Below are 51751 nucleotides of genomic sequence, written 5' to 3'. Positions count from 1 at the left end.
TTTGGATATCTTTATGTAATGTTGAACAAATGTCGTCTCACCATCTCAAACACTCAATCAAGACTAAAGAGAAAAAAGGGCATTCAAGAGATATGTCTTGTATTTTCTCTACAATTTTGCCTCACATGTCACCTCATCAGCACCTACAATTATATTGTGCCATGTCAAATTCTAAAAATCCTAAAGAGTATCTTATCCAGTATTATCTTTCATAAAAAAAATTCCACCTGCAAAATAGCACATTTATGAGAACCCTATATACAAAGTTAATTGAGTTTGCCTAAAAATGGATTTTTTTTTCAAATTTAACGGATTAAAAAATTTTAATTTGAAAAACAAAAACTAGATTCATCTCAAATTTCAAGAACTACAATCATCTTCTAAACATTTACATGCATGTAAGAATTACTTGAAAAATAACCTAAAAATATAATAATAAAAAGATGTACCTTCGCAATAAAATTTAAAACATTATAATTTAGACATGACCATAAAGTAAGGCAACCTACAGAAAACACGAGTAGAGACCGACATTTTCTGTCACTAAACAGAGACATTCACACACTTATCATTAGTGACCGATAGTCAAAAGAAAATCTCTTGCTTAAACATAAGTTGCTAAACATTAGCGACCGATATTTATTTCTCCCTCTATGGCAACACTAAGCGATCACTAAACATTTCTAAATGGTTCGCCACCTGTTCGGTGGCGGAGTAATATGTAATAAAAAATTTCATCGCTAGCATTTGCGGTTCGACAGAATTAGCGATTTAATTGGTTGCCACTGAAGATTTTGATCACAAATTAGGCCGCTATTTTGTGCAAATGACGAATTGATTTCAGTGGCTAAATCGGTAACATATTGTGACCAACATATTTCGGTCGCTAATTTGTGATTTTCTTATAATGATTACGTTTGAAGTCCAATTTGATGAAGTGGAGATCATTTCCATCATGTATACTACTTCTACAAAATTGTCGACGTCGAAAACACAGATTATATTAATTTTTATCATGTCACCCTAAGACATATAGTTCTTATACCTGGATCGTTTTAATTGAAAAATAACGAAAACCAAAACGAATGTCTCACTTTAATTACATTTCGTTAGAAAGAAATAGGCATTCAGATTCAGGTCAACACATTTGATATACTTCTTTTATATATGTTATACAATAGATTTGCCAAGTCACCATCGCTTGAGCAATTACTTGGACCCCAGAAAAGCCTTTATCTTTTCTCTACATGGAAAAAGATCCTAGATCATGTAGCAACGGCCCTATCTAATTATCTACCCGTCTATATATTGTTTAATGTTTTACATTTCCTTCGATTGTGTTAGTTTTAGATCATGATGAAGAAGGGTAGGGGTCACACTTTATTCATCATCGAGGACTACATCTACATACACACTTAACAAGTTTTTAGTGTTGATACTCCAAACCAGCATCAAGGAAATTGCATACATGAATTCAGATAACGACAAGAGAAAAGAAAAACACACAAACATAGGCATAGGTACATTTCATAATACCCAAATTAACTAGTAATCTTCAGCAGCCAAAGGTTGGTGATGAGGAGGCTCATTTGGGACCATAACGTATTCATACAGGAGTGCTGCAAGGGCAGCTCCAATGAATGGGCCCACCCAGAAGATCCAGTGGTAGTGCCATCTCCAGCCCACCATGGCAGGCCCAAAAGCCCGAGCAGGGTTCATGCATGCTCCATCAAACGGCCCACCAGCAAGGATGTTTGCCCCAACAACGAATCCAATGGCTAAGGGTGCAATTGAGCCAATGCTACCCCTTTTAGGATCAATAGCAGTTGCATAGACTGTGTACATCAGACCAAATGTGAGAGCAATCTCAAGTACAAGACCGTGGAACGCTCCAAGCCCGATTGACACACTGAACCCCTGTGGTCTCTGTTACATGCAACCACAATATAGTCACTGTACTCTGATTTCTCATATTTTCAGTTTCCATAAACAAATTAAGCTCAAGTATAGCTTTCTTTTTTTTATCAATATAAATTTTGTCAAAATACAGTATTACACACACACGAGATGCTGTTCCTTAATTTACATAAAGCCAATCAATCCGAAGATAATTATTTATAATCAGTCATAACCTTAAATTGAATTTAAGTAACTTCAAAATTAATTCTTTCCTTTTACTGAATGTATCAAAGATCTTTTTTTTTTTTCATTTTCTTTTTTATTGGCTATCAGAATTTATAATTAGTTGAAGGCACAGGCGCAGAGTCATCATCATATCTATACTATTGGTACATAATCTCAAACTAGCAGCGTCTATGTTCTTGACCATGGTTCATATAAACAAAAAATTCAATTTTATAAAAAATTTAACTACAATGAGACTATGTCCTGAATCATCTAATAATATCTCTAATGAGAAAGAGAGTAATAGAGAGGGAAAGGTGGGATTTGATATTGTAGCACATATACATACCATGTTGTTAGTGACAAGCCTCAACAAGAGAGCAGCCACTATAGAACCTAGAAGTTGAGCAACCCAATAGTAAACTGCTCTAAGGACGGAGATCCTTCCACCAAGAAGAGCGCCAAAAGTGACGGCAGGGTTGACGTGTCCACCAGACACATGCATGCTAGCAGAAATAGCAGCAAATAGAGCAAATGCATGAGCTAGTGCAATTACCACTAGCTCACCCGCTGATGACCCTGGTTCCTTGTAAATTTGTCCTGCAACGTAAAACCATACAAGCGTATATATATTATTAATTCATAGTCATATACATAATAACATGCATAGTACTTTAATTAGTGTTTGAGTATGCGAATATGTATATATGGTAGAGAGTACAGACGCAAAGCAAGGGCAGAGCCTTCTCCAGCAAAGACAAAGATGCAAGTGGAGAGGAATTCAGCCAAGGCAGCTCTGATGGAGTCTGGGTGGCTAGCCTCATTCATCCTTCCAAACTCATATCTTCGAGTTGCCATATCCCTGATCAAATATACCTTTCTTTTTCACTTTCCCTTGATGTTGTGCTACCAATTGAGATTGTGATCAATGACCCAGTTGGTCTTAATTTCAAGACGGTTGTGACCCGGATCCAGTTGAGTTGAGAGAGCTTACGCGATTCACAAGATTATTCTTCACTTCACACGTACGAGGCTGTAAATTAAATGCAACTTATAGGCTTATTATATATATATACACATGGGTCATTTGCATGGCTGAAATGTGGAATACTGCCACAGCTTATATGAGCCAAATAAGGGTTGGATCTGTGACGGACACCTAGGTTGTGAAAAACTGAATGCTGGGCACGTGGAGGTATGTGTTGACTCCTCGTTTCACATTGAGCTCCTCGATTCCCTATATAGATCCATCTCTATCAACACGATGATCACCACTGCTTGGTTGCAGTGATTATTATGTTGATCCTTTTTCTCAATGAGGACAAACACCAACTTGTTACTAACAACTTATCTGTTTGCACTTTTTTTTTTGTCTTAGTTCTTATATATGGGTATTTTTCAACCTAGGTTAGAAATTAATCTAGCTGTTATTTTTTATTTAAGAGAATTATATACATAATAAAAATTAAATATAATTTTTTATTAAATAAATTATTTTTATATGTGAACGCTTATTGACCTATCCCTTCAATAGGATGCTGGGAAAAGACAATTGTCCCCACCAGAATTTTTTATTTAAGTGTAATAAAAAAAAATTGTCCCACAAAAAATAGATATTGTACTCGTAAGATGTTTTTTTTGTTTGTTAAAATGAATGTATTAATTTAATCGTCCAGCTCCTCTAATAATCATTTACACATAGATTAAATATTTTGATTTTTTTGTCATCACATTATTTATTTTGTAAAAACATCTTATATTTTCTTTTACAAAAATAATATAAATTATTTTTTCTCTTACAAACAAATTTTTTTGGATCCGCCAATAAATGTTGTTATTGTATCAATCCTTGGGATATTTGTTTGCACTTTGCGTTGCGGTTTCAATGGCTTATTTTTCGAGTGATAATTTTTGGAAAACCAAATAAATGAATTATCCCTTCTGAATTTCATTTTATTTCACTACTTTTATTAGTATTCATATTAATTATTTATCATTCTTTCTCTTATCTCTGTCTGAGTGTAAACATGGTGTCCAAATATTTTTTTTATCTTTATTTAATCTTCTTTAAATACACGGTATATGATGCTAGCTACCTTTATTAAAATCGCAGAATATATTATATTTAATTAATTTCAAATATAACGTTGGAGATGTTGTGTATAATTCAGATTGTAATTAGAGTTGTAATTGTGGTTAGTTTAGTTAAATAATAGACTAATCATCCTAACAATAGGTGGTGTGGTTAGTAGCACAGTTATGAGGTTACCCGTATTAGTAATCTCTAGTTTTATTTCAATATTGCATTATGTATAAATGGTTAACACTTTTATTCATCAATGAGACTCTCATCTCTGTCACTGATTCGTTCTTGTTCAAGACTAACAGTGGTATCAAGAGCACTAGGTTGGTGAGATCCAAGGCGATCTCGACGCAAGAACGATGGCTTCGACAAACGGAAATGGAGTTTTTTCAGCGCATATGCCGATTCTGGATGGGAAGAACTACAACAAATGGTGCATTCAGATGAAGACGATATTCGGGATGTAAGATGTGCTTGATGTTGTTCAATCTGGGATCCAAGATTTGGAGAAATCAGCATCTGATGCTCAAGAAAAGACGTTCAAGGAGCTCAAGAAACGTGATTGTAAAGCCCTTTTCCTTATACATCAATGTGTGGATGCAGTCAATTTCGAGAAGATAGCTTCCGCTGCAACGGCCAAGCAAGCATGGGAAATTATTGCAAAGGCGCATGCAGGTTTTGACAAGTTGAAGAAGATCAGGCTCCAGAATCTGCGAAGACAATACGAAATGATGTAGATGAATGATAAGGAGATAATGGGTGAGTATCTTGGACGTGTGCAGATTCTGACCAATCAGATGATTGTGTGTGGAGAATCCCTCAAAGAACAGATTATCGTTGAAAAAGTGCTTCGATCTCTCCACTCTAGATTTGATCACATAGTAGTAGCCATAGAAGAATCAAAAGATCTGGAAATATTGTCGTTGGAACAACTACAATATTCTCTAGAGGCTCATGAGGCTAGAATCAATGAAAGAAATGCTGAAAAGGATGTTGTTGAAGCCTTGTGGGTTCATGGTGGAAAATTAGGTAGAGGTAATGGCAGTATGAAGAAGAATAAAGGAAAATTGAAAAATAAGGATAAAAGGAAATGGAAGAGAGGTTCTAATTCTGAAATTGTGACCAGAATCATAGTGATTCTGGAAACAGGAAAGGACCTCAAGAAAAGAATGGAAAGAAGCCTTGGAATAAGAAGAACATGCAATGCTACAACTGTCAGGGTTGGGGACACTTTGCAAAGGAGTGTAAAAATCCTAAGAGGCCTAGAGTTCAAAATGATGAGGCCAAATTGGTTCAAGAAGAGGATTCAGAAGATTATCATGTGATATTGATGGTCACCACTGCATTAAAAGGAGGTAGCAGAGAAGAAAATGCATGGTATCTTGACACTGGATGCATGAACCATATGACAGGAAGGAAGGATTGGCTGGTTGATCTAGATCTTAGCAACAAAGGGAAAGTGAGGTTTGTAGATGACAATACCATCAGAACTGAAGGGATGGGAATAGTGCAAATCCAAAAGAAAGATGGAGGAATTTCTCGCATTTCTGAAGTTCTCTATGTGCCAACCATTAACAACAACCTTCTCAGCCTTGGTCAATTACTACAAAATGGGTATAGGATGTTATTAGAGGATAATGCTCTAAAGATATTTGACAAGAAGAATAGATTCATCCTGAAAACCCCTATGCTGAAGAATAAGACCTTCAAGGTTGAAATACAAGCCAACCAAGAGGTAAACTGCTTATCAGTCACTGAAGAAGGAGAGAGCTGGTTATGGCACAAGAGATACGACCATCTAAATTTCAAGAGCCTTAACATATTACATGATCAAAGCATGGTGTCAGGATTACCAAAGCTGGTTGCACCAGGAAGAGTATGTGCTGGTTGTTGTATTTCTAAGCAACCAAGGAAGTCTTACAGGAACCTGATCCATAGTAGGACAAAGTCAGCCCTGGAAGTTGTACACTCAGATGTGTGTGGACCAATGGAGGTTGAGACACTTGGTGGTAACAAATTTTTTGTCACCTTTACAGATGAATTCACAAGGAAGGTATGGATTTATCTTCTTAAAAAAAAGAGTCAAGTGTTTAGAGTTTTTAGGAAGTACAAAACCATGGTTGAGAAGCAATCTAAACTGAGCATACAAACTCTAAGGACAGATGGAGGAGGAGAATTCACCTCTCAGGATTTTGAGATGTTTTGTGAGCAGGAAGGCATTGTTCATGAGGTCACCCCACCTTATACCCCTCAACATAATGGAACTGCCGAGAGACTTAATAGGTCTGTACTAAACATCACCAGAAGCATGCTGAAATGCTATGAGGTTTCAAAGAAGCTATAGGGAGAAGCAGTAGCAACAGCTACTTATATACCTGCTCAATAGAAGCCCGTCAAAGAAACTTGATGGCATTGCCCCGGAGGAAGCCTGGACAGGAAAAAAGCCAAATGTATCTCATCCGAGAATATTTGGATGCTTGTGTTACAGGCACGTACCAGATCAAAGAAGACAGAAGTTAGATGACAAAGGAGAACCTATGATCCTGTTAGGTTACCATCAAACTGGGGCTTACAGGTTGTTTGATCCAAATACAAAAAAGATTGTAATAAGTGCAGATGTGGTCTTTGATGAATGGAGAGGCTGGAATTGGGATAGATTACCAAATAGTCAGACAAAATTCACTTGGGTCAGTTCTGAGGGAGAGAATAGTGTTGAGTCAGGAGCTAACCAAGTGACTGATCACACTGGAGTCACTGAAAATACAAGGTTCCAGGGAGAAGGAAATCAAATTCCCATTGTGAGTGCAACAGGAAGACCTCAGAGACACACAAATGTTCCTCCAAGGTTGAATGATTACCAAATTCTGAAAGATACATAAGTAGATGATGAGGGAGAGATGGTATATCTATCTCTGTTGGCTGATGTAGAGCCAATTTCGTTTGATCAAGCAATAAAAGAAGCTAGGTGGAAAAAGGCCATGATGGAGGAACTAAATTCTATTGAAAAGAATCAGACTTGGCAGCTGGTACCTTTACCTCCACACATGAAGCTAATTGGTGTAAAGTGGATCTTTAAGATAAAAGAGAAACCTAATGAAGAAGTTGCTAAGTATAAAGCAAGGTTGGTAGCAAGAGGTTTCCTGCAGAAGCAATGAATTGATTTTGGTGAGGTTTTTGCTCCAGTGGCTAGACTGGAAAGTATAAGGCTAATCATAGCTATTGCTTCCTACAAAGGGTGGTCACTACATCAACTAGATGTGAAGTCAACATTCCTAAATGGCTGGCTAGATAAGGAAGTATATGTGTCACAGCCACCTGGATTTGAGGTGAAAGGACAGGCTGGCAAGGTATACAAGTTAAGAAAGTCCTTCTATGGACTTAAGCAGTCTCCAAGAGCATGGAACAGGAGAATTGATTGTCATCTGATAGGTCAGAAATTCATGAAGTGTGAAAGTGAGCATGGTGTGTATGTTAAACACATCTCAGTGGACAAATTGCTAATACTTTGTCTATATGTAGATGATTTATTAGTAACTAGCCCTAATGAAGGTGACATTGAAGAGTTCAAGCAGATGATGAAGAGGGAATTCGAAATGACTGATCTAGGAAGATTGTCACATTTCCTGGGTTTGGAATTTATTCATACTAAGCAGGGAATCTTCATGCATCAGAGAAAGTATGCTACAAGTATTCTAGAAAGGTTCAAAATGTCATAATGTAACTCAGCAGTGACACTAGCAGAAGCAGGCCTTAAGTTTTCAAAAGCAAAGGAAGAAAAACAAGTAGATGCAACCATCTTCAAGCAAATAGTAGGCTCACTTAGATTCTTGTGTAACAGCAGGCCAAATATTTGTTATGTTGTTGGGATCATCAGTAGGTTTAAGGAAAGTCCAAGGGTTTCACACATGTTTGCTGTTAAACATGTGCTGAGATATGTAAAGGGTACTACTAATTTTGGTGTACTGTATCCAAATGAAACCAGGTGTGCAGATGTGGATCTGATTGGATTCACCGATTCAGATTGGAAGAAGGATCCTGATGAGAAGAAAAGTATTGCAGGCTATGTCTCTATGTACTGCATAGCTCCAATATCCTGGAGCTCAAGAAAGCAAGATATAGTGGCCTTGTCCACTTGTAAGGCTGAATATGTTGCAGGAGCTCTTGGTGCTTGCCAAGCAGTTTGGTTAAAGTCTTTACTGGAAGAGTTGCAGCTGAGGGAAAACAAACTAGTGAAGATCATGATGGATAACCAATCAACAATAAACTTGGCCAAGCATCCAGTGGCACATTGTAGAACAAAGCACATTGAGACTCGCTTTCATTTCTTGTGTGATCAAGTCAGTAAGGAAAGGTGGATGTGGAGTTTTGCAGATCAGAAGATCAAGTGGCCGATGTAATGACCAAGCCACTGAGACATGAAAGGTTTAAGGAATTTAGGAAGTTGCTGGGAATGCAAACTCTAGAGGATCTAAATTAAGGGAGAGTGTTGTGTATAATTCAGATTGTAATTAGAGTTGTAACTGTGGTTAGTTTAGTTAAATAATAGGCTAATCATGCTAACAATAGGTGGTGCGGTTAGTGACACAATTATCAGGTTACCCCTATTAATAACCTCTAGTTTTATTTTAATATTACATTCTATATAAAAGGTTAACACCTTTATTCATCAATGAGACTCTCACCTCTGTCATTGATTCTTTCTTATTCAAGACCAACAAAAGATGCAAAGGTAATCATAATAAAAGCATCTTTAATTGGAGTTCTTGAGTTGAATTCTTGAACTTAAGAATTCTGTTTATTAAATCTATTATTATTTTTGTTCAAGAGTTCTCCATGGAGAATTCTCAAGAATTCTTATATTTTCAAAAAATATTATTTATTAATGTAAGTGATGGAAAATAGAGGGGTGCGGGCTACGGTCATGTGGAAGTAAATTTCCTTGTGTATGATGGACAAAAATTAATAGCCTTTAGATTTATCTCATTTGATGATATAATGGTGGATCCTCTGCACATCACCTATTTTCTTCTCCCCTGCTACTTTGTCACTGGCCACCGTTCACCACCACCAGAGATGATTTCAGGCATGCAACGTGCCCCCACCGCACCGGCACCAGCTCCAGTGAAGTCACAACCTCCCCCTCTTGAAATGGGGCAAGAACAACATCACTGTCGTCCACCAGCAACACCATCGTCGCCCCCTCCCTCTCAATCACGCCTCCGACCTCGCTTCCCTCCTTCCTTCCCCCTCAAACCACCACTATTGCACGAAGCCAAGCACGACGACACTGCGTGACTTCATCTAGAGGCCGTGGAACCTTTGCCCCCGCAAACTAGGCTCCTCCCTAGGCCGCCATTGAGATCGGCATCGTACCTTCTTCACCCACACCACAACGGCAACGACAATCTTGCACCGAAGTGCTGGCTCCACGGACACACGGTGCATAGAGAAAAAGAAGAATAGGAAATTCTGGATCATTCTCTCCCGTGAAGAGAACGAAGAAGACATCTTTGTGTTTTTTTATTTTGAATTTTTTGAGAGTAAACTCATCTGTTTAATGTTGATTCTTGTAGTGGTAAAGAGAATTTAGGAAGGTCTTAGAGATTGGAGGTACAGAAGCATAGAATTTTGTAAAGAGAGAAAGGAAATGGTGGTGGAACAGTGGCTGGTGATAGTTATTAGTTGGGGAGAAGGAGAGAGGTGATAGTAAAGTGTGGATGTTGCATCATAATACCATGGAATAAGATAATCTAAACCATACCAAAAAAATTACACACCATTTGTTTCTCCTCTGTATCTTGTACAAAATAGAGGTTCTATTGTTTTTTTTTCAAGAAAAATTTAAGAATTCAAATTGAGTTTTACTATCAAAACAAAAAATGAAATTTTTTTTTACATCTATGTGACATTATTTGACAAAAAACTAATCCAAAAACTCAAAATGAATGGTTCCACTAAATATTTTTTAAGAACCTAGGACCATAATGGGTGGGTGAACTTGAGGGATTTCTATTCCCATGACTTCTTTTGAATTCTCATAATTTTATTTTATTTTTTTATGATTTCAATTGATTAGGTGGTAAGAGTGATTGTTATAAATTCATGATATCTTAATTCAACTTTTACAAATAAAAATAAGTAAACAAAACCTTTCAATAAATATGAAAATTCTCTTTGGCTCAGTTGATAAAATAAATAATCTGACTTCCATTATTATATAATATATTTTTTTACTAAATTTATGCAAATAGGTTTATATTATTATTTAATTATTAATTGTATTTATTAATTTTTATAATAGTTATCTTATTTAAAAATTATACGTCATAATTTTTTTTATAGATTGATAATGTAACTTTTTATACACTAATATTAAATTCATATTTTTTAATAGTTTTCCACAGCATTAAATTCTTTTATTTCTCTTCTTCTTCATCAGTTTTTTTTTTCTTTCTTTTCGATCACACACAGCTTTATCTCGGACTCAGTTCCTATCTCTTGTTTTAAAATAAAATCTAGTAGAACATTGGCATTTGTGAAGATTATTTTCCCCTAATTGTGGAGAGAATTGCCCCCTGTTGCTACCAAGCAAGCATAGCTATGACTCTCCTTGTTAATTCTCCTCTGCTGCCACTGCCATCTACTCGGGTCCGTTATCCTTCCATTCCCACCTCACTTCTTCATTTTCCCTTCAATAACGTATCTGATTCATTTAATTAATTAACAGTGGTTGAAATCGAAGCAAGAATTTAGGTTATTTTCACATGGGCCAACCATAATTGGAGGAGGAATGAGCAGAAGCATCTTTGGCACTGGGAAAAGGAATGGAAATAGGAATGGGGTTAAAGCCTTTTTCTTTAATCCTGAACAAGACCCCATCGTCAAAGAAGCTCTCAAGGTATGTGCCTTCTTCTCTCTTACCACTTATGTATGTAATGAAGGAAGCTTTTTTAAAGTGAATTTGTCTTTAAAATGAACAAGTGAAGGTGTATCTGTTCTTCTTTTTTTTGGTGAATGGTGTATCTGCTCTTAAAATTTTATATGTTAAGATAAAAAAAAAAATGCACTTTAAATTAAAGCACGGATGGATGGAAGTGTCTATAGGAGTCATGTTCGTCTGTTATTGTTAAGTATTAACTTTAATGGCTGTGAGGAAGAGGGATGCACATGCTTAATTACTCTTAAAAAATGAGAAGTATCTCATGACATCATACATAGCCAAACTATGTTTGGGTTTCAAAGTGTTCTTACATTGTACTAGGGAGACTAGAATACTAGATGCTCTCCACTTGGAATGCAAGAACCTCTAAAGAAACTTAATCCCAAACAGACATTTGTTTTAGGCTTTGGAGTAGGTAGGGATGCTTGACTGGTGGGGCTATATGGTATGATTATAGCATGTTGCTCCAGAGTTGTGTCATGTGAACTTTGTTGCCAACTTCACAGTCAGGTTAAGCTTAATTATTGTCCACAGTCAAAAAACTAATACCACTGATTCATACACAAATAAGTTATCAACGGATAAAGCTGCTGGTGGGAAATATCTGTGGAGAAGTTTTGAGCGACTTTTACACCAATCTGCTGAAAATATGTCATTCAATTATCAGTTAAATATATTTCTATGTACTAGTGCTACATGTGGTAATCAAATTTGATTAAAATATCTTCACTTTGGTGTCAGGTTATTGACAATTGTTGCTCCATCTTATAGTGCGATACAAGTATCTTGTTTTCTGATTTTAATCAAATAACTACTGAATGTGATGCAAAAATCATTTTATTTGGGTGGATAATTGAAATCAGCATTGCTAATTTGATCATTAGCATTCTGGATACTACAATATATGCCAACCATACACAGACAAGCTGCTGTAGAAAAATATGCAGAGTCTTGACACCTGCAGAATGACAACTTTTAGAATTTTTTTATTTTTTATTTGTTTTGTTCATCAGTGAAAATGCTTGTTTGAGTTTTCCCTATCAAAATTGACTGAATGCCTCACATCATGGAGAGAATCCCATTAAATAATAATCTTTAACGTTATACAAGGAAACTTTGCCTAATTCATGACTAATTACCGCTATTAACATCTGTCAATTGATGAAATAAAACAGAAAGTATATCAGAGAATATTGGGGAAACTAAATAAATTGGAATCAGAGATTTAGTTAATCCTGTTGACATTCCCTATTAATTACATTTATCTTTTATGAATACTTATGATCGTTAAATGTAGTTCTTATGTTTTTTTTATATATATGTCCACAACTAGAGGGCAAAGGCTCTTGGGTGCTCAATTTTGTGCTCTTTTTTCTTCTTCCTATAATTACTCACATTTGAACTGGTTGTAATGTTAATTATTTGTAATATTTCATATGCAATTTATGTGATGCCTCCATCAACTTGTCTCCTGTGCTTGAGAAAATTTTATGACAGAACTGAAATGCAATTTATTGAGAAAGCAATGAGTTCCTGCTCAGTTCATGGGTAGACATTTTAGTGATCTTAATCTGCTTTTATCCAAAAAAGAACAAAAAAAAAAGGCTTTTTGTTGCTAACTTGAATTAATGAAACCTTGTTACTTTGTTAAAAGCCTACCACCAATATTCTCAACTTGATGATTAGCTAAGTTAGTATCCCTTGACTCCTGAGATATAGTTAATTGGATTTTGTCTCGATGCTATAGGCTGAAAAATCATTCAGTTCTGCCCACAAGGATGTTGATTGGTTAGCAATAAAAACTTGATGTGTTTTACTCAACTTTTGTCATTGCTATAATTTCAGGAACCAGTGGCATTCTTGGGTGGAATGTTTGCGGGTATTTTGAGACTTGATTTGAATGAGGAGCCCCTCAAGGAATGGGTTACTAGGACTGTGGAAGCTGCAGGTATTAGTGAAGAAGAAGCCAATACAGAAGAGTCAACAACTGAGGAAGCTCCACAAGAGATCCAGATTGAATAACAATTGCAATTGTTTCTTCGGTATACAAGTTTTGAGAAACTGGCATAGGATTATTATGTCGACAGAACAATAAAAATTGATTCAAGTGGTTATGAGTTATAATCTTTCGATTGCATATGTGAAATGGAGAACATCTCTGTTCCTGTCTCTTCCCTTAAAGATGGTAAATTTAGGTGTTCGGATTGGTTTAACAACTTGCTTGATTTGGTATCATCAAGTCTCTGTCTATTGTTATGCCAACTAAATTTTATCCTCAAGCATTTTTTGTTTTACAAATCAAAGACAAATGGTGCTTACCGTTATTGCTATTCTGGCGCCATTTATTTTAACCTGCTATGTAATTGTAAATTAAGTTGTTTAGTCATGTAGTTTGGTCTCGGAAAGAGTTCTGCTGAAGGTGTATGTTATATTATTCAGAATTTTGTGCACGAGGTCGCCATTTTAAATTTTGTTAGTGATATACACAAAAGTTCTCAATACTGAAGTCAGAATAGGCCCCAGTTGAAAAGCAATTAAGTTCTATTCAATAAATTCAAACGCAAGCGTAGTAGTTGTGCTGAATAAGTTATGTAGCCAATATAATTCCTAATTAAGTCGGGCATGCATCAGAAACTACCTCCCTAGGTTCATAGTTGTATACACTCTTTGTTAACTTTCAAGGAACATCCTAAGACCCAATTAAAGTAAAAGAACAAAAAAAATTGCTTGGTCAAGTTTTTGTTAAGAGCTAACACTATTATTTACCCATCTACCATAATGTCTTTTTGTAAAGTATGTGAAAAGTAGCCTTAATGTGCAAGTAAGGTTTCCTTCATGGCAAAGAAAGTTTGAAGAATGCAATACGTCTATCTCCTCATTTTGTGGCAAGAATTACCAGCACTTGCCATGCATTTCTTACTGTGGAAACGATGATGTTTGGTGCATTGTTGTACATTGTCTCACACTAGAGTAAAGAGGCAAAAACAGTAAAGTGCAAAAATTCTAGTAAGACTTATCATACAATTAAATAATAGAGCTATAAAAACATAAGGTGTGTATAATTATAAGTATCTCTGTTCCTACAGCTTAATGCTGACGTGTCTTTCACACTCACACCTATGTCTTTACAGGTGTCGCAGCTTCAATGAAAGAAAAAGTGAAAAGAAACTCTTGTCTCTGACGCAACGCTACACAACAAAGTGTCAATATTTAGATGAACTACCACTAATCTATTTCGGTAAATTACATGCAGTTAGTAGGTGAGGAAGGTAACCACACCACAGTACCTTCTGAAAGACCAATGAATCCACCTTACAATAGGTATTTTCATATTTAGAAGTCAAATAAGGAAAGCGAGTACATATATAGCAGCAACACAAGCGACAAATAAAAGGGTGTTAGTCATCACAAAATCTGAGAGAAAAGAGCACTCAGCAAATTTACTTGTACTCATGGCAGATCATCAGAGACTGAGGATCCACCCTATGGAGGGGGAAGCACCACCGCCCCCAACAACTCCATTGGTCCCTCCAGGCTCATCAAGATCAGAAAAGGGTGTTCCTTTGCACCATCCTCCACCTCTACCACGTGCTATGCCAGCAGCATACCCTACACCACACAAAAGAAGCTCAAGCTGTTGCTGCAAGTGCATATGCTGGACAATAATCTTGGTTGTTCTCCTCCTCATTATCTTTGCAGCAAGTGTTGGAATCCTTTATCTAGTCTTCCAACCAAAGCTTCCTGATTACTCAGTTGACACTCTCAGGATAAGTGATCTGAGGCTTAACTTTGACATGAGCCTCTATGCAAAGTTTGATGTGAAGATCACAGCAACCAACCCAAACAAGAAGATTGGCATCTACTATGAAAAGGGTGGAAAGTTGAGTGTGTGGTACACAAACACAAGGCTCTGTGAAGGGTCACTGCCACAATTCTACCAAGGTCATGAGAACAAAACAGTGCTCAATGTGTCCTTGAGTGGTCAAGTGCAGTCTGGAAGCACCCTAATGAATGCACTGCAGCAGCAACAGCAGACAGGGCGCATTCCATTGGATCTCAAGGTGCATGCACCAATAGCCATCAAACTTGGGAGGTTGAAGCTGATGAAGGTGAGAGTGTTGGGAGAATGCCTTTTGGTGGTGGATAGCTTGTCATCTAATAATCTCATAAGCATCAAGGCTAGCAACTGCAAGTTTAGATTGAAACTTTGATATGGAAAAGCTTGCCTTAATTAGTTCATGTCATTTGTTTATTTCTATTCCTTGTTTTTTTGGACTGGAAGACTTGATTCTTTTATGGATTTCTTTTACACTGCTATTGCAGCTGTTCCATACAACATCTTTTTTTGTCTATGGTTTTGCTTTTGTCATTCTTGATCTTGAGAGTTGATCCGATTGCCTGTTTTTGATTGAGTGAATAAACGTCTCAAGATTTGTTGACAACAATGTGCGACTAATCACCGATTTAAGCTAAAAATAATAATAATAATTGAAACGGCGTAAGCTTTGTCAAACTTCCTCCAATTGAGGATTCGATTGAAGAGAGAAAAGGAGGGCTCAAGAAAATGTAACTAATTTACACCTAACATTCACATAAAAACATGTTAATTACATATACAAATGTGATTAATTTTGTTTTACAATTAAAAGTAAATAAAGGTGATCACATACAATTATCAATAATTAAAAGCGTCACAAAATTATTGAAATATTTAATGGCTTTACAATTGATTAATAATATAATAAGATTATTAACATCACATGTTTAATTTTAAAAAATTTATCATATGATAAATTATGATGGAATAATTATACAAAACTTTATGATGTTAATGAATAAGTTATTTTCTCTATAGATATGCTTCACAATTAATAGTGCTATTAGATTCTTAGGGGGTGTATTGGATTGGGATTTTGAGAGAATATTTTGACAAAAACAATCTTGAAGATTTTAAAAGATTATGTGGGATTGTATTGATTTTGTGGGATTTTAAAAGATTTTTTTTAAAAGACTTTTTACAATCAAGATTCTTAACCCAAGATTATAATGGATTTCTAACACAGATTTTTAAGATTTCAAAGTACTTTATGGATTTTTAAGATTTTGAAAGATTAATACATTTTAAACAAAAAAATAACGGAAGTTACAAAAGTGAATGAAAAAGATGATAAATAAATTATAATGTTTGAATAAAGAAAATAAAAACGATAGAAATTTTAAACCTTTTAATAACAAAGTCATTATTGCCTAAAAAAATAATAACAAAGTGATTCTCACTTCATGCTAACATGCGCACTTAGGGCACATGTTAAGGATACTTCCAATAGTAACTATGTCTTAAAAACAATAATTTTTGACTTTTAAAAAAGTAAATTGCACAACTTTCAATACAAAATTTCTATACATAATACACTAACAAGTGTCTTAAGGGCACATGTTAGCATTTTTCATAAAAATAATACTCATATATCATAAAATCATTTAAAAAAAACTATTAACAAAATAACAATAATAATAACACTAACAATTAAAAAATTATTAACACAATAATAATAATAATAACACGCTGTCAAAAAAATAATAATAACACATTAATAATTAACATTTTAATAATAACACAAGAAAATAATAATAATAATAATAATGGACGTTGTAAAAAAACAAGTTGAAGAAACAGAAAAAAAAAAGAGTTTTTTATTTTGATTTGCATATACAGTACTAAAAAAAAAAGTAATATGAAATCTTGATGCATATCAATTGTCATTCTTTTGATGCATATTCATTGCCTGGACGTTGAAAACAATATGAATACGAAATCTTGAAGCATATACAGCACCCTTTTCTTTTGATTTGCGTAATATACATATAGTACGAACAATATTGACTATCGATTGCCATTAAAAAAATAGGTAAAATTGATTGAAAAGTTGTAAGAGAATGAACCTGGTAGTGGTTTGTGTCTTGTTCGGCAGGAGAAGAAAAAGTCTTTGGAAGATTATGAAAAGTCTCAAGGGTTTGGGTGAGATTGTTGGAGGAGTATTTTATGTGTATTTCTAATTAAAAAGTCTCTCAAAATTCATTCTACAAAAGAATCCATCAAAATCTATTTACTTTTGAATACCAAAAGACATTTTAAAAGTGGTAAGAAATTTCAATTGAATACCAACAGATTTTGTTGCCCTGAAAAAAAAATCTTTATTGTCTTAATTGAATACCACAAGATTTGTTTATATTTTATAAAAGTCTTGATTGAATACCACAAGATTTTTTAATCATAAAAAAGTCTTTTAAAATCGTTTGAAATCTTAATCCAATAACTCCTTCAATTAATTATTTATGCATTTGGTACATTATATATGCAAGCTGTAACTAGTAAAAAAAAAAATTGAATTTGAAGGAGGAGGTGAAGGCTGAAGTGTGGAGAAGGTTAGGGTTTGTGTTTATATATTTAGATATAGAATAGCAGAAAATTTGGATTGTGAGGGAAAAAATGGGTAGCGAAGAGGATTCGATTGAGCAAAGCGTTGCGTCCCGTCGCGAAAGACTGCTAGCTCTCAGAGCCGCTCAGGAGTTGTCGAGTGTTCCCGAACCTGAACCTAACGGCAACAAGGACGATGATAATGAAGAAGATCAAGAACCTCAAGAGTGAGTATCTATAATCTATCTACCTTCGTTGTGTTTTGTTTCTTTGATATACCCTAACACTCATCTGATATGGGATTATTGAAATTTGTGTTGCAGAATGAAGTTCCGTAACTACGTTCCTCACGACAAAAACCTCCAGGAAGGGAAGCTTGCCCCCGCGGTGCTCCCAAAGTTCGAAGACCCTGTGGATGATGTGCCTCCACCCGAGCCTGAAGCTAAGGAGGATCCGTTCTTGAATATTGCTCCGAAGAAACCTAATTGGGACCTGCGAAGAGACGTCCAGAAGAAGCTTGATAAGCTCGAGAAGCGAACTCAGAAGGCTCTTTATCAACTCATGGGTATTTACGCATCTCCTTATTATTCCTCAATTCTGTTGTTCGATGAATTTACTCATCTTATTAATATCTGTTATACTATGGCTATTTTCTCTTAGTTATGCTAATTGTTGATGCCTTATTTCATGACATGAATGTTTATGCCCCCGAAATTCTTTGTGATAATGTTTTAGTCATAGTTTCTATTCTGTAAATGGCACCATTTTTTTTCTTCCCCCCAATTTTGTTTTTCCCTTCAAAGGTGTTGGCTACATTTAAGAAAGAAGTTTCTAGTTCACTGCAGGATTTTTTTTATTTGGTATGTTCAGCAAAATGGTGGATCAGTGGATGGTCTAAATGTTTAGAGAATAGAAATTCTTTTGGTCTCCAAAACTAGCTAGAGATTAGGGAAGGGAAAGACGGATGGAAGAATAGAAATACGATTGCTGTCTTTCACTTTTTTTGCCTAATAGAATGACCCAAATGTTCGCTTTGAAGTTCTTGCCACTGTGAAGCCATTGGTGGATCATATAGGCAATTTATGCCAGTCAATGAAACAGTTAGTGTTTAGGACAAAGATGGTGACTTTTTTGTTAGACACAAGACGTTACTAAAACAAATAAAAGTTTAGGGAGTAGGAATGAAAATTAAACATAAGAGTGGAGACTAACTTAAAAGACTGAAATTAAAGTGCATTTTTGTCTCAATTAAATATATTTTTGTCTCTATTTCTTTCACATTTCCAGAGAAAGAAGTAGGATTATTATGTGTTTAAACTGAGGTTTATCAAATCACAATTCAAATTGTTGGTCACCAAGTTAATTTTTTAATTTTGAATTGTAATGGTAGTTTGACTAGAATAGCACTATTTTAAAAGTAATTTCAAATCTCATAGTTATAGGGTCTAATTTAGTTTCTGCTGTGCAAATTCTTTATCTATGTTCTGTTTAGTTGGATGGGGAACTGCTCTTAGTTTTTCTATCATCTGTATCTCAGTTTGATTTTGTAAATACTACACCTTCATCTGAATTACTTGTGTGCCTTCTAATGAATTTGGAGTCATTACGCTGTTTTCTTTTTCTTTTTACAGTGGAACAAGAGAAGCAAAATCAATTAACTGAAGGAGATGATACAAACGGCACAGTAGAGTAGATTGCAATTTGTTCCGGCAGCTGAAAGATATTGAAGCAGTATGTTGAAAACTCCTGTCCCATTTAAGCTGCTTAACGCATAAAAAATTGGTTTCTAATACACTAGTCTTTGCAATTTGGCAATGTATCGTGAATGTCGTATCATTCACTTCTCTTTCAATGACTAAGTATGAGTGTATTAGATCTGTTTTTAGAGGTGAAATATCCCTGGATTCTGATAGTTGTATTAATTTTAGAACAAATTACACTCGTCTCTTTTGTATTTAATACTTATTACACTCAAACCCACTCATTGTTGGAACCTTACTCAAACCCATCCTCATTGTTGCAACTCATTGCACAAAGACTCCCTCCCTGACTGTCTATTCCGTTAACTTCAGGACATCATGTGCCATGCACATGAGTTTCAATGAAATTTTTTGTCCAAAATGTCCTTATCTTCTTCATGGGCACACTATGTTTTTCTTGCTTTCAACAATAAGTTTAAGAACACTAAGAACATTTTAAGACAGTTTCAAAAACACAATTTCAATGCATATAATAAACAACTCAGGTGATCAACACAGATCCAAACTGAGCTCTGAATGGGAAAATGCAATTTTTAGCACATTTAGAAATCAAATTGCACTTGAGACCCCACACCATATCATCTGCACTTGAAGAAGCCCACACCGTATTCCCATCTTGAAGAAATCAAATTCCCCTTATCACTCCCTCTTTTCACTGACCAACAATTCTCATCCTTAAAATCCCACAAGGTATCATCTACACTTGAAGAAGCCAAGTAAGCATTCCAATCTGGACCAATTTCACTTTTTCGAAAAATTCCCTCACGAGGCAAAGAAAAAAAAACCCTATCATTATTCATTCCTATACAATTCTTCCAACAACTTTTTACTTCACTTTCAATTCAATTAATTTTGCGCTGAAATTCGTTTTGTCTTCGTTTTTTTTTAAAGCATTTTTTATATTAAATCTGAAACAACACAAGATGTGCATAATCAAACAAACAGATACACAAGTTTTAATTATAAATGTCTACCCACCCACATTACACAGGTACTAATTTTCCTCCCACCCCAACAAATAAAATACAAGCAATTGCTTTGCCATATTCGAACAACCCGAGTCAAATTTATGCTGCTGCAGTATGTATTCCACAAGATGTCTTCGTTCGTTTCTTTTGTTCCTTTGTGTGGCCTGAATAAAAGCAAGAAGGGGTGAATCGAGAGGAATGGGGTCCTCCTTGTCGAACCTATGAAGCAACGGTTTGCTGCCGCTCCTGGCCTCGGTGTGACATCTCATAGAGTTTCATTCCTCGCACCTAAACTGTGCATTTTGCAGTGCCTAAACCACACGTTTTGTGCCACCGCCTCCATGGATTCTGTGTGGCAGTCGCAACTACCAAGATGTTGTTGAGGACAGTGACAACGATGGGCACGACGGAGACAACGAGGCTGCAGTGGTTGTCGAGGGATATGGCGGAGGCTAGTGGTACTAAAGATTAGGAAGGATTTTGTGAATAAGGGTTTTTGAGAGTGGACTTGAGTTATAAGGGTGTTTTGGATATTTTGCAAAAGATTTAACATCGTCCGTAACAATGATAGTTGAGGGGAGACAAAAGTAATGCATTTTAATGGAAGAAATACGAGTGTAATAAGCCCTAAACATAGAAGATATGAGTGTAATTTGCTCTTTATTTCATTATATAAGGGATTCCTTCTTTTTAAGTTCCTTGGCCTTAATGCCGAAACTAAATGCCTAATTGATATAAGGGATTCTTGATCTTTCGGGTAACACTACTCGAACCACAACTGCATTATGGGATAGGGTATAGTTATAGATTTGTGAGTTAAACAAGTGAATAGTTTGAGCTTTGATAGGAGTAAAATGAAACACAATAAAATATTATGTTCATTATGAAGTATTCAAGTATTGGAAGGAAAATAACAATTTTAATTAGTGTAAGACAATGAAGGGTTTGTGCATCAAATAGGTTTTGGGAAATCAGACCTAGAATTGTAGAAAGAAAGTATCCATTGAACCTAGTCAGCTACCTAATCACATGATTATACCCATGACCGCAAAAGGAGAGTTGAGTTCAACCTGCATTCTACCACGAGCCAATAAATCCAAATGCGTTGAACATATTCAAATAAATATAATAAAAATCTGATTCACTTTATAAAACTTCCTGACCATAATTAACAAATACACGGTGCCGTGTATTACGACATTTCATCAATCAACTTAACAGCATAAAAACAAATCTGATAAATAGTAATATCCTTCAAATGTATAACTCAAAATAAATGGTTTTGACGATTATTAATTTCTCAGAAAAATAAATAGTAATATCAACTTACGACATTGGTACATAATATCACTAATTTTGACGATTATTAATTTCTCAGAAAAATTGACTAGCCAGTCTTTTCTCTTGACATTTTTTTTTTCTAAATACAAGACTCAAATCTAAAATATAACCTACGGAAATCGAATTTAGTTTTACTATGATCAATTACATGTAAGTATAACTAAGGATTGATTGATCTTAAGTGGGTTGCAACTGTACGAAACATCATAAGCACGATCTCAACAAAATTTGAGGATTGATTAATCTCAAACCAATTAGCTAATAAATTGAAAGAAACCAGACAATTATCTGCAATGGTACAATTTTCCAAGCATCACTTCACTTGATAGTTTCAAAGAAAATAACGAGGCACTTTAAATTTATAAGCTAAAGGGTTCATCAACGATTTGACTGGCTTTATGCGGAAATAAAACAGTAATAATCATATTATTCGGGTATGGGCAAGGAAACCTTTTTTTTTTCCCCAAGTAGAAAATTTACATTGAACACAACTTGAAGCTCTATTTCCACTTGCTGGCCTTTTTTCAAATATTGTGGAGGATGGGAGGGAATCAATTTATGAAGAAAAAAAAGGGAAAAGGAGACACAAAGTCAAAAGTAGTTAATTTTCTACCATTGACAAGCATTGAAAAATCACCCTTCTGAGCTTCAAGTTGACTGAAATCCTTCTTTCTGATAAGCCGACATCTTTGAGGTCTGCAAATTTACATGGTTTTATGGTTTGTCATCCATTGATATGATTTGTGGTGCCACTTTGCCCGTCTTTCACATTTTCTGTTCTCCAAGAGGGATCCATCTGCGGAAGTTGATATTCATCTGGTTTCAAAGCCAAGGCAAAATCAGGCAATGTTGGTGCTGTCTCCATGATTCTGTAATAAACGTTGACAACAAAACACATGATTTTATCAGTCATTCTACTTCTTTGCTTTTCATTAAGCAAGGATCATTATCAACAATGAAATGATATTTTAAAACATTTTACTAATGCACTAATGTTTACCTCTCATAGGAGTACAGATCACGGTTTATTCGCACCTTGCTTGAAGTATCCTTAGGAATTTTCTCGTAAAGATATTTCATAGTCCCCCAAAGTGGTGGATTTCTGCACCATGACTGCCAGTTAGATGGATCATGAAAAAGCATATTACCACCAAAAGTACTATTTTCTTGAGAACTTAAAAGATGATAAAGAATCAAAACCACGGTCTGATTTCAATGATTAGGTTCAGCTCATAAAACGGGGCAATGAGAAAGGTGCCTGAGAAAAACTTTAAAAATATTGAAGGGGGGCTGGTCTAGTGGGGCAATGCTCATGCCAGAGTTGAAGTACACAGACCATTATGCCTACTGGTCTAGTGGTGACCCCGTCCTTCGACAAGAAAGGGATGTGGAAAACTACTCTACCTTTTGAGATTCTTAAGGTGTTGCATTACATTCTAGCGAAAAGAAGAGGGAATGGATAACTTCATTCAAAACCCTAATAAATTTTGCTAAGTTTATTCAAATTAATAAATAATTATATCAGAAGGTATGGCTAAAATATTGTAAGGTTTATTATGATCCTCAACATATAATAATTTCCAATTTTTATTTTTCACTATCATTTTACTTGGTTTCATAATGAGGGCAAAAATCATTTTACTTTCAGAGGTGAAACAAAGAGCAAACTTGTTGAGTTACTCAACAAAGACCAATCAAATCACGGGCACAAAAACTGACACGGAACATAGTTGACAGAACAAAAATATAAATGACATTTGCTAGATTTCTGGCTACTACAGTAAATAATCATTTCATATGTTACTTGACTAAATAGATAGCAATAAAACAAACACATACTGAACTCTGAATCAAAGCATGCCTAAACTGGAAGAAAATATCTACAGATTAGCTATGCAAATAGACAAGACAACACTCAGGAGCCAAACCTCACCAATGACCCAAGCTTAGTAATAACCGATTAGCTGCTCAAAGTTTCGAACAGGCATACCTATATCACTAGCTAAGGAATTTTAGTACACATTTTATTTGCTAAATACATAAGAACCAAAAAGTGTCATGAGGACATTGCAATCCTCTCAAAAGGAGGCATAAGACTAAGGTCTTTGGTCCATACAGAATCACATAGGCATCATGTTCATTCCATTCATTTTAAGTGTTCCTTTTATTATCTTCACACACATGCCTGCTATTAGCAATTATGCAATAAGCAGAAATTACTCTGCAGTTAATGGAAATCATATATAACATGATCATTATATAGAAGACGCATGACTCATTTTCTGAGAATGATACATAACAGCATAAAAACAAATTAGTTTGTATAAGGGAATATTACGACTAACCTTGACAATGGAGGTACTGCATTGAATGCTTCACACAACTTCTTACTTTCTTTGAAATACTCATCAGCTGCTTGTAAAGAAGCTACAGCCATCCCATGAGATTTCTCCGTGTTTCCCTCATCAAGAATCAATCCGTGATAATAATATGCTGCAGCCTAGAAAATCATTACAATAAGCATATCAATACCTTCACATCACTTGCTTCTGCTAAAGGCATCTTCCATACTTGTTCCTGAATTATGCATGAGTATGCTCAAATAAAAGATACCATATACACCAGTAGCTGTGTTGTTCAAGGTCTCATTAAGATTAAGGGAATAAATTATAAGAATAAATCAAATGACAGCATAATATTGTCAGAATCAAAAAACAGAAACAGGTGCTCATTTCCTTAACCAAGCTGAAACCTACTATCAACTCAACGAGGTTTTTCTTCCAGAGAATGTTGTCCCCCCAAACACACACATGCACACACAAAATATGCAAATAACATGTAAGGGTAAACAGTAAATAATATACAGTAGACAGAACAAGAAAACCAATAATCAATGTGAGCCAACCTCACTCTCAATAGGTAGTTCAAGAGGGGAGGATTGCCCAATTCTTACAAGGAGTATTCTAGCCATATTCCTAATCAATGTGAGCCATCTTAACACATGTCCCTCACGCCCAAAATTGGACATTTAGAGCATGAAATTTGCAACACTGGCAGCTGCAGGTGACTCAACATCAAGATTGGATAAGCTTACTCTTATAACATTTTAATAAGTAGACTAGGCCTAACTCTCAATAACTAGGTAAGAGGAGAGGATTGCCTAAGTTTTTGTAAAGAATATTTTGGTCATATTCATAATCAAAGTGGGATATCTTAACAAATATAATTGAGGAGCACAACATAAGCAACAATTCTAGGGCACTCTTAATTCATTTACCAGATGTAATTAGGTTATTAGAATGTGTGTAATAAAGGTTTGCAATTATAATATTATGGTCCAGGGATATCAGGGCATTTTGCATCACTTATCATAAAAATTTAGAAAATATTTAATTATACTCTTTTATTCTTCAAAGATATCACCATCAGCTTGAACAAGTATTTCAGATTTCAGCCTCTTCTCAAAAACAGGTCAGTTATGAACAATCAACCGATTGTCCATATAGCCACTTCCAACTAATCTTTGTACCCTAAGAAACATAAAGATCTAATCTCCTCAACTTCTCAACTTTCAACACCAACTTCATATTTTATCTTGTGGACCATCTATTAATTTGATTCATTTTATACTTCATCTGCATTTAATAGTCAAAGGGCAGCCAGTATTCAGCAAATTCCACTCTAATTGTATTACCATATACTAATACATAATAATTAAATAGCAAGATGCAAATGACTGGTGAGTAAAAACTCAAACCTTTGCTTCAATATACTTCCATTTCACAAAAAGACGATGTTTTTCACCCCATCCATTTGCTAATGGAAGGTTCATAATATTATCTTGAGCCTGCAAAATGAACAGTGTAAATAAAGTAATGTTTGTCGGTTAAATGCATTCATATTAACATACTAATGCACACACATGCATACACATACACAGTATATAGAATTGAAACAAAGATTTATCTTAGGGAAAAAAAAAAGCCTATATATTTAGAATCAAGAGAAACAAGTTGAAGATCCCATCAGAAATTGGAGATAGAACAAAATAAAACAAAGGATAAATTGAGAAATAACAGATACAAGTTAGTTACATGGTCTTGAAATCCTTTTAGAAAGAAACCAAAAGTTCGTCAACAGAACAAAAACCCTGCTAAAAAACATGCAGCGAAAACTTTGCATTTGTACCTGTTGCCAATATTTCACCATCTCACATGCAAGTCTACGCTTCACTGCAAGAGTGGCTTTGGTACTATCAATTGCCATTCCAAGTTGAATATCTACACCCTGTTAAAAAAACAAGTAAATAAACAAGTATACCCAAAATAGATATATGAGAGATAGGGTGTGAAAGGTATCTATTTATCTATATTGAACAGTCCCCTTCTCCAGTCTTCCATGCAATGTAGTTAATGTTTTACATGGCATTCTCCCACCCCAGATAGGAGAAACACATATACACAAATATGATGATTTTGAATCACACAAATTCTTAAATGGAAACAATGCATCATTAGACCAAACAATCCTTGGCTAATATGCTAATTAATACAAAATCCACAGGAATTTAGACAATGAATTCAATTCAAATGATTGCAACAATCAGACAATGTCCCTCTTTTAATCCATTCACAGCTTTAAATTTCACCCTCAATTAATAAAATTTACATTTGTTATATCAATGGAACTAAGAGTTGACTTGAAATTTGGTGTAAATACTAAAATGTCAAACACATATGTTCTCGATTCTAGTGAACAATATGTTCACTCCTTCTTTTTCAACCTTATCAGTTCATTCCTTTCGTAAATTATGGCAACAAAGACATGTATAAATATGCTGAAAACTTGAACACATTGCTCCCAGATTCAATTATTCAACATGCAAAAAATTTCTATTACTTTTTTTAATAAGATTTGCGTGACAATTTTTCTATTACTAGCCTAACTTATGAGCATATTTATATAAATCCACTTTTTCAGAATATTTCCATAAACTTTTTAAAAGAGTAAAGGTCTGAAATCTGCTAGACCAAAAAATTGAAATGACCTAGTTAATGTGGAAGATTAAACTGAAGAACGATAATGGATTTTAAGTGGAAAAAGAAAAGGTATCTATGTGAAGCACAAAGGATTTTATTTAAATGGCCTCACATTGTTGTTGGATGCGCCTTACTCTAAGCATGTGCGTTTATCTAGGGCTCATAACCCCTTTTTTTCTGATTATAATAGCAGTTTTATCTTCATAAATGAAATGAAGAATAAAAAATATAGGAAGCATAAAACTAGTCTGATAAGCTTCAGGTCTTGGTTTAGCAATAGGCCATGCTCGCTCTAAAATTGATTCATCTGTCCACATTATGACACCTAAATATCCTAGAAGAATCTTTGAAAGTTTATTTCTATCATTTTTCATGCTCGGTGGATCTTCACATGCGAGGAAAGATTAAAACTAATCTTTGAGTCTTGACAGCCTGAGCATATAGGTCAATGATTCCTTAATAATCAACAAAACTTTTAGTATCATCTGATGTTTTTTGAAATTAACATCTAAAATGATTTTGGTTTCTGCAGACTCTCACAAGCTGTGATAGTACCAATCTACTGAATAATATTTTTCTACTCTATTCTCATTGCCCCATCTAGTAGGACAAGGCTTGGTTGTTGTATTCTCTTTACATCAAGCATATTGATTTGCATGACATGCAGTTAACAACATTATTCATTAAAAAAATTCCCAAGAATTGTAGCATTCTTATTAATTAATGCAGTCTAGTGAACTTTAATATCAAACAAATGACGTGTGTAATAGAATAGCAACATTATAAAACCATTTATGTATTTTCACCTAATAGCCTAAGCTTTTGGTATTTTTGGTTTAAAATATGATTTCTAAGCCTATCCCACTCATGATGATGGACCACCCATAGATGTCAAGTCTAGAAAACTTCCCACTTCAGATATCAAGTCTTGGGTGTTAAGAGTATGTTTAGATCCAAAATTTGGCTGAATATATAGGCAATCTTCCTTAAGCTAGCTTTGGAAGTTAATCCAAGCATAGTCCATTCTTAAGGCCAGTGACGGATGTAGAGGGGGGCAGGTAGAGGTCCTAGCCCCCCCCCCCCCCCCCCCCTCCCCCTCTTGGTATTTCTTATGTATATGTGTATATGTATTTTTAAGTTGATAAGTGTATAATTTTACATATGATATAAAATAACGATGGTTAAGGTTAGATGGCGTAAAATTGTAAGAAATTAGTTTTGTTTGTTGTTATTATGACAATGATTAAGATGATAATTAGTGTAAAATTGTATAAACTAGTTGTGTGTTTGTTGTTATTATGATTACAATTAAAATTATTATCATTTAAAATAAAAAAATAGTTTCAATTTTATGTTAAAAAATATTAAATATTTTTTAAAAAAATATTTACATATTATAAGTTAGACATTTAAAAAATTACAAAAGAAAAAAAACAGCCCCCCTTTTAATAAATTTCTGGATCTGTCCCTACTTAAGGCCCAGTTCATTTATGAGATAGTACCAAAGTCTTCATGACTAAGTAGTCTAGAGTTTGATCAGAGATGCCCATATTCTTCTAAATAAAAAATTCACCACAAGGTGAGGTAGGGGAGTGTTTAGAGATATAAAAAATACAAGTCAAGTGCCTTCATTAACAACTTAAGCATTTTAGGTAATTGGTTCATCATTTGATATTAGAGCCTATTTGGCATTAGGCTACCAGTAAATGTCCACTCTTGAAAACTCCACATTCCAAATATCCAACTGGGTGCAATTGGAATGTATTATGATCCCACATTGTTCCAGTAAATGGGCAAAGGATCATTTATAATTACTTGGGCATTCGTTTCCTTTGAACTAGCTTTTTAGATCGAGTTAGGCCTCGTCCATTCCCAATTTAATAGTAAATACATAAATAAACCCTAGCAAGCTAAATCTATTAATCATTTGCTTGAATACACAACATAACTTTGTAAGAAGAATGATGAACAAGAAGTTTGCCTAAATAGAGCTATGAGTCTATGACTTACAAGACACATTGGTTTAGCCATTAAATGTGACAGATTTTCACTTCTTAATTATCTGCTAGGCAAAAATATAAATACCTGTCCCAATGCTTGTAGACAGAGTGCTCGAAGAACTCCTTCTGTGAGATCCACTGGTAAGTTTCTCCTAAAATCAGAACCAACAGTGAGAGGAGTAATACAAAAAAAATAAAAAAGCAGAAGATTGTTTAGATTGCATGAAACTGTGTGACAGTCAACTGATTGTATTACATGGGTACAAACCTCAGTTCGCCAGGCAACTGTGGAAGAACATGCCTTACAGCACAGTCAAGATACCCAGCTGCCTTTAAGAAGATATCAACAGAAGCTCGTCTGCTTTCTGCCAGTAATTAACCAAAAGTTCAAACTTCCCAATAGGAACAATATACATAAAGGTGTCAATGAAGCAACATTATTAGAAACACACGGCATATAAGACAATAAAAATATGTTTCTAGTCAATCAGCTACCACAATATATAACCAACAGGTGAAAAAAATTACAAGAAATTTTGTATTATTCTGTTAATAAGATGAAATTTCCATTCCAAATTATGATAACTGACTTGAACACAGAGAACTGTGAAGAATTATTTACTGCATATGCAATGAACAAGACAAGACACAGAACAAAGAACAAAAAAGAAAAAGAAAAAAGAAAATACTAATAATTAAAGACGACAGAACAGACTCCATGTAATTACAAAATCACATACACACAAAGCAGAAACAAGATTAACTGACTTGTGTGTGTCTCCAATTGGAATTATTTTGATCAAATGTATTTTGGTTGTTTGATGTAATAAACAATAAGATTATGGGGCAAGTTATACAAGGAATATGTTGACATGTGCCGAAAAATCTTATTACTCACCTTCTGATACTTTTGGCTGATGACTATCAGTGGATGTTCTGGGAAGAAGTAATAAATTAGCCTGTGACAGTAATAGCATTGCCATCAAGTGCAAAACTGACAATACTTCATACCAGGCATTAGACATGGTTGTTTCCTGTAAAAATGTCAGTCGCACCAACAAACCAAAAAAAGAAAGCAGAGCAGAGAGAAAATAGATAATTCAAATCAAAGCCGAAATGTGTGCATTAAAAAAATAGGAATTACCTCTGTGTCATCCTCTTGATTCACCCAATCAAATTGTACTTTGTATTGTAAATGGCTTCCTGCACAGTACAGATAAGCAATTAATCTGGAGGTTGACATGTTGTGGAGAGAACATCCATCAAATATGAATGGTCTAAAACATGCTTTACCATTTTCGACTAATCCCAAAAGTACTGGCAAGTAATCTTCAAGAGCCTGCTGAAGATCAGCCAGTGTTGAACCTCCTGAGGATGAAATTGTGTGATGCATCATTAAATTTGAGCAACTCATTCATTGTAAAATGATTCATCCTTGCTAGCACTAACCATGTTGGGTGGCACTTTTCCTTTTTGTTCTTGTAATTGTAGGACCTTCTTGGCCAGCCATTACAACTATACGAGTTCTAAGAGCAGACAGGCGCTCCACTATATTCTTGGACAAGTAATCACCAAGTGACTGTGCAAAATCAACAGGTTTAGGAATTCTTAGACCGGGAACATACACAGAAACCTCCCCAATACTCCCTGGCCTCCTTCTATTTCCACCAGAATCCTTTGGAGTGGACACGAAGCAACCCATGTCCTACTACACCTGATGATAGAAAGAAGACACAGTGAATCACCACCAAGAGTATTGTGTTTCTGTGCACACAACGAGTTTATATTGTCTCTGACATCAAGCTTCACAAAGTTATGGGGATAACAGTTCCACAAATATACTCCAGAAACAAAGATGACTATTCATCAATCAAAGTTCAAAAAGTTTAGAGAACACTCACAACTTACAGGGAAATTAACAGTAGAAAAGCCATCAGCATAGGTAATTAAATGTAAACCAACAAAGGAGTGGTAGTAGGTTACTCACGGGCAACATTACATTTTAAGTTGGACTAGAACTCTCCATGTTATTTTAAAATTGACATGTACTTTATTCCGCAGCATTAATTTTTCCTTTATTTTTTATTTGGCCATTTTCAGCAGCATTAATGATTCTCATTTCTTTATTTATTTTCCTCATTCCATAATCTCAACACATAATTAAAAAAATAAGCACCAAAGATTTATCCAACTAACCTTGTCGTTTGCCCTGGCAGTTCACTGGTCAGGTCAAAAGTTCTGCTATTCTCTGAGCCAAAAATTCACAGGGAGAAACGTGAGATTGAGGGGGAAAAAATATAGGCATAAAAGCAATTAGATCACAAGAACGGCATGAGACATGACAAGTGTGGTCCGTGTCAACGCTTCATTGTGATGACAAGGAAAAGGTTTCAAAAGATTGCAACAGGCATGCATGGTGATAGTGAAACTAAAAGGTAACATAACATTCCCAATACCAAACAAAAAAAAAGGTAACACTCCCCGTGCACACCGTTACACCAACAACACAAACCAAAACATAAACACAAACATCAACCAGAATGAGAACTTCCTCAAGGCAAAGTAGCTTCAAGCAAAAGGCTTTGGCTCATGAAATTGAAGAAGATATAGCAAGTGAAATTGAGCAAAGAATGAGAATGATGACTTGTGAGTAAAGGGTTTCCAAAGAAATCCAAACAAGCAACAATTGCAGAAACGCAAAGGAACACTTGCATTATTATTTTTATCTCTTTCTTGCACTAATTGATGAAACTACTACGTGCCTTGTCACGGCTTCAAACCACTGTCACTAAAGCCACCGATAAATCAGGAAAACGTTAATGAGAGAGAGAAAAAAAGTTCCAGAAATGGAAACTGAAGCTTGAAGTTCAAAACTTTTTCAAAGTAATTAGAAAAATGCTCCATTGGGTTAATGAAAAATTACACAAAATCTTGAATTTCAGATTTTGGATTGACCCCGCCTCAAAAAAAAAAAAATTGTCAGAATTCAACCCAATACATAAATTAAATCGATTTTCCAACATGATATAATCTCCAACCCAGAAAATAACTTCTTTTGAGGAAGAACAATTTCTACAACTGAATTTATCGTTTCAAAAAAAAAAAAAAACACCCTCCATCCTGATCTCCAATTGAGAATCACATGCAGCTAATGAGTCTTACCATGAACTGATAGAGTGGCAGCAATGGAGCAAAGCAGAGTGAGGCACCCAATTGCAATCCAATTCAGAATCAAAGGAACCCTAAAAAAAGCAGAGAACTTGAGAGGTGGCCAGAAGCAGAAACTAAACCTGCAAAGAATGTGATCCTTAGCGATTCCTTCAGCGAGACGAACAGAGACAAAGACAGATACAGAGACACAGGGACAGAGTCTTCTTTCTTTGAGAACAAAATTACAAATTATATTTTTAATTATTATTGTGGAACATTGGGATATTGGTTGTTTTTATTCATAACATAATAAGATATCTGTGTATATGTACGACACAGCCAACAAAGTTGTAACACAAGCAGCCACAACTAGAAAAATTGTAGTATTACCATTAACATTTGCATCAGGTGGCTTTATATATTATTGTTAATTGTTAATGTTAATTGTTAATTACTAGGATTAATGTATTAGCAGCAATTGCGTTTAAATGGCGCACATAAGCAAAACCACTTCTTTTTAAAGTCTCCATTGATTCTCAGTCTCTACTTTGTGCTGTGTCTAGCTGGTTTTACTCTTCTCTTTTTTCTTTATTTTCTATTGCACCTACCTTTTTTATTAACGTGAGTTTTAAGATATAAACTTAAATGATGGAATTGGTCAACATAAATAACTATATGACTTTTAAAAATTAGAAAAAAAATACTATTATATTCTTTAAATAATTGAAATAAATAATAAATTATTTTAACTATTTAAGAAACGGCAAGTGATGATGTCCGTGAGTGGCAAGTGACCACACTGGCAATTCCTACAGTATACACATAAATGGGATTGCTTGCCGTCTCAGTCTTTTTTCATTTTTTTCCCTTCTAGAAATAAATATTAAATTTGAAATTTAATATAAAAATTTCAAGTGGATACTATATATGAAGATTAGGTCTGCAGAAATTTCAATTACATGCAAGTGTGAGGTCATCATAAAACTAAGAGCCCATCCTCATCTATTCCCAATAGGCAATAGCTGCGTGTTTTTGAATATCAATAAATTTTTATTTGTTTTCATCATCGGCCAGTATTTTCTTCTGAACCTATTAGAAATTAGTATTTAGTTACGCAATAAAACTATATTTTCTTTATACTACTATTACTTACATTAATATGTTTCTCTCTTTTTCTATCCAAGACGAGAAAAATAATATCTCTCTTCAAAAGTGTGAACTGTACTGCTTTGAAAAAGTATAACCAATTATTAATTGAAAAACTAATGACTAAAATTATAATAAATACATGTGTAAAAGTACAAAGTACACACAAAAAATGTATAAAATAATGATTAAAATTTGAGTCAATAATGTTTTAATTGATATAGTAGTTATTATATATATATATATATATATATATATATATATATATATATAAATCAAATTAAAAAAACTATTAAAAATGTTGACACTTGACAGTCGGTGTCAATTAATTAAGAAGTGCGGCATTGATAGCATTAAAAAAAAAAACACGTGAATCACTTCCAAATTGTTAGACTCAAATTTTCGATGATGAATACTGAAACTTCAAGCCATAGCAAGCCCTGGTAATCCTTAAACTCTGCCTCAATGTGTGTCTGTAATTAATTCTATAGAAAAAAACTTATTACTAGTATTATACATTTCCTGAAATTTGTTGGAACTTGGAAGGACACTTTTCAGTGTTTTCCTTTTCTTTTGCTTACGTATTTAGTTTTTTAATATGTTTAATTTTTCCTTTTTTTTAGCGGTTGGTATCCATACATCACTTTTAGACAGTATTATCATGTGCGAAAAAAATATTTTCAATTTTTCACTGCAGTTGTATTGTTAAGGACTAAAATTTTAGATATTTAATTAAGTAAAATAGTCTTTATCAACTGATTTATGAGTTAGGTAGCAGATATTTATCATTCTTTGTCATCACAAAAATATATATACTGTAAAATCAAATGGAAAAATTATTAAGAGCATGGACACTTAAAGTGAATATCACAATCTCCTCTTCTGAGAGACGGATGCTCTAGTGTAAATTTTTGTGTGGAGGAGCCTACGATCTATAGGGGCCTACGACCTGGCCTATATAAAATTTGATCTGACCTATTTAATTAAAATGTAAGACTAAGACTTTTTTAAAAGTCTATTAAATTAAATAGACCAGGTTTAGGCTTGTTAAAAAATCTTATAAGTCTGATAGACCGGCCTATATATATATATATATATATATATATATATATATTATTTTTTGGAACCAATTTATACTTATATTATTTTTTGGGTACAATTAATTTTTTTTTGAAACCAGCAGACTTTGTGAGTCATGTGTCTCTTTATATTACTCATTATTTTTATTGGCTTTTGTGGGTTAACGTTTGCTTTTCCATTAACTTTCTTATTACGTTCCTGCCCAAACCAAACAAATTCGTTTCCTTTTTCATTAACTTTCCTGCCAAAGCAAACAAATATAAAAAGGCTTTTAAAAAGATTATCAGGTCAGGCTAGACTTTTAAAAAGGCCAAACCGAGTCAAAATAAAAGTCTTTGATAGGCTAGCCTTTTTAAAAGCCTTTTTTATATTTGTTTGCTTTGGGCAGGAACGTAATAAGAAAGTTAATGGAAAGGAAACGTTAATCAGAATAGGAAAGTCAGTAAAAATAATGAGTAATATAAAGAGGTACATGACTCACAAAGTCTGTTGGTTTAAAAAAAAATTAATCGTACCCAAAAAAATAATATAATTATATATACATATATATAGGCCAGCCTATCAGTCTTATAAGACTTTTTAACAAGCCTAAGTCTGGTCTATTTAATTTAATAGGCTTTTAAGAAAATCCGAGTCAAACCTTTTAATTAAATAGGTCAGTTCATACCAGGATTTAAATAAGTCATGTCGTAGACCCCTGTAGGTCGACCTGACCTATTCTCACCCCTAATCGAGTACACTATTTATTTCTTACACATAATTAAAAAATTTATAAATCTTAATTTGTGTTACTCTTACTGCTATCTCGTCTAATCATCTCATTCCTTAGAATCTATTTTGATTTTTCTTTCATTTTCTAGTTTAATTACCCCTTTTGGTAATGAAAGGAATTATTAATTACATTTTCTATTTTTCCTCAATATGAATTATAAACTATTTATATATTATTATGAGAAGATCAAGAAATTGTAAACAACATAAAGGGGTTATTCAATTATATTTTTTTATAACGCTCAAATTTATTTTTTTGTGAAATTGCTTCAAAATAGAGATAAGATGTTAGTTAAAAAAACATTTAAACTTATTTTTAACTAATTTATTTACATTAAATATTAATTTAATAAGATAAAAAGTATTATTAATATATAAAAAGGAAGGATCAACTTATTTTAATAGTAATTTTTTTCTCATTTTTATCATTCATTTTGTTGAAATTTAATAGTTGTAATAAATATTATATCTTAACCATTAGATTTTAAAAGAATGAATGATGATGATGATGAGAGGTCTTGAAGTAAGTTGACATTTTCTCATATATAAAACATACAAAATAAATAAAATTAAATAAAAAAAATATTTGGCGATGGGTTAGATGACCTTCCGAGTCTTATTTAAAGGGCAAAAGTCCCGTGTGTCTTCTCTCCACTCCAATAACAACTAGCAAGAAAGCAAAATCCATATGACTTCACTCTTCTCTCTTGCGTTAATGTGTGTTCCGGTGTGCTAAGATGATACCTTCTTTTTCTATCTTTCTCTCGTGTTATTCTCTATAGCTTTTCCAAAAAATAGAATTTTGTGCAGGTATGTTCCTTAATCATTTTCTTTTAAGAAAAGAAGTTTCTTTCCTTTCTTTTTCCCTGGTTTTAATCTCCCCTCTTTCATTTTAGGTATTTCACGTGAAGGCAATTCTTTGCCATGAGATAAGTTTGATCATAATGGACAAAAATGAGCCATAACAAATGTCACTTGATTTTTCCATTTTTGGATTAAAACCCCTCCAAATACACCTACAATTATCAGGTAAAACAATGTTTATCCTGTGCAACCTAATAGTTTGTAATTCTCATTCTATCAAACATAAAAGAAAAAAGAAAAGAGAGTAGATAGTATTATATGATTTTGGCTTGCATATTGCACCATTAATTCTTTTGTAAGTTTGATATATGATTCTTCCAATCTTCTTGCAGAGAATGAGAATGATGATTGTATCTACGTCGCAAGCAGAATTCGCAGCAAGAATGCAAGAAAAAGGTTCTTTAGCCTTATTTAACTCAACTTCTTTCGTAATATTTTTTTCCAATCTTGAGCATTTTTTATTTTGAACATATTTTTATGCCTAGTTTGAGTCTTTTACATTCAATTTCACAGTTTTTTAATTACTTTTAGATTTTCTTAAAATCATGTTATCTCCTGCTAATAATTTATATATATAAATTATATTCATATTTTATATATATACCACGGTCACGGTGAGATGAGGAAACAAAAATAATGAATTAATTAACCCAACCATATTCCTCTTCTCTCTGAAGTCTTGATATTAAAATTGATAAAGTAGAAAAATGGTACTCCATTATTCATTCAGTCATACTCACACACAGGTCTCTAACATTCCCTTTATTCTGCTTTTGCAACAACAACGGGTCCGTTTCAACTAAATTACAAAACCTATCATCATTTCTCTTTCTCTTTCTTTAATTTCATCAACTTCATCCTTCTTTCTTCATCTTCATCCATCCATGGACACAGCTCAATGGCCACAGGTAATTAGTCCTTAATTTGATTCCTTCTAGCTGTTCACTTGTTTGTACCTGGTGGTGCAAGTGATGAAACTACGTGCCCACCCATCAATTTTTTCATATCTATCAATTTTCTTTAACATAGTAAGTGTGTGCCTTTCGCCTTCTCACTTTTTCCTTCACTTTTGCCACACCATAAAGTAGTATATCAAAAGTTTCCATTTATATCATAATTATATACATAATTTCCACCATCTTTCTCGATCATAAAAATGTATAGACCAAGTAAATTAATTTTCTTGTTTTGATACAAACATGCTTTTTTGATTAATTAATTTGTTCATGTGCATGATTAATATTGAAGGAGATGGTGGTGAAACCAATAGAAGATATAGCGGTGACAAATATGTCCAAAGGCTACAGTAGGTGCTGTAGCAAGGAAGCCAAGGCCACAGAAAGAACAAGCTAGCAGAACTGCCAGCAAGAATGCAAGAAAAAGGTTCTTTAGCCTTATTTAACTCAACTTATTCTTTCATAATATTTTTTTTTTCCAATTTTGAGCATTTCTATTTTGAACATATTTTTATGACTAGTTTGAGTCTTTTACATTCATTTTCACGTTTTTTTAATTACATTTAGATTTTCTTAAAATCATGTTATCACCCGCTAATATATATATATTCACTTTTAACCTTCTACTTTATTTATATACTTATTCTCTATTTTATTCAATTATTTTTGCAAACTTTTTCGAAAATTTGCTTCCTATTCGATATAAAAAATATTTCAGAAAATCGTATTTTTGAAGAAAATATTTTATACACTTTTACTGATATTTTTCAACTTATTTCATAATATCTTTCCTACTTTGCACTTTTTTATCATAGTTTTTAATCTTATTATCAAGAATCATTTTACATATTCTTTTCAAACATTTTACATGTTTTATATTTTATTCTTTTGAAACCTCAGGAAAATCATATATGTGATCACTTATCAATATTTTTAAAATATATTTATTTATTTATATACTTTTAACTTCCTTCTTTGTATCACTTTTCTTCAATTATATTTTTAACTTGATCAAAATTGTATATATTATACTCTTTGAAATATTTTAAAAATTATGTTTTTATCATAAACATTTTTAACCACATCTAGTATATTTTTAAACTTATTTCATAATATTTCCTACTGTTGAGGCTTTATGGTGGCACATGTTGAGACCTGAGGCTTTATGGTGGCGCAAGTGAGGGAAGGGAGAGAGGTGGTTGCCCATATTCGAGGAAGGGCTCCTCCTGAGATCTGAAGGTAATGCTTATTCTCATTCTCAATATGGTAAGATCCAACAATTTATATATTGCAAGGAGTACAAGCATGAGGCATCTAACGGCCATAACGAAATGCGTAACTAACTATAACAAACTAATGAGCACGTGTCTTATAGCTACTAATTTGCACGTGTTACTCATGGGTTACAAACGAATGCATAGTTTGTTAACTGATATAATCTCGCAAATAACTAGGTTTAGTTATTGCGCGAGTTGGCCTCGTCGTGGCAACAGCAGGAGGACGACGTTCATCTTCGTCAGAGGCAGCGTGTGTGTTATGGGTGCTAACAATACCTCCTCCCCCTGACACCACCTTGTCCTCAAGGTGGTAGGCTTCTTGTAGTTCGGGCCATGACTCCCAGGAAGTGTCCTCTGGAGGTTGTCCAGCCCATTGGGTTAGAACCAGCTGTGTTGGAAGAGATGTAGAAGTATCAAGCTTGTTGTCTAGGATGCAAAGAGGGCGTTGCAGCGGCTTATGGCCGATGATCTCCAGGGGCCAGGGTTCAGTGGCTGAGGGCGGAGCTCCGTGATAATGGCGCAACAAGGAGCAATGGAACACAGGATGAATGCGTGCTTCAGCCGGAAGTTCCAATCGGTACGCGACCTCTCCTACTCGGGCCAGAATCTTGAAGGGCCCAAAGTAACGTTTTGACAGTTTCGAATGGTTGACTACGGCGACTGATCGCTAACGGGTGGGACGAAGCTTTACGTAGACCCATTGGCCCACAAAAAATGTTATATCCTCGCGTTGAGCATCCGCGTATTTCTTCATGGAACCTTGAGCCTTTTTTAGTGTTTTCTGCAACTTAGCGTTCATAGCTTGACGGGATGCAACTAGTGACTCAACAACTTCATTGTTTGTTAAGCCGGGAATGTACTGAGGTATTGACGGTGAAGGCTTACCATATATAACCTCAAACGGAGTTAGCCCCGAGCTGGAGTGTAGAGAAGTGTTGTAGCACCACTCTGCGAGAGACAAATAACGGAACCATGTCGGCGGTTGGGAGTGTACAAAGCACCTGAGGTACTGCTCGAGGGCGCGATTCATTACCTCAGTCTGGCCATCTGACTGTGGATGATACACAGTACTTAGTCGAAGACAAGTGCCACAGAGCCGGAACAGCTCTCTCTAGAAAGCACTCAAAAATACGGGATCCCTATCAGAAACGATGCTCTTAGGGAATCCATGGTGCTTGCAGATGATGTCGATGAATACCGTGGCAACTTTGAAGGCTGAAAACCCCGTGGGCAATGCTCCGAGATGCATCCCTTTGGAGTACCTGTCGACCACGACTAAGATGACAGTGAAGTCATTGGATGGAGGCAGATGGGTGATGAAATCCCTGGAGATGTCTTCCCATACCCCCGTCGGAACCGGTAGCGGTTGCAATAGACCTTCCATATGCCTAGTACTGGACTTATTCTACTGGCAAACCTTGCATTCTCAAATGAATTGCTTAACATCGTGCTTCATTCCCTCCCAGAAGAAGCTTGATTCAAGACAATGTGTGGTCTTGGCTATCCCCAGATGGCCACCAAGTGGTGTGGCATGGAATTCCAACAATAAGGAAGGAATATAAGGGTTGGTTTTATTCAACCAAATTCGACCATTGAACAACAAATATCCCTTACTAAGGCGAAATTGAGGGTATGCTGAAGGATTAACCTTAATGTTGCGTACCAACTCCTGGAAACTAGGATCATTCTCAAGCGTTTGTTGAATATCACTCATGAAATCCATTTGTGGTACAGAGAGCAGCAGCAGTTGGCCTGAATCAGGTGGCCTACGCGAGAGTGCTTCTGCGACAATGTTAGTTGCACCAGCCTTATAATCAAAGCCAAGCAATTTAGAGAGATAGTAGTGTTGCTTCGGGGTGTGGATCACCTGAGACATGAGTTCCCGGAGGCTCTTGTGATCGGTGAGGATAGTAAATGGACAGCCGAGAAGGTACTACCACCATTTACGCACAGCCGCGATGATTGCATGAAGCTCCCTCACATACGTGGAAGCGTGTAATAAATGTGGGTTGAAGTTCTTGCTAAAAAATGCTAGTGGGTGTCCTTGCTGCATGAGCACAACCCCCATGGTGGAGCCCGATGCATCCGTTTCCACTGTAAAAGGCTCGTTGAAGTTAGGGAGAGCTAACACTGGCGCAGTGGTCATGGCGGATTTGAGTTTTTCAAAGGCGGTCTGCGACTCTAGTGACCATTCGAATGCATCCTTACACAGCAGATTGGTGAATGGGGTTGCGATAGCTGCGTATTTCTGAATGAACTTCCGATAAAACCCTGTGAGCCCGAGAAATGCTCGAAGTTCCTTGGCTGATGTCGGAGCTGGCCATTGGATGATAGCCTGGATCTTAGACGGCTCAGGAGCTACACCCTTGCCGAAAACAACATGCCTGAGGTACTCTAGCTGGGTGAGCAAATAAACACTTCGTTTGCTTTAAGTAATACTGACCTCGTAGAAGAGCTTGGAAGATTATATTGAGGTGCTGAACGTGGGAGGATAGTGAATCGCTATAGACGAGTATGTTGTCAAAGAACACAGCTGCAAAACGACGCAGGAACGACGCGAGGAGGTGATTCATGGCTGCTTGGAAAGTCAAAGGTGCGTTACACAAGCCAAAGGGCATAACGAGGTATTCGTAGTGCCCATGGTGCGTCCTAAAGGCTGTTTTCTCTATGCCAGCTTCGCTCATAAGGATTTGGTGGAATCCCTACCTGAGATCGAGTTTGGAAAACCACAATGCATGGCCCAGCTCATCCAACAACTCGTCAATAGTAGGGATTGGAAAGCGATCGCGAATCGTAACTGTGTTGAGGGATCTATAGTCTACACATAGGCGCCAAGTTCCGTCCTTCTTCTTCACCAAAAAGACTGGGGAAGAGTATGGACTCGTGCTCGTTCTTATCAGGCCCGCAGACAGCAGTTCAAAGACTTGCTTCTCAATCTCTGTCTTCTGAAAGTGAGGATAACGGTATGGTCGTACATTTACCGGCGCCATGGAATGAAGAAGAGTGATATGGTAGTTCACCTCGCGTGAGGGGGGTAGGTGTGTCGGGGACTGAAAGAGCTTATCATATCGACGGAGAAGCCTTTCAACGGGCTCGGCTAGAGGGGGAAGATGACTCACGGTGGAAGCTGTTGAATCATCAGAAAAAACACATAAGTGAAATAAGGCTGAGGTCGAACCTGTGTGGATCAAGCGTTTTACTTGGGTTGCTGAAGCAGGTTCTGGTCCAATAGCTACATCGGCTTGCAGGGATGTTTCTTAGCCCAAATGGGTGAACCTCATAATGAAGGAGGTATAATCAGTCGTGACCGGCCCAAATTGTTTCAACCAGTCTATGCCAAGCACGATATCTGCCCCACTGATATGAAGTAAGTGGAAGGTGACCGGAAAGGAGTGGCCCTGGATCGACAACTGAGTATCAGTGCAGCGTTGGTTGCAGTCTAGCACAGACCCGTTCCCGACGAGGACCCTTAGAGGTTGTGTGGTTTCGACGGGAAGGTGAAGGAATTGCGCAACCCTCGGTTGAAGGAAGTTGTGGGTACTCCCACTGTCTATGAGGATGGTGAGACGTGCGTTCTTAATGGTACCATAGATGCGGAATGTCTCCGATGATGGAAGGCCAAACATGGCGTGAAGATTGGCGTGGGGAAAACTTGTGTCTATGGCTGGTTCAGAATCACCGTCATTGCCTTCCAAGCCAGAATTGGTTGTTACGGAGCCGGGGTCGTCGTCGTCCGGTGGTAAGTCATCAGCAATGAACAGTAGTATGCGTCCCTTACAGCGATGGTTAGGACTCCACTTATCATCGCAATTATAACACAAACCTTTCTCCCTACGAAACGCCATATCCTCCGGTGTACGTTGAACATATGGTGGCTTAGATTTAGGGTTGAGGCTGGCTGAGGAACAAAATGGAAGAGGTTGGAAGGGGTATTGGAACAAAGATCATTTATCGTGCAACTTATCTGTTTGTAGCTTGGCGAGAGTAGTGGCTTGCAAAAGAGAGATTAGCTGGAGAGCCAACACCTAGCGTCGGAGTTCTGGATTTAATCCATAGATGAAACAGCTTAACAAAAATGGCGGAGGAAGTCCTACCACGCGGTTAGCCAATCTTTCAAATTTTGTTAGGTAGTCGTTAACAAAACCACGTTGCTGAAGCTTGAATAAAACCCCCTTGGGATTGTCGTAGAACGTCGGAGCAAACCGTGATTCCAGAGATTGAAGGAATCCTTGTCGTGACATTATGAAGCCATTGCTAAACATCCATTGGTACCAGCTAAGGGCGGCGTCGTTGAGGTAGAGTGAGGCTACAATTATTCTCTCTTCTTCCAACGTGTTCTGATACTGGAATAGTTGGTTCATCTTGAATATCCATCCGAGAGGATCACGACCGTCAAAGCGCGGGATATCAAGCTTAACGAAGTTGCGGTGGTTGTTCGGGTTGTTAGAGGAGGGCTGGTTCTGGTGCGCATCACGTATCCTAAGGTGGTCCAGGATAGAATCCACCCTATCGGAGAGGTCCGTGTAGCGTTCGGTGAGGTTTGCTTGGCTGTTAGTGAGGCGTGCAATGGCGTCTTCCAGTCGATCCGTGGTTGTCTTCCTGGTTCCATGGTCAGCCATGGCGATGGCCGCGGCGGCAGGTCAGACCAGTTGTTAGGATTCACGGTGGTACTGCTAAGACTTGAGGCTAAGAATGGTGGCGCAAGTCAGGGAAGGGAGATAAGTGGTTGCCCGTATTCGAGGAAGGGCTCCTCCTGAGATCTAAAGGTAATGCTTATTCTCATTCTCAATATGGTAAGATCCAACAGTTTATATACTGCAAGGAGTACAAGCATGAGCACGTGTCTTCTAGCTACTAATTTGCACGTGTTACTCATGGGTTACAAACGAATGCATAGTTTGTTAATTGATATAATCTCGTAGATAACCGGGTTTACTTATTGCACGAGTTGGCCTCATCGTGGCGACAACAGGAAGACGACGTTCATCTTCGTTAGAGGCGACGTGGGTGCTACGGGTGCTAACAAAAATATTTTATACACTTTTACTGATATTTTTCAACTTATTTCATAATATCTTTCCTACTTTGCACTTTTTTATCATAGTTTTTAATCTTATTATCAGAAATCATTTTACATATTCTTTTCAAACATTTTACATGTTTTATATTTTATTCTTTTGAAACCTCCGTAAAATCATATATGTGATCACTTATCAATATTTTTAAAATATATTTATTTATTTGTATACTTTTAACTTCCTTCTTTGTATCACTTTTCTTCAATTATATTTTTAACTTGATCAAAATTGAATATATTATACTCTTTGAAGTATTTTTAAAATCATGTTTTTATCATAAGCATTTTAAACCACGTTCAGTATATTTTTAAACTTATTTCATAATATTTTTTACTTTCAAATTTTTTATTTTGAACATATATTTATAAGCAGTATGACTCGATCTTTTTTTCATTTTTACATCCTTTACATTTAGTTATTTTTGAAACCTTTTCAAAATCACGTTGTTTCCTATCAATATTTTATATATTTTCTTGAAAATATTGTATTTATTTTTAACCTTCTACTTTGTAAAAACATTACAATATACCTATTACCATTTTTAAATTATTTTTTCTAGCTTTTACAAATTGTGTATAATATACTATTTTAAAATATTTTAAACACTTGCGTTGTTAATTTTTAATTTTTTTTTTCTAATTTGAGACTTTTAATTTTATACATATTTTTTATTCTTAGCATGACACTTTTAACATTTTTTTTCTTTTAATTTTTTTATATTCTTGTTATCACCCGTTATTACACTGAATCGATCTTTGCAACCAGAGGGTGTTTTTTGAGTTATTGATTCTCAATGGTTTGATTGACAAAAAATGTGATTAAATAGTTTTTGTGTTAATTTTAGAGTGAATAGGCAATTTAGTCCCTGAAATTGTACCCATTTTGCATATTAGTCCCTAACTTAATATTAAATTCAAAATCATTCCTATCTTTGCATAAGTGTTGCAAAATAGTCCTTCCGTTAAATTTTAAAGTAACGCCATTAGTGAGGTCAATTTTAGTGTCACGTGAACTATCCAACGTGGTACTAAAAGATGACGTGACATGACACGTGGACATGTCTCCTAAAAGATGTCACGTCATTTGATGATAACAAAACGAGTAAATAAACAATTTAGTCCCTGACTTTGTACTACTGTTGCATATTAGTCTCTAACTTAATGAAAAATTCAAAATAGTCTCTATCTTTTGCATAAGTGTTGCAAAATAGTCCCTAACTTAAAAGATGCTAGAAATCGTGCTTAAAGTATCCATGCATTGCAAAGGTTGTGCCTTGCACGATTTCTGGCGGCGCAGATTTCTCCTTGGATTCTTTGTCATCTTTTTATTCCTCTGGTTTTTTCTCTTCTTCTTTCTTTTCTTCTTACTTTTCTTCTTAATTTGCTTAAAGTGTCCATGCATTGCAAAGTGTTGCAAAATTTGCCTTGCACGATTTCTGGCTACAAAGATAAGGTTGTTGCTGTGGATTTTTTGTTCTTTTTATTTGTGCAAGTGTGTGTGAGTTTTTTTTCGTATATATGCCTCAATTGGTTCAGAACCATCAAATTTGAAGAAGTCACTCATTCTATCATCATCAAATGACGTGACACTAAAATTGACCTCACTAACAGCGTTACTTTAAAGTTTAACGGAAGGACTATTTTGCAATACTTATGCAAAAGATAGGGACTATTTTGAATTTTTCATTAAGTTAGGGACTAATATGCAACAGGGGTACAAAATCAGGGACTAAATTATCTATTTACTCGTTTTGTTATCATCAAATGACGTGACATCTTTTAAGAGGCACGTCCATATGTCATGCCACGTCATCTTTTAGTGCCACGTTGGATAGACCACGTGGCACTAAAATTGACTTCACTAACGGTGTTACTTTAAAATTTAACGGAAGAACTATTTTGCAACACTTATACAAAGATAGGGACTATTTTGAATTTAATATTAAGTTAGAGACTAATATGCAAAATAGGTACAATCTCATGAACTAAATTGTCTATTCACTAGTTGATTTTACACTCGAGAAAAACCTTCTAGCTACAAAACCAATTCAGAATAACAAGATTTATACCAAGTCTTCGATCAAGTTGTTGTGTCGATAATGGACTTGGGGTTCTATGGAAGATGAACACATTCAAATACATGATATACCTCCCAACTTGGATTCGATTTGAAAGAGTCTATTCTCGTACATGTGTTATGTAATTTTTGATGACCTTGGACGACATGATATTGGTGCCTTCTTTAGAAATGATACAATAATATTTTTTTTTATGATGCGTCTTTGTTAAAAACAATGCTACAAGATTATTTTTTTGAAAAGATTTTATTGTCATTGTTAAAAACAAAGCTGAGGTTATTTTTAACAAAGAAAAGTAATCTCATAGCATTTCTTTTAACAAAGGCAACAACATCTTCAAAAAAAACTCATAGCCTTGTTTAAATAGAGATCTTCATAAAAAAATAATATCTTATCATCATTTTTAATGAAGGCAGCAATATCAGCCCCACCATGCTCATCAAAAACACCATAAAATACACTAGAGTAGGTTTTCCTTAAACACAAATCCAAGGTGGGAGCTAGATCATGTATTTGAATGTGCCAACCACCCCAAGATCCCTCGAGTTCAATATCGACATAACAACTAGATCAAACATTTGATATAAATTTGGGTATTCCAAATCGATTTTTGGAGCCAGAGGATGTTTCTCGAGTGGTTGATTGTCAACGGTTTGATTGATAAAAAAATGTTATTAAATAGTTTTTGTGCTAAATTTACAAAACCAATTCAGAATAACTAGATTTATACCAAATCTTCGATCTATAGTTGTTGTGTCAATAATGGACTTGGGGTCTATGGAAGATGAACATGCATTCAAATACATGATGTACCTTCTAACTTGGATTTGATTTTAAAGAGCCAATTCTCGTACACGCTTTATGTAGTTTTTGATGGCCTTGGACGGCTGATATTGGTGCCTTCGTTAGAAACAATACATTGATATTATTTTTTTTATAATGCGTCTTTGTTAAAAAAAATGCTACAAGATTAGTTTTGTTGCAACCAGGGGGTGTTTTTCGAGTTATTGATTCTCAATGGTTTGATTGACAAAAAATATGATTAAATAGTTTTTGTGTTAAATTTACACTCGAGAAAAACCTTCTAACTACAAAACCAATTCATAATAACCAGATTTATACCAAATCTTCGATGAGGTGTTTGCACAAATTACAAGATAAAAAAAAAAGTCTAAACACAAATATTAATAAACTATTAAACTCTTTCGAGTGAAACGTTGATCTCCATCATTCATTTATTCCTGAAACAAATTTCTCCTCAAATTTTGCATTTTTATTACCTATATAAAAAATGTATACCATCAGTTAAAAAAGGTCTAATACAAAATTCTTCTACACAATTGTTTTGTTCTTTCATTTGCATATACTTTTAGGCAATTTTATCTCTCTTGAATCGAGTACACTATTTCTTTCTTATACATAATTAAAAAAATTTATAAATCTTAATTTGGTTACTCTTGCTGCTATGTCGTCTGATCCTCTCATTCCTTAGAATCTATTTTGATTTTTCTTTCATTTTCTAGTTTAATTACCCCTTTTTGTAATGAAAGGAATTATTAATTACATTTTCTATTTTTCCTCAATATCAATCATAAACTATTTATATATTATTATGAGAAGATCGAGAAATTGTAAACATAAAGGGGTTATTGAATTATTTTTTTATAACGCTCAAATTTATTTTTTTGTGAAATTGCTTCAAAATAGAGATAAGATGTTAGTTTAAAAAATACTTAAACTTTTTTTTAACTAATTTATTTAAATTAAATATTAATTTAATAAGATAAAAAGTATTATCAATATATAAAAAGGAAGGATCAACTTATTCTAATAGTAATTTTTTCTCATTCTCATCATTCATTTTGTTAAAATTTAATAGTTGTAATAAATATTAAATCTTAATCATTAGATTTTAAAAGAATGAATGATGAGAGAGATCTTGAAGTAAGTTGACATTTTCTCATATATAAAACATACAAAATAAATAAAATTAAATAAGAAAAATATTTGGCGATGGGTTAGATGACCTTCCGAGTCTTATTTAAAGGGCAAAAGTCCCGTGTGTCTTCTCTCCACTCCAATAACAACTAGCAAGAAAGCAAAATCCATATGACTTCACTCTTCTCTCTTGCGTTAATGTGTGTTCCGGTGTGCTAAGATGATACCTTCTTTTTCTATCTTTCTCTCGTGTTATTCTCTATAGCTTTTCCAAAAAATAGAATTTTCTGCAGGTATGTTCCTTAATCATTTTCTTTTAAGAAAAGAAGTTTCTTTCCTTTCTTTTTCCCTGGTTTTAATCTCCCCTCTTTCATTTTAGGTATTTCACGTGAAGGCAATTCTTTGCCATGAGATAAGTTTGATCATAATGGACAAAAATGAGTCATAACAAATGTCACTTGATTTTTCCATTTTTGGATTAAAACCCCTCCAAATACACCTACAATTATCAGGTAAAACAATGTTTATCCTGTGCAACCTAATAGTTTGTAATTCTCATTCTATCAAACATAAAAGAAAAAAGAAAAGAGAGTAGATAGTATTATATGATTTTGGCTTGCATATTGCACCATTAATTCTTTTGTAAGTTTGATATATGATTCTTCCAATCTTCTTGCAGAGAATGAGAATGATGATTGTATCTACGTCGCATGCAGAATTCGCAGCAAGAATGCAAGAAAAAGGTTCTTTAGCCTTATTTAACTCAACTTCTTTCGTAATATTTTTTTTCCCAATCTTGAGCATTTTTATTTTGAACATATTTTTATGCCTAGTTTGAGTCTTTTACATTCATTTTCACAGTTTTTTTAATTACATTTAGATTTTCTTAAAATCATGTTATCTCCTGCTAATAATTTATATATATATAAATTATATTCATATTTTATATATATACCACGGTCACGGTGAGATGAGGAAACAAAAATAATGAATTAATTAACCCACCCATATTCTCTTCTCTCTGAAGTCTTGATATTAAAATTGATAAAGTAGAAAAAAGGTACTCCATTATTCATTCAGTCATACACCGTTCCACACTCACGCACAGGTCTCTAACATTCCCTTTATTCTGCTTTTGCAACAAAAACGGGTCCGTTTCAACTAAATTACAAAACCTATCATCATTTCTCTTTCTCTTTCTTTAATTTCATCAACTTCATCCTTCTTTCTTCATCTTCATCCATCCATGGACACAGCTCAATGGCCACAGGTAATTAGTCCTTAATTTGATTCCTTCTAGCTGTTCACATGTTTGTACCTGGTGGTGCAAGTGATGAAACTACGTGCCCACCCATCTATTTTCTTTAACATAGTATGTGTGCACCTTTCGCTTTCTCACCTTTTCCTTCACTTTTTCCACAACATAAAGTAGTAGATCAAAAGTTTCCATTTATATCATAATTATATACATAATTTCCACCATTTTTCTCGATCATAAAAATTTGTAGACCAAGTAAATTAATTTTCTTGTTTTGATACATATTTGTTTGATACACACATGCTTTTTTTATTAATTAATTTGTTTATGTGCATGGTTAATATTGAAGGAGATGGTGGTGAAACCAATAGAAGATATAGTGGTGACAAATACTACATGTACAAAGGCTGCAGTAGGTTCTGTAGAAAGGAAGCCAAGGCCACAGAAAGAACAAGCTATTAATTGTCCAAGGTGTCATTCAATTAACACCAAGTTCTGCTACTACAACAACTACAGCCTCACACAGCCTAGGTATTTCTGCAAGACTTGTAGAAGGTATTGGACTGAAGGTGGGACCCTCAGGAACATCCCTGTAGGAGGTGGCTCTAGGAAGAACAAGAGATCTTCAGCTTCTTGTAGTAACAATAGTCATCACAATGACAATAATTCAACCAATAAGAAGCTTTCTGCAGATCTGGTCATCACACCTCCAACTTTGTCACACACTACTCAAAACCCTAAGAGCAATGATAATAGTATTATTCATCAAGGCCAAGATCTCAATTTGGCTTTCCCATCCACCACCACCACCACCTCAGATTTCAGAAAAATCTCTGAATTGGTCCAACAAAATAACAACAACAATAGTAGCAACAACAGCATGTCAGCTTCTTCTTCAACCACAACTACAACTACTTCCACTTCTCATCACCTTTCTGCATTAGAGCTTCTTACTGGGATCACTTCTAGTTCCAGTACTGGTTTGAGTACTTCTTTCATGCCTATTCCAGTTCCATCTAATCCAAATTCTATCTACACTTGTGGATTTCCTCTGCAAGATTTCAAGCCAGGAACCTTGAATTTCTCTTTAGATGGGATTGGAAAGGGGTACACAAGCCTTCAGAATGTTCATGGTGGGAGGCTCTTGTTTCCATTTGAGGACCTAAAACAGGTTTCTAGCACCACCACAATGAATCAGACGCAACAAGGGGATTCAACTGGGTATTGGACTGGAATGTTAGGCGGAGGATCATGGTAATTAATCATTAAGAGAGTCATATAAATATATATTTATATTTGTTTACTTAATTTCTTCTCTTGCTTTCTACTAAGTCAATTTTTTTCTTTTGTACTTTTTTTTCGGGGGGGGGATGTGTTTTCCTTCAGATCATGTGGGGACTTCACTTGTTTGGATTTCTTCATAACTGGCTAACAGCTGATAGGATCGATTCATACGTGGGCTTCTTTTCCACTTCCGTCAATTTCTTATGTGTATCTGGCTCCTCTTATATCTCTTCATGATGACCAAGTTTTGGGATCTTGAGAAGAAGCTTAATTATTTTAGGCAGGCTTCAGTAGTACTTGGAAAATTAAAACAAGAGTTATATTACATTTGGTTATATGTAATGGTAGAAGAGATCAAGATTAACTCCATTTTTTTAGGGTTAACAAGTAGCTAGAAAGAGGGGCCGGGTAAATTAAGTGTTGTTGCCCTTTTTTATATTTCATGTAATTTCTTCTATCACATTAGCAGGGCAACATCATCAATTGGTTTGATTTACCGGATTCCAAAAATGTATAATGTACAAGAATATTTTATGACTATATAAATTGGTATGTTATGTTTATGACTTACGAATGATACATCGTAAGTATTTTGGCTGTGAATATCTATGTGATGGTAACCTTTATTTAATTTATCTTTCCTTCCCTTTTCTTTCTACTATTTGTTTTGTGCTAATACATTCAGGTTTAATTGGAGCTGTCAGTTGTATATAGCAAGATCCGCGTTAAAATGTGTTATGATCATGATTCATGAATAGCTAGAGGAGAACAAAAGCCAGGTGAGACTTCTGATATCTTCACGTGATATCCCATTATTAAAGAAGTAACGTTAATTAACTATAGTCATCATAGCTACAAACTATAAAGTTGTATCAATCAAAAGCCCACCCACCAGCCACCACAATAGTAACAATAATATACTTCTGCTTGTACTATTTTCGTTTGGTTTGCAAATAGGTAAGAGTGAATTTTTCATGATATAAAGAAGAAGGAGATAAATAAAATAAGAAAAAAATCTAAGGATTGTGGAGTGATGATTTTTCTATTGACAACATTCTTATTTCTCTCTCCCACATTGACACCATTAAGGCGAGCCAATGATCATTGCTTGCGTCCCACATCTTCCTATGTCTATCCCAATCGAAAGAAAAAAAGTGACAAGGTTCTGACACATGACATGCCCTCTTATCTTCCAATTTTCTCTTTCTTTTTCCATGTGGGGGCCCCATAAACATTCCCCTCGGCATGTGTGCTAAATAAGAATAATTATACCCTCAGTCCCACTTGGTTCATCAGATTCCAAGCCAACTTCTCTTCTGTAAACTTGCTTTGTCTTTTTCTGCCACAAATAATGAAATTTATTAAACGAATTTTAAAGTTGTACAATAAATTTAGTAAAAAAAAAAAGTTAAAGAAAATAATACTATCCTTTTTTTGTCTCATTTTATCTTTTATTTTTAAAATATTCTCATTCAAAATATTCATAATTATTTTGCTCACAAATATGGATCATTTTAAAACATTTAAATATATTAATTCCCTTCCCAATGATGTATTTATTTAATAAACTAATAAATTTGTAGTCATAGACTAGCTCATAACTATATTATAGTTATGCATTTATAAAATGGTGTATTATTATATCATAAGAAATGGTATAATGAATATTTTTCAAAATATACGGTGCGTTTGACAGGAGGGAAATAAATAGGATAAATAAAAAAATAAAAAATAAAAGAATCAATTGTTAATCGATCAACAAATAATTGATTGTCATGAATAAAAATTAATTATTATATTAAAAAAATTGTGTATATATGTTTGGATTAAAGTTGTGGGAGTTTAAAAGTATTTTTTACTTCAGTAGTAATAATTTTTTTTCTCAATTTATAGATTAAAACACACAATTTTGTTAAATTTCGTAAAATTACTTATGCAACTTTAAGTAAAATATAAGATTTGTGTCGATCAATTATTAATTAAAATAATTGATTATTTTTTAAAAGAAACATTTTTCACTATTCATTTCATGTAAATTTATATTAAAAAAAACGAGATTCATACTTTTTATTTACTCAATCAAACACACATACTTTCCCACCTCTCCTTTATTTTCTTATTTATCATTTTTTTTCCTCCTTGTTTTTATGATGTTATTCATAATAATATGAGATAAGTTGATTTTGGTAAAATTAAATA

General features: G+C 34.7%; 6 protein-coding genes across 14 annotated transcripts; 4 read left to right on the top strand and 2 right to left on the bottom strand.

Moving 5' to 3' along the window:
• Positions 1-1354: 1354 nt before the first annotated feature.
• LOC114370495 (probable aquaporin TIP-type alpha) lies at positions 1355-3186 on the bottom strand. Its single transcript, XM_028327858.1, has 3 exons — positions 2850-3186; positions 2474-2724; positions 1355-1926 (listed from the first exon to the last, which is right to left on the bottom strand). The coding sequence occupies exons 1-3, from the start codon at positions 2980-2982 to the stop codon at positions 1546-1548; spliced, it is 765 nt and encodes a 254-aa protein (XP_028183659.1). The 5' UTR covers positions 2983-3186; the 3' UTR covers positions 1355-1545.
• Positions 3187-10653: 7467 nt separating this feature from the next.
• LOC114369429 (UPF0426 protein At1g28150, chloroplastic-like) lies at positions 10654-13597 on the top strand. Its single transcript, XM_028326663.1, has 3 exons — positions 10654-10855; positions 10935-11105; positions 12993-13597. Exons 1-3 carry the CDS (start codon positions 10808-10810, stop codon positions 13167-13169), a joined length of 396 nt encoding a protein of 131 aa, XP_028182464.1. The 5' UTR covers positions 10654-10807; the 3' UTR covers positions 13170-13597.
• A 488-nt stretch (positions 13598-14085) lies between these two features.
• LOC114369428 (NDR1/HIN1-like protein 6) lies at positions 14086-15485 on the top strand. The gene has a single exon (XM_028326661.1). It carries the CDS (start codon positions 14600-14602, stop codon positions 15356-15358), a length of 759 nt encoding a protein of 252 aa, XP_028182462.1. The 5' UTR covers positions 14086-14599; the 3' UTR covers positions 15359-15485.
• A 2054-nt stretch (positions 15486-17539) lies between these two features.
• Positions 17540-19569, top strand: LOC114369504 (coiled-coil domain-containing protein 12-like). The gene is made up of 3 exons (XM_028326736.1): positions 17540-17792; positions 17889-18130; positions 19197-19569. The coding sequence occupies exons 1-3, from the start codon at positions 17638-17640 to the stop codon at positions 19256-19258; spliced, it is 459 nt and encodes a 152-aa protein (XP_028182537.1). The 5' UTR covers positions 17540-17637; the 3' UTR covers positions 19259-19569.
• A 2300-nt stretch (positions 19570-21869) lies between these two features.
• Positions 21870-32267, bottom strand: LOC114372009. 3 transcript variants are annotated; one of them, XM_028329377.1, is made up of 13 exons: positions 31836-32267; positions 30870-30921; positions 30123-30387; positions 29967-30041; positions 29818-29876; positions 29572-29632; positions 28942-29038; positions 28759-28825; positions 25823-25921; positions 25392-25481; positions 23980-24134; positions 22635-22736; positions 21870-22503 (listed from the first exon to the last, which is right to left on the bottom strand). In XM_028329377.1, exons 3-13 carry the CDS (start codon positions 30373-30375, stop codon positions 22359-22361), a joined length of 1203 nt encoding a protein of 400 aa, XP_028185178.1. In that variant the 5' UTR covers positions 30376-30387; positions 30870-30921; positions 31836-32267; the 3' UTR covers positions 21870-22358. The 3 variants fall into 3 exon arrangements, with proteins under 3 accessions (XP_028185178.1, XP_028185177.1, XP_028185176.1); XM_028329376.1 differs by having other exon boundaries at positions 29572-29707; positions 31964-32262; XM_028329375.1 differs by having other exon boundaries at positions 29572-29707; positions 31836-32260.
• A 3197-nt stretch (positions 32268-35464) lies between these two features.
• Positions 35465-50551, top strand: LOC114369632 (dof zinc finger protein DOF4.6-like). Of its 7 annotated transcripts, XM_028326859.1 has the most exons (8): positions 35465-35630; positions 35717-35849; positions 36017-36080; positions 36933-37067; positions 37771-37879; positions 47690-47753; positions 48618-49522; positions 50238-50551. In XM_028326859.1, the coding sequence occupies exons 6-8, from the start codon at positions 47721-47723 to the stop codon at positions 50308-50310; spliced, it is 1011 nt and encodes a 336-aa protein (XP_028182660.1). In that variant the 5' UTR covers positions 35465-35630; positions 35717-35849; positions 36017-36080; positions 36933-37067; positions 37771-37879; positions 47690-47720; the 3' UTR covers positions 50311-50551. The 7 variants fall into 7 exon arrangements, with proteins under 7 accessions (XP_028182660.1, XP_028182661.1, XP_028182662.1 ...); XM_028326860.1 differs by lacking the exon at positions 37771-37879; XM_028326861.1 differs by lacking the exons at positions 35465-35630; positions 35717-35849; positions 36017-36080 and adding an exon at positions 36437-36592.
• Positions 50552-51751: the final 1200 nt, after the last annotated feature.

This window comes from Glycine soja, chromosome 10 (genome assembly GCF_004193775.1).
Source record: "Glycine soja cultivar W05 chromosome 10, ASM419377v2, whole genome shotgun sequence".
NCBI classification, from domain to species: Eukaryota; Viridiplantae; Streptophyta; class Magnoliopsida; order Fabales; family Fabaceae; genus Glycine; species Glycine soja.
Note: the sequence above shows the minus strand (reverse complement) of the source record. Positions and strands in the feature narration are given on the sequence as shown.

Bases quoted from the DNA above. Each gene is read 5' to 3' on its own strand.
- LOC114370495 (XM_028327858.1), bottom strand. From the start codon at position 2,982: ATGGCAACTCGAAGATATGAGTTTGGAAGGATGAATGAGGCTAGCCAC. The intron at 2,725-2,849 runs GTCTGTACTCTC...TTTACGTTGCAG, and splicing joins AGGCTCTGCCCTTGCTTTGC to GACAAATTTACAAGGAACCA. The intron at 1,927-2,473 runs GTATGTATATGT...TGCATGTAACAG, and splicing joins GGCTTGTCACTAACAACATG to AGACCACAGGGGTTCAGTGT.
- LOC114369429 (XM_028326663.1), top strand. From the start codon at position 10,808: ATGACTCTCCTTGTTAATTCTCCTCTGCTGCCACTGCCATCTACTCGG. The intron at 10,856-10,934 runs GTCCGTTATCCT...ATTAATTAACAG, and splicing joins TGCCACTGCCATCTACTCGG to TGGTTGAAATCGAAGCAAGA. The intron at 11,106-12,992 runs GTATGTGCCTTC...CTATAATTTCAG, and splicing joins TCGTCAAAGAAGCTCTCAAG to GAACCAGTGGCATTCTTGGG.
- LOC114369428 (XM_028326661.1), top strand. From the start codon at position 14,600: ATGGCAGATCATCAGAGACTGAGGATCCACCCTATGGAGGGGGAAGCA.
- LOC114369504 (XM_028326736.1), top strand. From the start codon at position 17,638: ATGGGTAGCGAAGAGGATTCGATTGAGCAAAGCGTTGCGTCCCGTCGC. The intron at 17,793-17,888 runs GTGAGTATCTAT...TTTGTGTTGCAG, and splicing joins GAAGATCAAGAACCTCAAGA to AATGAAGTTCCGTAACTACG. The intron at 18,131-19,196 runs GTATTTACGCAT...TTCTTTTTACAG, and splicing joins GGCTCTTTATCAACTCATGG to TGGAACAAGAGAAGCAAAAT.
- LOC114372009 (XM_028329376.1), bottom strand. From the start codon at position 30,375: ATGGGTTGCTTCGTGTCCACTCCAAAGGATTCTGGTGGAAATAGAAGG. The intron at 30,042-30,122 runs GTTAGTGCTAGC...TTTCATCCTCAG, and splicing joins GAAAAGTGCCACCCAACATG to GAGGTTCAACACTGGCTGAT. The intron at 29,039-29,571 runs GTGAGTAATAAG...AATTACTGGCAG, and splicing joins TCAGCCAAAAGTATCAGAAG to AAAGCAGACGAGCTTCTGTT.
- LOC114369632 (XM_028326860.1), top strand. From the start codon at position 47,721: ATGCAGAATTCGCAGCAAGAATGCAAGAAAAAG. The intron at 47,754-48,617 runs GTTCTTTAGCCT...TTAATATTGAAG, and splicing joins AGCAAGAATGCAAGAAAAAG to GAGATGGTGGTGAAACCAAT. The intron at 49,523-50,237 runs GTAATTAATCAT...TAATACATTCAG, and splicing joins ATGTTAGGCGGAGGATCATG to GTTTAATTGGAGCTGTCAGT.